The sequence below is a fragment of the Schistocerca piceifrons genome, chromosome 3 (genome assembly GCF_021461385.2).
Source record: "Schistocerca piceifrons isolate TAMUIC-IGC-003096 chromosome 3, iqSchPice1.1, whole genome shotgun sequence".
Classification (NCBI taxonomy): domain Eukaryota; kingdom Metazoa; phylum Arthropoda; class Insecta; order Orthoptera; family Acrididae; genus Schistocerca; species Schistocerca piceifrons.
Window position 1 is genome coordinate 861,425,133 of NC_060140.1, and position 72,089 is coordinate 861,497,221.

A 72,089-nucleotide genomic window follows, 5' to 3' on the forward strand; every position below is an offset into this window, starting at 1 on the left:
CATGGAGAGCTGCATCAAACCACTCTCGGGACTGAAGACCACAACAACAACAACATGGTAAAGATTATGATTCACCATTCATTCTGAGGAGCTGTGTTGAAAATAAAATAAAGCCATAAACCATATATGCAGGAACTAAATTAATGTTTTTGGAGATAAAACAATTAGGCCTAAAGATTATAGACAGCAGCAATTTTGTTCAAGGGAAACTTAGTAAATTTCCAAAATTACTTGATTTGAAAGATTTAATGAAAGGTTACTTCCCACATTTATTCACTACACAGAAAATTGTAAAATACATAGGACCTATTCCTGATATCAAATATAATTGTACTGATACTATATAGCTTGAAGATAGGGAAATATTGCTCAAATGGCATAGTGAAACAGTTAAAGAAAATTATATATTCAATATGAAGTAAGAAATCAATGAATACTGTATATCTGATGTAGATATATTAAGAAGAGGTTGTTTAGAACTAAGAAGACAATTACTATAAATAGCTAATATAGATCCTTCTATTATTGAACAGTTACTAGAATTTATATGGATGTATACAGATCTAAATATGTACCTAATAGAAGAGTGCTTTATTGGATAAAGAACAGAAGGGAAATTATAGTAAATAATCTGCATCTCGCTTAAATAGTTTAAACAATAATAATGTTCAACATGCTTTAATGGTGGTGAAGCAAATATAGCTGCAGCTAAACTAGATGTCATTGATTAGGACAGTCTATATGCTCTTAATGGTGGTGAAGCAAATAAAGCAGGAGCTAAATTAGATAGCTTTGATTAGGAAACAATACTGTTTATCAGTATCACAGCTGTTTTTGGCATGGTTGTAAAAATGTTTTTAAACTGAAATGATTAACAAAAATAATCGAGAGTCAATGGATGATTTATATCAAAAGATGTTAACAAGGACAGAAATTCTAAATTTGGCATTTAATTTAGCAGATATATAATAAAATGTATTCTTACCAAAAATCTTTACAAATATAATAAAATATGATATAACATGATCTAAATAATTAAATTAATTTGTAAAAATTGTTATACATTAAAAACACGCCACATGTGTTCAATGTATGCACTTAGTTCTATGCTGTCACAATGGCTAGCTGCTTAGCATAGCACCTTGGTATGCTGAAAGTCAAAGGTGTGGCCTTCCCTGATGGTATGCTCTTCTATCACTAATATCTCTGTATATCTTAGTCACACATACCTGATGTGCTCCTCACAGCGTTTTGGAATACAGTGCTGCATTTGCCCAATATATTCCAGGCTTTGTTCACAGGTGGTGCTGTAAATACCAGACATTTTCTGTTTAATTGGGGGTCTTTTGCAGAGCCAAGGCATTCTTTAGCCTTTGGTAGTGGTCAGAAGACAATTCTAATGATGGAGATCTCATGTAACCTCACAATTTCAGCTGAGAGCGATCCAAAGTATGAAAAGATAGCAATTAGCTTCTACCCTTGTTCCTCTTCTCAGTTCGGTGCATATTTTTTATTTTTGAGTGCCCTACTATGTGTATCACTGCAACCACTTTTGTGGAACACTTTCGTCAGGCATTGTAATTAATGTGGGAGGCTTTCTTTATCTCAGATGACATGCGCCCTATGTACTAGGGTGTTCGTATTTTCTGTCATTGCAGTAGATAGTAGCAGCTCGTTGCATACAGGTACAGGTCTACTGAGTCTTCTTCCTATATACTTAATGGCTTAATGTACCATCTGCTTTCTTCTTTATTGGAATGTCCAAGACAGGGAGAAAACCATTCTCCTTTATTCCTCCAGTGAAAGCAATGTTTTGATGGACGCTGTTGAGGTGATCCAGAAACTCATGCAGTGCCTGTTTTCCATGTTCTGTTACCACAGAAGTACCGTCGACGTAGCGGAAGAAGTGTTTTGGTTTCTAGTGAACAGTTTGAAAAGCCATCTCCACAAAGTGTTTAATTAAGGGTTCTGCAATCAGTGCAGCTGGTGGGGATCCCATGGCTGCACCATCCATCTGTTCATAAAACTCTCCATAGCACTTTATATGAAACAGATGATCATCAGTGCATGGTCAAAACGTGAACTTTGAAGTGTTCACATAGCAGCGCCAAGATGTCTTGCAGAGGTACTTTCATGAATAGCGATGTAATGTCGAAACTCATGAGTAGGTCAACTCTTTGTAGTTACATGTCCTTAAGTGCTCTCATGAAACTGGCTAAGTGCTAGATACGATGACAACACAATCCAACAAGGGGTTTTAGAAGTGTCACCAGATAACCGACCAGTCCATAATTATATGACTTACAAGTTACTGTCCCCAGAGGCACCCCTTCCTTCTGGATTTTGGGCAGTCAATATAGGCGTGAAGTTGCTGGCACCCAGGGATACAGCCACTTGTTCACTGCCTCCAGTAAATCTGAGCTCTTCATCAGAGCCAGACTTTTCTGGCCGTCGTTGAGGATGAACCCTTCTTCAGCTTCCTGCAGGTGTGGTCCTGTAGCAACGATCCAGGTTTATGATAGGTAATCATCAGTGTGTATCAGAACCGCACCAAAACCATTGCATTACCCTTGTCTGCTGGAAGAACCGTAGTGCCAACATAATTCAGCGTCATCCCTCAGTCATTGGCTAGTCTGCATCGATAGGGGTATAGAAATGAATTAAAGATACTTTGACAAAATCCCTCCTAATTTCTCTACGTTTTGAACAACCATGCTTCGCTCTTCTGAAGCTATTGATGGGTTGTGTCATAAGTCAGGAGCAATGCCGTGAACAGAAACCAGTTAGTTACATATCCTGTCAGCTCAAAAAAGCACAACTGAGAAGGAGTTGTTGGTCATGATATACAAAGTGAAGTATTTTAAGTGATATTTTTACGGTAGACGGTTTGCAGTACACACTGACCGTGCAGACTTACTGTGGCTTTTGAACATAAAAGATCCAAGCATTTAGCTGCTGCAATGGGCTTCAAAGCTGGACTTTAAAGCTGGAAATATGATTATGATTATGAGTATACCACCAGCTGTGCTAGACGCATCGGAACACAGATACTGTGGGGCGGCGGATAAGTTTGTAAAAAAAAAAAAAACTAATTTGCTGTATAAACACTTGCATGTAGAATCAGTTTCTGGCTTTTAGAATGTTGTTAATGCTGTCTTTCGCCGTTCTCAACACTGGCTCTCTATTTACTTTTTTAGCACCCAGAAAGTGATTTAACAAAACATGGAACCAGTAATTAGAGATCCTAGTGCCCACTTTAGCTGAGAATGTCATTATAGCTGCAGCTTATAGCTCTAAGGAGTTAGGAGATTGACCGGGATTTCTAATCAAAAACGGTTTTCCAAAATAGTTGAGTATATTCTGAAATTCACTGATAAAAAACACAAGTATCCCTACAACCTAACTAACAGAGCAGTTCAGAGTCTAATGCGCTGATGCAACTATAAATGTCCGAATTAAATGTTGAAATGAATGCTCGCCATAATTTGATGAAAATATTTCATCAAACGCCACGCTAAATATTTGGTAGAATGTCTGTCCCGCGACGGCACGTGAAAATACGACAATACGCAAACTGAAGCTAGATAATGAAAATCATCCCAGAATTAACACTTCACATGAAATGTTTTCATGGTTCTGCGTATCTCTAGTAACTTAATACGGCACCCGAGGCTGTTTGTGGCAGTGACACTGATGCGACGCGGCTCCCGACACAGATGGCGTGTCATTCAGCATCTGGAGAGAACTGGGGCCTTGCTTCCTCGCGCAACGTTCTTATATATAAAGCCGCGGTGCGGACGGCTAAGGGAACGCCTGATCAAATCGGCTCTCTCGACTAGCCGCTGGGCTAGTAACGCACCACTTCAAGTTACATAATAATTTATAGCTTCTTTTGCTGATGGCCGATGAAGCTCTTAATTTAAACGTGCATTCAGCACGCAGGTCAGTATTGATAATAAAATTTTGATGCAGCTAAGTTAAATATTTTGGGCGAGAGAATTAATTAAATTACACTGCACGCAGTAGATGAGCTCTGAACTGGCCCTTTTGAGTTCCGCTATCGCTATAATTTTATAGGTATTCAAAAGAAACTTTTCACATCTTTATAGTCATAGCGGACCTCCAACCTGTTTAAATCTAAACATCCTAGCCTTATTTACTAGCCTACTTAATCTATCTTGCTTCCTTCAGTTTTGAGATGAAAACCACAAAATCATGAATTTCCACTAAAATCTTAATTTGTGAAATCCAAAGTATTGTTTTTATTAAATCATTATGAAAGATGAATCTAAATATAAATTTTGAAGTCTCTAGCTCTTTTCTGTTGCGCCAATGATTTTTTTCAGAAAAGTCCAAATTTCGAAAATGGCTGAAGTTATCGAACTGATATTTAACACACATTAATTTAGTATTATTTCTGACATGCTAGAAAAGGTTTAGGTCAGTTGCTTGATTTTTAAGGTATTGTGCAACATTTATGACATCCGAGCTATTTACAGCAGACTGGCTGGCACACAATGGAAACTGATGTGAATTTACTACAGCGTGAGTAGGCTGCTTCCCTACATCACCCTCTACTTAAATTTTTTGTATATGAATGTTAATGAATGAAAAAAAAATTTAATTACAAAAAGGGAAGCAAGAGTACTGTTCAACTTCCTATGAAAAATTAAAATCGAAATGTAAACATGTTGAAACATTAAAGAAAACTGATTACCTACATTAGTTATTTAAATTGCGGGCATGTTCACTGCCTTCTAAACAATGTCATTACTCAAAATTTTAAGTAAAGTCAATGAAATATTTTGGCATACATATTGCCTTAGACAAACAAACACATGTTGTTGTTGTTGTGGTCTTCAGTCCTGAGACTGGTTTGATGCAGCTCTCCTTGCTACTCTATCCTGTACAAACTCCTTCATCTCCCAGTACCTACTGCAGCCTACATCCTTCTGAATCTGCTTTGTGTATTCATCTCTTGATCTCTCTCTACGATTTTTACCCTCCACGCTGCCCTCCAATGCTAAATTTGTGATCCCTTGATGCCTCAGAACATGTCCTACCAACCGGTCCCTTCTTCTTGTCAAGTTGTGCCACAAATTTCTCTTCTCCCCAATTTTATTCAATACCTCCTCATTAGTTATGTGATCTACCCATCTAATCTTCAGCATTCTTCTGTAGCACCACATTTCGAAAGCTTCTATTCTCTTCTTGTCCAAACTATTTATCGTCCATGTTTCACTTCCATACATGGCTACACTCCATGGCGTCCTACACTTCCATTCACAAGGGTAGAGGAGGGGAAGTTGCAATGGTGTGCGTTCTTCACGTTCTCTCTAAATTACATGGGGGAAAGGGAAGGGGTCACTGTGAGTTGTGTCCAAGTCACTCCACGCTTTCACGCAGCTACCAGGCTGCCATTATCTGGTTTGTCCTGTAGAACAAACAAAAAGAGTGCCTCAGACTCTGTTCACTTAATATCTATGGGTGGGTCACAATGAAATGGGGATATATACATTTTATCCTTCAATATTTTGCTGGAACAAAGTTAACAGAGCTTTTTCAGTATTACTCTCACAGTTACTTAACTGTCATAAAATCGTTAAACAAATGGCTCAAAACGCCTTTAGTCACGTACTAGGGAAAATCTATGCTCAAGGCATACAAACACATACAAATTGAAAAATTATGAAAATCTTAGATCCATTAAATACATTAAATACATTTTTACATACACAAATTCAAGGAAAATAACATGATACATAAACAGATGATTATCTCTTAGCAGTCTTTTCTAAACCTGAAAGAAAAGTTCACAAATAATTTTTACACACGTGGTTGTAGCCGCTTTGGCTGGCGTCCTACACTTCCATTCACAAGGGTAGAGGAGGGGAAGTTGCAATGGTGTGCGTCCTTCACGTTCTCTCTAAATTACATGGGGGAAAGGGAAGGGGTCACTGTGAGTTGTGTCCAAGTCACTCCACGCTTTCACGCAGCTACCAGGCTGCCATTATCTGGTTTGTCCTGTAGAACAAACAAAAAGAGTGCCTCAGACTCTGTTCACTTAATATCTATGGGTGGGTCACAATGAAATGGGGATATATACATTTTATCCTTCAATATTTTGCTGGAACAAAGTTAACAGAGCTTTTTCAGTATTACTCTCGCAGTTACTTAACTGTCATAAAATCGTTAAACAAATGGCTCAAAACGCCTTTAGTCACGTACTAGGGAAAATCTATGCCCAAGGCATACAATCATAAATCGTATTTAATCTGAATTTATTAGTTCTGGGCCGGAACACTGAACCAATGCTCGGTACATTCCTGATACATTTGTATTGTATTTATTTAGCTAACTCATCTTTGATTACCTTATTCTTAGAGATAGTATGAGTACGATTAGTGGTTGTTTTCGCAGCTTCTTTGTACATGTGAGTAACTTTTGGTAATAGTACAGTTGTGAGTGTTCAAAACACACTACGTTTAGTTGATTACTAAATCCACTTATTGGTCCTCTGCTGTTGTCAGTTCCACATCTGCAATTAGGTACTTACTTACTTTGAAGTGTATTTATGCTGAGCTAAAATAATGTTTCACGTCTGTCAGTATGTTATTTATTTATTTTGCTAGTGTATGTACTTATTTAACACTCACTCTATTAATGTTTAAAGCATAGGATATCACATTTATTTCATATTCATAGTGTACTGCAGCTGATTAGTTTGCTCACGTGGCAATCCATTTCCACTCGATCGGACGCTGAAACCTCAGGTAGTCTCTCTCAGACCTACCACTAAAGTGCATCAAGTAATTATGGACGAGCGTAATGCTAAATTCCTTAAACCTATAGGACACCATGAGCTGCTCTGTCTCATCTAACATAAGGGTACCTATGGTCGCATTCACGCCTCCAACTCATAACCTCAATATGTGTAGGTGTATCCTGACACACACTACACTAGAATAATGGCCAGCGCCAACCTTATAAATACTTCAGGGACGTGTCCTTCACGTCTCAACCACAAACACTGCTCAATTCTATTACACTGCCTTTCCTTGCTACACCAGGTGAGTTTAATCTTACAACTTATTTGCATATTTTTCCTAACACTAAGCAATCAATTTTACTATATCTTAGTTAGCTCTAATGCATACACTAGGTTTCACTACCACTTCAGATCCTGCTTGTACATGAATTCATATATCTTTTTAAATTACTGTTGGTGGACCATTTCCAATAAAACAACACTTTGTAGTTACTATATTACCTGGGTTCTATACATACTTGTTACTCAAATACATTTTATATCTTAATTACGTCATACTTCTCTATTGTTTGTCACTATTAGGTTTGTCACATTAGGTATTTTTCTTCACTAATCGGTAGATAGAATGGTCACATAACTCATGGCTTGATAGCCATGACAGAAAATTTTCATGTCTGGAAAGAAGAGGTCGAAATTTTTGAGGACAGGAAAGAGGAAGAATGAGTGAGACCTGAAATGGGAAAGAAGATCTCACACAGCTGGGACTGCACAGCTGCCACACTGTGTAGAGGTTACAGAACAACCTCCTCCCTACAGCATTCATTGGTATAATGCTGTAAAGAAGAGTTAGAAATTTTAGGTGGATAGAAAAGATGAAGAATGAGTGAGACCTGAAAGGGAAAGAAGATCTCACACAGTTGGGACTGCACAGCTGCCACACTGTGTAGAGGTTACAGAACAACCTCCTCCCTACAGCATTCATTGGTTTAATGCTGTATTGATAACCATACCGGAAAATTTAATGTATGAAAGAAGAGGTCGAAATTTTTGAGGACAGGAAAGAGGAAGAATGAGTGAGACCTGAAAGGGAAAGAAGATCTCACACAGCTGGGACTGCACAGCTGCCACACTGTGTAGAGGTTACAGAACAACCTCCTCCCTACAGCAGTCATTCATTACCTTTGACCACGCCCCATCGATCTGAAAATACTTTATGATGCCTTTTTAGAACCTGTCTCAGTTCTTCCTTCTGATTGGCGGAAATTTTATCTATTTCCTGCAATTTAGCTTCTATCTTGTCTAAAATAATTGCTTCTTCTTCTTCTTCTGTGTTCAGCTTATTTGTACTAAGATTAACACCTTCGTCCCAATATCTCCCATTTTTCAGAACTCGTATAGGCAGCTCCCAAGTTTCATCATCAGTTACTACATGTTTATCACTAAAAGGTACTATAATTACTCCGGTTATTGGCAAGACCATTTTTAACTGGCTTCTTTCAAAGTCAACAACACTCTGATATTTCGACAAGAAATCTATGCCAATTAAAACCTCAATACTGAGATTGTTTACAATTAAACATGGATGATCAATTAAATTACCATTAATGTTAAAGGGTAGTAAAGCTTCTTGCTTTACCGTTTTTGAAACCTTGCCAGTAGCACCAATTATTCTTAGTCCTGATACCCTCATTACTGTAAGCTTGTCCTTACCAGGTAATGCGTCAAAGAAGGACTGAGATATTGCACTCACCTCACTTCCACTGTCTAAGAGACAACGTACATTGATACCCAACATATTCACTATTATTATAGGGTGGCTTATTCTAGGTTGTACAGGTGGTTCCTCAAATTCATCTAATAGTTCCTTTTGGATTTGTCTCCAACTAAAGTGATCGATATCTGTCTTCATTATATTTCGGTCACAGTGTGTAGGGGTTTCCTGAATTACATTTTCAGCTGCCTTTTCCAGTCGGTCTATTAATTTTAAATCGAAACACCGCACGACTTCATTACATTTAGTCTGCTGAACATGACCCAAATTACTGTAGTCTGAGCGATTCTGCGCCTCCAGACCGGGCATAACATTAGTTACAGCTAAACCACTCTTACCATTATCGTCGGTTTCCTTCTCAAGCGACAACTGGTCACAGCTACTGGGTTCATCGACCCTCAACAGCCTACCCTCTACATTCTCACTTATCTCCTGTCCTAAATCTGTTAGTACATTATCAACATCCTGCACAGGCACTTTAGATAAGAGCACATCATCCTCATCGTAAATATAGGCATGAATTTCTTCTGCTTCTTCACCTGTCACTTCAGTATTTTGTAGCTCGTCCCTATCGTTACACAGCTGCGCCTTCTCTTTCTCTTCCCACTTAGAAAGCGCGTCTAACACGGTATCTATCAAATACTGTGAGTGATCTAATATTTCTTTTGTATCCTTAGATGCAACCGACACTTCATCCACCTGTTCAGTTTGAGTATTCTGATCTGTCTTACCAATTCCCGTAACTACTGGCTTAGGAAAAGTAACCGCCTGGTGAGCGCCAGTGTCCTCATAGACGGGAACTAGTTTTCCTGCCTCGGCCTACTACTGTTTCCTTTATTTTCATTATAATTGACTGACACAGCATTACTTTCCGTACTGTTGTTTACATGCATATTTCTGTTTGGAACAAAATTATTATCCCTTGGACGCCATTGTTGGTTCTGATAATTATTTCCCCAATTCCTACCTCTCTTAGGATGGCGAACACCTACTGTTCTGATGTTTACCTTGCCATTTTGCTCGTTCCTAAAATTACTACTATTATTATTAGAATTTCTGTTATTACGTGACTGCTCCTCATTGGCCGCAACACGTTCTACACGTTCCAGATACTCAATGAAACGATCCAGATTGTCTCTAGGGGCAGATATAATTCTAGTTTGCCAGTACCATGGCAGTTTGGCTTCAAGACCCAGTATTATCATTTCAGGTTTTAGCTTTTCGTCCAAATGTGATAAACGTGAAATCCATGACCTAGCAAACTCTTTAATGGACTCCTTGCCTGCATTGAAGCGTTTTCCACTCCAAAATTCTCTCAACACTTCATTTTGCTTATTGCTAGACCAATACTCATTAATGAAAGCTGTTTTAAACTCCGCTAATGTTTTACACTTCAACATAACATCAGCTGACCAACGCATGGCGTCACCTGCTAAATGGCTCCTAATAAATGAGATTTTCTCTCGCTCAGACCAAGTTGGTGGAATCACATCTTCAAAATCGTTCCAGAAATCTAGCGGATGGATATTTTTATCTGGATCGAACCGCAAGAACTGCCGACACCCGATAAAAGCGGCGTTTGCAGCTACAACTTGTTGTACATTACCATTACCAGAAGTTACTGAAGCTGCTTTACTCTCAATGTTAGCAATGTTAGTACTTATATTTTCCACTCTCATTTCAACATTATCTACTCTTTGTACAATATGAGTAGTATCAGTTTTGATTGCATCTACGTCTGCTTGACATATGTTTACTTTAATATTAACATCTTTAAATCTATCTGAGCACAGTTCAGATTCCGCTTCGATCTTTTCTGTTAACTTGTGCTCCAGCTTCGCATCTTCCATTTGGAAGTCTTTGCGAACCTCAGCAACTTCGGATTTAACTGTTTTATACATTTCAGAAAACTGTTGAGCAACCTTTTTCTTAATATCCTCATGATTGCAATCAATTTTACAATTCAAACTGTCTAGATCCTCTTTCAACTTATTGCAACCAGCCTTGAAGGTATCGTCCATTACCTCCAATCGTTTATTAAAATTAGTTTGACTGGCCACAATCCTGTTATTTACCTCAATTATATTAGATTTTAATTCAGCATTACTGCTTTTGACCTCAGTTATTTCAGACTTTAATTCAGCATTATTGGATTCTAATTTATTGTTCATTGCCTCAATTATATCCGATTTTAAATCAGCTGTCATTTTTGCGTTACTGGCAGCTATTGCTTGTAATATAACATTTAAATCAACAGCCCCAGCATCTTTGGGTTGCTCAGTAGCTGGCTTTTTATCACACTCAGGTGACGAAAAACTAGCCCCAACACCAGAATCATCAAAACTAAATGAAACTTCTGCTTGATTAGTCATATCTAACTTCTCCTTCTTAAACTCTACCATCTCTGATGACTGTTTCATTTTTAATTCATCAGAGAAACTATCATCCAATAAATTTACAATTTCTACTTTCCGCTTTACTACAGGGGTCTCTATTATTGAATCATTGCCCCTTCGCACACTACTGTCAGGAGACATTACTTCATTTTTCACTTTAACATTACTACTTTCATGCATATTTACACTTGAACCGTTGTCTGGATTTACAGTTCCCTCAACAGACATAGGTTCTGATATAAGTTTAACCTCAGTTTCTTTTAGCGGTTCCATCGCCGACAGTCTTTTAGTGCAGGTTAGTAAAATTTTTAACAGCTTTTCACTTAACTTTGTTCCTTCTGCACGACGTATGACGTTGCCGGCTCGGCGTACCAGGATTCCTGATGCGACGTGGCACGTTGAACTGCAGACGGCTCTCCGACGGCTGTTGTGTGTTTGCGTGGCCCGCAATTGCAGGCGCTGCGCTGGCTGCTCCAGCGGACGACTGCGGTGCGGCGAGACTGGCTTCTCGCGATGCCGGCAGCACCGCTAGACTCAGTGCCAGCTCCGTCAATCCAGATGCGTTGTTAATCCAATTGCGTCGTCCACATGCACACGTAACACATTCACTGTTCTATACTCAGTTGCGTGTCGCATTTCACTCGCGAATCCGAATAGTTAAAAATCACTTTCACTTAGTTGATTTCCCGGCTGATGCACCATATGCGGGGCGGCGGATAAGTTTGTAAAAAAAAAAAAAAAACTAATTTGCTGTATAAACACTTGCATGTAGAATCAGTTTCTGGCTTTTAGAATGTTGTTAATGCTGTCTTTCGACGTTCTCAACACTGGCTCTCTATTTACTTTTTTAGCACCCAGAAAGTGATTTAACAAAACATGGAACCAGTAATTAGAGATCCTAGTGCCCACTTTAGCTGAGAATGTCATTATAGCTGCAGCTTATAGCTCTAAGGAATTAGAAGATTGACCGGGATTTCTAATCAAAAACGGTTTTCCAAAATAGTTGAGTATATTCTGAAATTCACTGATAAAAAACACAAGTATCCCTACAACCTAACTAACAGAGCAGTTCAGAGTCTAATGCGCTGATGCAACTATAAATGTCCGAATTAAATGTTGAAATGAATGCTCGCCATAATTTGATGAAAATATTTCATCAAACGCCACGCTAAATATTTGGTAGAATGTCTGTCCCGCGACGGCACGTGAAAATACGACAATACGCAAACTGAAGCTAGATAATGAAAATCATCCCAGAATTAACACTTCACATGAAATGTTTTCATGGTTCTGCATATCTCTAGTAACTTAATACGGCACCCGAGGCTGTTTGTAGCAGTGACACTGATGCGACGCGGCTCCCGACACAGATGGCGTGTCATTCAGCGTCTGGAGAGAACTGGGGCCTTGCTTCCTCGCGCAACGTTCTTATATATAAAGCCGCGGTGCGGACGGCTAAGGGAACGCCTGATCAAATCGGCTCTCTCGACTAGCCGCTGGGCTAGTAACGCACCACTTCAAGTTACATAATAATTTATAGCTTCTTTTGCTGATGGCCGATGAAGCTCTTAATTTAAACGTGCATTCAGCACGCAGGTCAGTATTGATAATAAAATTTTGATGCAGCTAAGTTAAATATTTTGGGCGAGAGAATTAATTAAATTACACTGCACGCAGTAGATGAGCTCTGAACTGGCCCTTTTGAGTTCCGCTATCGCTATAATTTTATAGGTATTCAAAAGAAACTTTTCACATCTTCATAGTCATAGCGGACCTCCAACCTATTTAAATCTAAACATCCTAGCCTTATTTACTAGCCTACTTAATCTATCTTGCTTCCTTCAGTTTTGAGACGAAAACCACAAAATCATGAATTTCCACTAAAATCTTAATTTGTGAAATCCAAAGTACTGTTTTTATTAAATCATTATGAAAGATGAATCTAAATATAAATTTTGAAGTCTCTAGCTCTTTTCTGTTGCGCCAATGATTTTTTTCAGAAAAGTCCAAATTTCGAAAATGGCTGAAGTTATCGAACTGATATTTAACACACATTAATTTAGTATTATTTCTGACATGCTAGAAAAGTTTTAGGTCATTTGCTTGATTTTTAAGGTATTGCGCAACATTTATGACATCAGAGCTAGTTACAGCAGACTGGCTGGCACACAATGGAAACTGATGTGAAAAAAATGGCTCTGAGCACTATGGGACTCAACTGCTGAGGTCATTAGTCCCCTAGAACTTAGAACTAGTTAAACCTAACTAACCTAAGGACATCACAAACATCCATGCCCGAGGCAGGATTCGAACCTGCGACCGTAGCGGTCTTGCGGTTCCAGACTGCAGCGCCTTTAACCGCACGGCCACTTCGGCCGGCTAAACTGATGTGAATTTACTTTAGCGTGAGTAGGCTGCTTCCCTACAATACCCTAAACAAAAATGTTCGGTCCGACAAACAGATGAGGTTCTTATTGCTGAGTTGCAGGAAGCGCAGCAATAAGACAAATAATGTCAGAAATCTGCTACTCTTTCAGACACCGTGTCCAAAAATAGTAACCTATATCAGAAAACTCGACAGGAAATTAGGTTGGTAATAGAAGAGAAGTCCTGTGTAATGACATTCGCACTTCTCATGGTGGGAAGCAAGCCACCAGTGCGCTGTTAGTGATGAGGTAATGGTGAAAAGACAACCAGAACCTTAAACCTATATTTGTGCTTGCATTCGGTCTGCACAGAGATTGCGACAGATAAATCTCAAATCTCAAATTCCGCTGAAAACACTACCTGAGACCTTCAGACTATCTGATCAAAGCCTTGGACATTTTAGAACACTTAAAAAATATAGCCTGTAAACGAGTAAAAATTGTCTATTATTGATCATTTTTGGCAGTATCTAGTACTGGTATCAATCACTGATACATCTGCTGAGATGGTAGAAAAAGCAGTTGTCACACATTTAGTTTTGTTTTTTGGCAACGCTGATGTGATTCTTACAGACCAGAAAACAAATTTTATGTCTTGTTTATTTGTGGAAGTTTGGAAGTTTTTCAAAATCAAGATATGTAGTAATTCTTCGGTTTCTCCCGGCACATTTGTTGATTGAAGAGCCCCTGGGTGTACTGCCGGTTCATAGGGTCTAACGGGCACAATATTTCGGCGATCAGACATGTCGCCATCGTCCGGTGCGCTAACGGACTGAGCTCCTGAGGGCGGGCGGCCGCCTTATATCCCCTCCCCCCACGGGCCATTCCCTCCGCGGTCTGCGCCCGCGTGCGCAAGTCGGCAGTCGCGGTGATGCTGGGGTCGGCGTCTCTGGCAATGTCGGTGTAGTTGATACGTCCGCCCAGCTCACCAGATCGTTTTCGTTGCTGAGTATCTTCTTAATTACACTCAGTGCTGTTTCCCACGCTTTGCTAAGATTATAACCGCAGTCTCGGTTGGTGAACTCGTCGCTGGTGCGAATTTCGATGGCCTCTCTGACAACGATGTCCCTGCATTTAGAATTTTGAGCCAACATCTTGGTACACTTGTAATTCATCTTCTGTTTTTCGGCCAAACAGTCAGCTGCGACCACCGACTTGTTAGGATACTTGAGTCGTGTGTGCCTTTGACGTTCTAGGCACCGATCTTTGATAGTGCGCACTTTCTGTCCAATATAAGCCTCACCACACTGACAGGAAATCTGATATACGCCGGCCTTCCGCAAGCCGAGATCATCTTTCACGCTTCCCAATAACGCTCATGTTTTATTGGGCGGGAAAAAGACTGTTTTAACTCGGTGTTCCTTTAATATGCGACCGATTTTCCCCGATAGTGTACGGAATAAGTGCAATGGCCACTTCTTCCTCCGTGACTTCTTCCATCTCGAAAGGTTGTACTGTAGTACTGGGGAGGAGATCGAGTCTAATCTGCCATTTCACGTACCCGTTCTTTGGGAATACGGTTCTGAGGTGTTCCAGCTCCAGAGGCAGACTCTCTGCGTCTGAGATGCTGCACACCCTATGTACCAGTGTTTTTAGAACCTCATTTCTCTGAGAAGCGTGGTGGCAGGTTTTTGCAAGCAAATACAGATCAGTGTGCATTTTCTTCCAGTACACACATCGACCCAATGTGCCATCAGCTCTTCTCTGGACCATGACGTCCAGGAAAAGTTATCTTCCTTTGGCTTTGGAAGGAGTCGCAATGGGCAGCCCACTCTCGCCTGTGGTCGCGAATTTGTAAATGGAGTACTTCGAGGAGGAAGCCTTGGCGTTATCTGGATGGAAATCTATTCGTTTTTTTCTGTTACGTGCACGACACGATGGTCATCTGGCCACATGGCACGTGACGATAGTGACATGAATGATGGCCGAAATTTTGTGCTTGTTGGACCCTATGAACTGGCAGAACACCCATGGACTCTTCGATCAAGAAATGAAGAATTACCCTTTTTCATCCTGAAACAAATGACAAGGTTGAAATTGTGCACAAGACAATAACAACGAGGCTTTCTTATTATGCTAAGAAATGTCCAATGATTGGAACAAATATTGCCTATACCAGCTGGATAACCGAGTTGAGTGGGTACTCACTTTTTGAGCTTCTGTGCAGATGACAAGTCAGTTTCTCTTTCGAGTTAAATAATCCCTTCCAGGACTGACTCAAGTGCAGTCAAATTAGTAGCCATTAGACTCAAAAATACTTGTAGATGGGTGCAGCAAAATAATTTAAGTACAACCTTTAGGCAACTAAAATGAAGTGCTATTTTTCCCTATTATAATCCTATTAACATGGTGACTGGGATTTCATGTGGAACTATTAAGAAAAGGGAATATGAAAAAATTTACTTCATCTTACGAGTGTCTATAATAGATTTTGTATCTTTTGTCACATTTGAAAGCCAAGCCACAATTAGCATGTCACATAGTGATCATGCATTTTTACAGGTTGAAGTCATGCCACAGTCATCTGGCACCAGAGCTAGCCATAATTCCTGCTGATCTACCATGAATCAAACTTAGTACCCTCCAAAGTATTAAAAGATGTAGGGATCTCCTGCACCCAGAGTCAAATCGATATCAATTATACTGTAAATACCTATGCACTCTTTGATCAGTAGAGTAAGTACAGTTCGCTGTACTAGTCGTTACTGAAATTTTCACACTCTTTTGTCAGTGAATCTCACATGGACCACAAACGTTCTGAACAAGAATCCAGCACACCTATCTCCCTTGAGACTCCTGATGTCAGTTCTATGCAAGGCATGTGAGCTAAATACATTGCACAATATTTTTGATTCTCTGTTGCAAAACTGTAAACTGAATGGGCAGTTGCATCCTTTTGATTTCTGCCACTAGCCTAGAAATGAACTCCAGATCCTCATGTGCAGAGCTCTGTTCTGTTGTACTCTCCCTATGGATCAGGGAGTTTTTCACAGTGGTACTATCACGCCAGCCAACAGGACGAAGCCCAAGCCACGTGCAGCACCGCTGCTACGCTCCCCTTCACCAGTGTGCACACATCCAGCATGAGCACGGAGCTCAGCGAGGGTGCCATTCCTCCTTACCCTCCTACTCTCTGCACGTGTCCCTACATTGTGGCCTTGCAATCATGATATGTTAGTAGTGTGACGAGCCTTGCACGCCTGTTTCTTGTATGTGGCTAATGTTGACCATTTCAAATGACACCAGCTACAGACCTAGGGTATGTTGCTGGCTTACACCTCTTGCCTCAGCGAATAGGGATCCTGTCAAGAGTGAGACTGCAGTCTTGTTATTTTATACTTTTAGTAAACCTATACAAGAGTTATAGCGTTTCAATAAAACTGTGGTGAATGTTTTGTCATTATTCTCATAAGGACTATGGTTGGCACTGTACCAGATCCATATTAATGATGCTTAACATTCTGGTCAATAGTACAGACACTTGAAAGAATTATTTTTTAATTACTCTGTGAATAAAACTTACATGAAAGTAGATTTAATTATTGAGGATCACCACATAAACAGTGATGTATCATGGAAATACTGTGATTATGCCTATTAACATACCAACTATGCAGAAATACTAGGAATTTTAGTGTTAGAAAGTTAGCTTTTGTAAAACTGGAATATAGATTTTTGTACATATTTAGTAAGATCTGCACATCTTGTGAAGTACTGGTAGAAATAACTTTTCTTTGCACAATGCACTTAACAAATATAATTCATATTGTGTCTGCAGACAGTAATTTCAATACATTACACAATTCAGTAACATCAGTGGAATGTATTCATTATGATTAACGTCATTTACCCCATGAATTAATTACTTAAGATTTTAAACAGAACTGGTAAATCCATTAGTACATTACTTCCCTTTGTTGAACTTTAAGTACTGTGAAAGTACACGTTATTAACTAAATTTTAGATTCTGTATTACTGTTACTCCAAGTTATAGGTGATTATACGGAACGCATAGATACCAAGGTTCCTATATAATTTTCAATTTACGTTAAAGAATTTCACATTCTTAGAAGATTTTTGGTGTAGACAAACAAGGCATCTTACACAAGATTTGCAACAATTAGGAAAATGGTTAACGTGTAAATCAAGGCATTACCTTAGTTAATCTATGTGTGTGGTGTCTGTCCTTCTACACATTTCTGAAAGAAAAAGCACCACATACATAACTGAGAATGCTCAATGATCCCTTCAGGTTCAAACTGATGGGAATGGGCAAAATGTCACGAGTAATGATGGCAATGGGCAACGGACACTAATTTGGTAGTGTATGGATAAGTTGAGAATTTTGATCTAACATGAGGCATGCTAAGATAGTCCATGCAGTTAAAATGACGACTGTATCTGGATGGTGCACGGTCAGTGCATGTGCCTTGTAAGCAGGGGAGCTGGATTCGAATCCCAGTCTAGGACAAGATTTTCAGCTTTCTCTATTGATTTAATCAATGCCCACTGACAGTTACTATCATTAATTCTTTTGCATCTTGATTCATAGTGGCTGGAGTATGTCACATAGTCTGAAAAATTAGACATCACATATTTAATGTGTAAGGCTTACAGATACCTTCGTTTTGGTAACTGTCAGAAATGAGTAATGTATGGGTAGTTAAGAATGTAGAGCCTAATTTACAGCAAGGCTGCTGAATCACATTAAAGATATCTTGTACTTCTTTACGTTTATCTACAGGTAAAATAATCTGGTACTGATTAGTGTTATGTAACTCGTATGTGGAGATGTGAACCTTCCAACATCTGTGCCTCTAAAATGAACATCTGGTGGAGCATGACTTGCTCTAGTGTGCTTAAAAAAAAAGAGTATATTTGAGTATTCTCTGGTCACTTTGCTGAAAAATTGCAATGTATAAGTGCTGTAGTTCAGTTTGTCTAGTTAGTCCAGTATAGTTTCCGTGTTGAGCCTACCATGCATCAAGAATGGTGAGCTGTTGGGAATTAGTCATTATAGTTCGTTCTTGGATATCTCAAGTACTTTATTGTTTCCTTTAAATCTCAGCATTTGGCAACTTTTCAAGTACTGAGATGTGCATTGTCATGGACAATTACTGGTTTTCGTGGTTATGCTATTTGTGTATTAATGATTGTTATATTTATAGATTAAATGTTTCTCCCAGTAGCTATAGAATGTGATTGTAATGTGACTCATTATTAAGGTCATAGTGTTTTAAATTCTAATTATTTGCTACGGGGTGCTTATCTTAGCAATAAAGGTCGTACAACTGAGTAACGTCTTCCCATGGCTCCAGGCTCACGTTAGTCATACAAGTATTACAGGGGCCCAACCACTTCTGGCTTTCGAGCTAACTGACTACTATGAGATGTCCTGCTGTCCTTTGGAGCCCAAACGCTTAACAACCCCATATCCCACAGCCAACTTACACTGCCCTAAACCAGCTGCAGTGGTCAGTGCCACCAAAAAAGCCTCTATGCAGATCAGCACTAATGTACAAGTTCTGACCAACCGTACGCCCCTTTCTGACAGTTGCGAAAAAGCAACTGTATCTCATCACTAGATTTTAAGGCCCTCGTCTGGGCAACACGTCTTTTATGGAAAGAGGATGTATGTCCAAGCCACCACCAGTCTAGGGCCACTGGTTCTATTTGACTAATAATTGAAAAATGTTTTCTTCACACTTAATTAATTGCCAGTACTCTGGTACTAACCTCTGTGGCCTATGTGTCAGTCTCAGTTCTCATTTCAGGATAAAAATGGTTCGTTCTAGGTAAGGGTGCTCACAGACATCATTTCTGCATGGCACATCTATAGGCCCAATAGGGAGCATGGGAGGGCAATCACGTGTTCGTAGCCAGGACTCTCGTAGGGCATTGGTGGAGACTCGTTCACTTTCTATGTCCCCAGCTCCTGGCTTGTATGGCATTCTCGTACTTCTCTCTCTCTATCTCCCTCTCTCTCTCTCTCTACTCACTCCCAGATGCTGCTCTGTACTTAATCGCCTCTCATGGCCTGTTTGTGATCTGTTCAACAACCACAAATCACATCCATCTGCACTCATATTTTCAAAATATAGACCACTTTACCTCTTTAACTTCCTGTTTCATTTGTATATGTTTCAGACGCCCACATCCTTATGAATCCTGACCAGGAGCCACTCTGGCACTTGTGCACTGTCATGTCTTATTATTGTGGTTCTGTGGTGGTTAACCGTTCAGTTCGCTATTAGTTGTGGAAACGTGGCTTGGTGTGTTGCAACACATGTCCATTGGTTGGGCACTTGATGCGTGGTGCCACAGCTCAAGTGAAACTGGACCTCTGCATGCGTCAGTAACTGTCCACGTTAAAATTTTTGAATCTGTAATATTAAACCGGCAAAAGTGGTAACGTATATGTAAGGATACTGTAACAGAGGTGTTGGTGTGCTTTTGTATCCCAGTCACCAGACATAATAGGAGCTATTTATGTACTGCTCCTCTAATTCCATAACGCTCAAACATATCCCATGCTTTAAGTTATTACATTATGTACTCTGACGGAAAAAAATTGGAACACCAAATATTATTAATGTAGAACAATAAAATTTCGGAAATATATTTCTCTAGGTAACATATTTCAGTGATTAACATTGCAACATCATAGGTTAATGTAAACGCGAGATAAACTATTGCAAATGTGAAATGCTGGTACATTAATAACCTGTGTAACCGTCAGAACGATGAAAGGAAGCATGCGAAAGTGTATACGTCGTATTGTGCAGGTGCCAGATGTTAGTCTATGGGACTGAGTTCCATACCTACATTTCTTGGCCGGTCAATACAGGAACAGTTAATATTGTTTGTGCATGACACTGGACCTGTCGTCCGACGATGTCTCACGTGTGCTCGACTGGAGACAGATCTGATGATCGAGCAGGCCAAGGCAACAAGTCGAACTCCGTAGAGCATGTTGGGTTACAACAGCGATATACTGACAAGACTTATCCTGTTGGCGTGTGCTCGACTGGAGACAGATCTGATGATCGAGCAGGCCAAGGCAACAAGTCGAACTCCGTAGAGCATGTTGGGTTACAACAGCGATATACTGACAAGACTTATCCTGTTGGCGTGTGCTCGACTGGAGACAGATCTGATGATCGAGCAGGCCAAGGCAACAAGTCGAACTCCGTAGAGCATGTTGGGTTACAACAGCGATATACTGACAAGACTTATCCTGTTGGAGAACACCCCGTGAAATATTATTCATGAATGGCAGAGAAACAGGTCGAACCACCTGGCAGCGAGGCAGAACCAGCTTTCATCAGAAAACACAACAGACCTACCACCATTCCCTACAATGAGCTCTCGTTTGACACCACTGAAGTCACAGATGGCGGTCCTTTCGGTTCAGTGGAAGGCTCGCTACAGGGTGTCTGGCTCGGAGCTGTACTTGAAGTAACCGATTTGCAACAGTTCATTGTGTCACTGTGCTGCCAATTGCTGCTCAAATAGCTGTTGCAGATGCAGTACGATCCGTCAGAGCCACTTGCCTAAGAAGATGATCTCGGCAGTGCCACGTGGCTGTTCGGTGCCCAGTCTTTTCGCGACCGTATTTTCTCATGACCAGCGCTGACAGCAATCATGTACAGTGCCTACATTACTGCAAAGTCTTTCTGCAGTATCGCAGAAGGAACATCCAGCTACTTGTAGGCTTAACAGATGCCCCCATTCCGACGCAGTGAAGTACTGATAGTGGCGTCTTTGCCTCCTTAAATGCATTCTCGAGTAATGTCAACTCACCACGTCCAGTCCCAAACGTAGCTAACGCTCATGACTGTTACAGCGTGTATTTATAGAAAACCTGATTCGCATCGTGATAGTGGTAGTACTAGCACCACTCTTATACAACTGGTGTGAAACATGAGTAGACAACATATTTCAGATGTCTAAACACTGCTACTAACTTTAGTTTTTGTCGCACAACTCTTTCTTCAATGGCTCTGAGCACTATGGGACCTAACTGCTGAGGTCATCAGTCCCCTAGAACTTAGAACTACTTAAACCTAACTAACCTAAGGATATCACACACATCCACGCCCGAGGCAGGATTCGAACCTGCGACCGTAGCGGTCGCGCGGTTCCAGACTGTAGCGCCTAGAACCCCTCGGCCACTCCGACCGGCAACTCTTTCTTCGTTTTGCTATTTTTTTTCGTCATTGTATAAACCTATTCAGATGAATATGTACCAAACATTTAAATTTTTTTGAAATAAAAAGAAAGATATCTATTACGTGAACGTCGTTATTTAACACTGTCAAGGCCTGATACACTAATCATTACGAACTACTGGCCACTTAAAAGTTGTGTTACCGAAGTCTGAGAGACGTGCATGCGCAGAGTGCGAGTAACTCGTAATGAAACAGAATGCTCGGCGCCTGGACCGTGTTTGTTGCCTGCGAGGGCCCTGAATAAGTGATGGTGGCAGAAATTCCGCGGAAACTCGCGGCTGCCAACTCCCAAACAGCCGGCAGCAGCTGCGCAGCAGTTGGTGGCAGGTGGGTATTGCTCTCTCTCTGTCCCTTACACTATCTTGTTTCCAAATTCTGAAACATTTAGAAATATCTGGGTTCCGATAGTTACACAACATTCAGTATCCTGATTGTATCTATAAACGAGAGTGGAAGATTTTGGCAAAATAAAAGATAATAATAGGTATATTAAAAAAGGAAGTGTGCTGTGACCATAACAGACTGGGTTTCTTTGTTTTCTGAGGGTTGGCAATACTGAATGGTAGAAGGAGATGCTCTGATTGTATTTATAAACGAGAGTGGAAGATTTTGGCAAAATAAAAGATAATAAGAGGCATATTCAGGAAGGAAGTGTGCTGTGACCATAACAGACTGGGTTTCTTTGTTTTCTGAGGGTTGGCAATACTGAATGGTAGATGGAGATGCTCTGACCAGAACGAGCATCTCAGGAACACGTTAGTACGAAAACTGATGTTGTACCGTCCATTTCCGTGGAAGATGTCGGTAAGAGATCCCGCCAAGGGCAAGCCATATGCTGTGATCTGCTTCGTACTCCCGAAAGAATTAACACGTACTGAAATTTTCTCGCGAATCAAAACAGTATAAGGAGAAGTTGTTATGAACGGAAGGGGTGTGTGTAAGATGTCTAGAAAGATTAGTGGAGACATAAAAAGTGATGATTACGAAAAGAACAGTGGTGGACTTCCCATTCTGGCTTATGAGTTAGTGCGAAGAATCGGACAAAATGTTCGTTAAGACTGTCGATTGACAGTGGATGAAATTTCTGCAATGTTTCCACAACTCTGCAGAACTCTCTCATACAAGACACAGAATTTTTTGGAAGATGGGTTCCAAAACAGCTGACAGAGGAGCACAAAAAAAAAAAAACGAACAAAAATCTGGTCACTAGGGACCGCTAGTTTCTTAAGCGACTTGAACTGGAAGATGAGGACCTTATGAACTCTGCAGTGACTGGGATGACTGGGAGTGAAACGTGGGTGGCTCACTACTAGCCTGAGACAAAAGCAGAGTCGTCACAGTGGCGTCACACCAATTCCCTATCTGCCAAAAAATTCAAAACCACAGATTCGGGGAGAAAAAGATATGGCCTAAGTATTTTGAGACCGAAAAGGCAGCATTATCGTTGAATTTATGCCTCAGGGGGAGAACATCAATGCACAACGATGTTTTGAGTCCGTAAAAAACCTTAAAAGGTGTAAGGTGTCAGGCAAATCCGACACCTTCCATGAAAACCCTGGTATGATAAGCAAATCCAGTAGTATGTCACATAGCTCCGAATAAATCGTGACATTAAATTAACCAAAGTAATACGAGTAACGAGTGAGCAAATGGAACACCACAGACTAATACAAGAATGCCTATATGCATGTCATACCTTCCCACCGTGAGACAAACGCAGTTCCGAGGGGAGAAACGAGAACAGAAGCTGAGAGGAGAACCGTGTTAAGCTGGAAGGCCCTACGATAAGGGACGGACACCCACGTCGCCAGCTAACCGCTAGGACCACCCCCCAGCCCATGTTAAAAGATAGAGCCATCCAGAAGAACAGTATAGATCTTACGATTACACTAAAAGGACCACACCAGCTGCAAGTTTTAGCGTGAGACTTTTTCGCGTCTCTGTTACGTTACAAACTTTAAAAACATTGCCCCACCACGAAAAGTGTAAAGTTTCTCATTGGATGGACAGAATTTTTGTAGGCAGAACTTAAGGTTAACATTGAGACCTTGATTGCTCAGATGAAAACACAGCCAGATAGTTTTTTTAAATCAACTACGGTAAATTGTAGTAAGGAGAAGTTAGGAGAGAGTTGTTTCCGAGATGGCGAGGTGAGCGGAGCTGTGCTGCTCACCGCCCCCTGATGAACACCGACAAGGTAATGAACGCACGTGATGCTGCATAACAGCGCATAAAGCTTCACTCAGAACTGCAGAAGTCTCATCTGTTACACCCCCTTTTTGCGTAATACTAGTGTCGATCGTCAATTAAAGCTCATAGTGTTCACATTTGCCACTTGAAGTAAAAATCTGAAAGGTGATGATTTTTCTGTTATATAGTTATTGAGAAGCCACATCAGCCACTGTAATTTACGACAAGTTAGATAAGTAATTAAAGATAATTGAGGGTCACTGTAGACCATTTTGATAGTTTTCTCTTTTGTGAAACTTAATTTAAACCTAGATTATAGACGTGATATGGAATAGGTCATCCTTCGATTCATTGTAGAACTTGGAAACCCATTCAGGGAATATTCGTTCACATTTTTGTTGAACGCAGTTGGTTTTTACCATCCTGTATTAAAACATTTCCTTTTATCAATTACAATTTATAGACAATGTTTTGTGAGTAGAATAAAATTTCCAATGGGAAACTTAACTGCTTTTTCGACGTTATTTTACCAGCTAACTAAAAATAGGAAAGCCTTGAACCCCTTCCACTAAACTTAGTTACTATTAAGATTCTTTTACACAGAAAGCAGTGGAGCTGACGCTGAAATCATTAAGTATTTGGTTATATTATCGCTAGTCTCACTGAACTCTTCTGAACTCTACATGTCATGTCTGGTCTGGCGTCTCCTTACCAGCAATGGGTCCCAGGTTCAAACTAGTCAATTCCCTAAAAAACACGCTCAGAGCATCATTGCGCATAAGTGGTAGGGAGACACGATATAGAACAAACAGACACCACACAGAATGTTAGAAAATGGCGACCCTGCCAGGATGGTAAAATACCATGATTGAAGGTCGACCACATGCCTAACTAGGTCAGAAAAATATCCCGTTAAAAATTTTTTTTAAAAGGCATAAATAGTTGAAAACAGTAGCTGCAGCGAAAGATAGTGAGACATTCTAGCAGAGACAATAGCATAATTAAGTTATGAATTTTAAAAATTGTTAGAATTAAGTTTTCTCCTCAATGCAAGCGCACAGGTGGCGGATACATCGTTGACAAGTTGGTTCTGACCCAACAAGTAAGTGAATGGATTGTCAGTCTTGGGTATAATAAGTGTCAAGTCGTGTGAACAAAAAGTTTATGAAACGCGTGAGATCGTATGAGGGCATGTTGACTCGAAGTAGGGCGCGTGAATTGCTTTTAAAACAGAAAATAAGGGATTCGGAAAGATTAGCAATGGCAAATCGAGACCTTGACCGAATTGAGGTAGAGACCCAGCATGAAAATGGACAGAGAATAGAGGACAGATGATGCAGTATCGCGAGAAATAGGACATATAACGCACCATAACGAGGATAATGTACGTCAAGGCATAGAAAACGTAAGTCAGCATACGACAGAGGAGCAGTAAAGTAAAGAGACAGTCGATGAGGATTCTAACTTGCGTCTTGAATACGTAGAACCCATAGTACAAGTAATCAGAGCTCCCTCACCACAGAGTACAAGGAATGCGAGATGCGAGCAGAAACGTGTCACAGCATAGTTCAATGCAATCGGTTGCGAACCAACACTTGGGGGAAAACACAGAGCGTAGGACATCGGAAGAAAACGCAATAGGACCCACTTATCTGGCAGAATTATTGCAACAAATAAAGACATAGCGAACCAAATTCAAAATCAGAATGCAGAAACCACGAGAAAAATTCAGTTACACCTAAGTCATATTGAAGATGAGGCAAAAGAATCTCGAGAAGTTATAGGACACTTAATAACAGGTCACAATCAATTGAGAACAGACATTGACAAGGTACATGCGGACGTACAAACATTGCGTAATGACATTCAGGGCGAGATCAAAACATTACGTAACAACACCCAGGGAGAAGTCAAGAAACTAGAGAAACAGATAAACGAAATTACTAGACAAGCAGCATGTACAGCGCGTGAAGTTGTTGAAAACAGTGTGTTACACAAACGTATCACAAAAGCAGCGCTGAAAAGATATGATAACCGCATAGTCAAAATAGAAGCGCAAACGAAGCGACAATTTCAGAAATTGCGAACAGAGTTGTTGCAAACAATTGAAGAGCGTAGTGAACAGGATCGAACAAGCACTGAGTCTGCAACCACATCCGTATCTGTAACAGCACCGCAAAAACAAGCAATCAACGAAGATATTACGCATTTGCGATTCCAATCACAGGCGGAAAGTAACATATGTGAAATCAGACAGCCTGCACAGCAACAAACACGTTTCGAAATTCTTGATGAACAAACGTCATCACAAACACATGCGGAACCATAAACGTATGTTTCAAGACAGTTTGGATCGTGCAATGAAGCAGCAAGGTTAGCCAGACAAGATACCGAACCAATACCTGACAATGGAAAGCCAGGTCGCGAAGAGTTCAGTGCAATGCATTCAGCTACACGTTCACAACCGATGGAAGAAAATTATTGCGTACCACTCCAACGATACGACGCAAGGGTAGGCGAAAGTTACAGTGGACAATATCCAATGGATCTACCACAACCAGAAAGAACGACGGGAGAAATTATCAGAAACAAAAGTGGCGAAGAATCGCGAATTTCATATGGAACTATGACGAAGTACGACAACGATCATTTCCTCACAGTCAGAAAATTTCAACACTTTCGAGAAGGAAACTCATTACATCCACGAACTTTTATTGATCAATTCCGAGTAGGATTACCAGAACATTGGACGTTAGCACACAGATTAGACTTTATATGTGCACACATGTCAGGAACAGTCGCAGAAACCATGCAGAATGTTGCAGCGACATGCCGATCGTACGAAGATTTCAGAGAGAAGTTTCTCTCACGATATTGGTCCAGCGAAGCACAGAACAGAGTGAAGTACGAATTATTACAGAACCCATATTTTGAAAATTCAGGAGAGAAGAGTCTCCTGAAATTTTTCGAATTAATGGCAAAGAAAAATCAATGCTTAGATGTACCATACAGTGACGGAGAATTGATTAAATTATGCGCGATGAAGCTACCATTGAAATACCAGGAATCATTAGTGGGTCGTGGAGGCAATGACGTCGAAGCATTTAAAGGTATTCTAAGGGAACTAGAGTTCATATTTTCGGAAGATGACGTAAGAAAAAGACGAAGCGCACGTGAAAACGAAAGCAAAAAGCAGTGGAATCCACAAGACACAGTACGAAGAAACAATAATTACGAACCACGTGATAACTTCGCACCAAGAAACGACAATAGATTATCAACAAAGAAACCACTATCAACAAGCTGAACAAGAAAGGAGAATACAGATAGAAGAGGTGGAGGTAAGACCACCAAACCCCGATAAACGTTCGAATTGACAGCTAAGCGCCCATGCCAAAGAGAATGACGCACCGACCCAGGACAATTGCAGCACCTTGAACAGAGAAGTAAAAATCTTATCACGAGAAGAGAAGAAGGAAGAAGCAAATCCGCAGGGACCAGATGAAAACGAAGACAAGAAAAGAACATTACCGTGTTGGGACGAAATTAATTGGGAGAATACTGACGAGGAAGTTGAATTACCAGAGGCATGCACAACGAATGCAGGAGGAAAGGACGAAGAGCTATTTGAGATGAAAACCAGGGAAAGCGAATTCAATGAGAATAATGTGCAGTCGACAGAAGTTGAAAATAATTTACGAGTGGGCACACAACCCAACGTATATAATGAAGGAAGTTATGAAGCGATAATTAGGGCATTTAGATGCGATTATGTGGAAGTAGCGACGAAGAAGAAGAAGATAGACGAGGATGAGGAAAAAGTAGAGGATGTTGAAGAAAGCGTAAATGAATGAAGAAATAGAGAAGAGGAAATAAAAGAGAGAGAAGTAGCAGTCGAAGCTTATCCTACAGAAAGTTCGAATTCACAAGGGAAATTACTAAAAAGACTCATGTATGATTCAGTGAAGGATTCGTTGATGCAATAAGAAGAATAACGGAACCAACCCTTTCAAATTCAACCAACTGTGAAGGCCATGGTAAAGCATATCCCAGTCAATATTGTAATTGATAGCGGAAGTGAACTGACTGCGATCTCAGAAAATTTATTCATGCAGTGTAATGCCAATGAGGAATTGCCAGTTCTGAAAACACGTACGATTAAAGTAAGAGGTCCTATTAGAAACAATGCTGCGGAAGTTACGAGACAAACAAGGTTAACTCTTTCGTGTCAAGGTCAAAAGATCGAAGCCAACTTCGTGATTATACCTAAACTAACTGTAGATTTGATTATAGGTGCAGATTTTTTAAATGAGATACGAGCGATAATAGATATGGGGAAAGGTAGCGTAACATTCAGGAATGTCACACTTGTCATTGAGCAAAAGCTAAAGTTAGAAGAAATACCAGTTATAAACAAACAATTAAGAATGACGCGAGATAAAGAGGATGAAGAATTAGAATGGTATGCACAAAAGGGGGAATCACCTCAACTCATGTTAGAAGTCCATAAAGAAATCGACGAAAAATTGCAAGAAGTTCAAGGTATTTTGGAACACAGTAAAAGAGAATTAGAGGGTATTTTACAAGATAAAGCAGAGGTATTTTTACCTAAGACTGGCAGTATTAAACACTTTCAGTACAAGTTTGAAGATTAATTTTATTACTGGTAAATAATCAGCACAATATTTCAAGATTATGTTGCAGATAAGATCGTCAGGAGAAAGAAGAATGAAGAGAGAGGAAGGTGGGAAAAAGAATGTAGTTTCAATAAAAACAAAAACAAAAATAACACCAATAGTACCATAGATTAAGATGAAGGGATAAAGTGTAGATAGTCTAACAGCATGAAATACTAAAATGCTATACACCACGACACAACACAAAAATAAAAAAAAACGAATTTGGGGATTCTTGTAGATGTTAAGACTCAAAATATCTTAGAATTGTAATATGGAAGGGGTGCCGAAATTTGTAAAGCTTTTAAGAAGGCATAAAACAATGTAGGTACTAGACATATGTTAGATGATTATAAGTAAAACTTTTTGTAAGAACCATTGCAAAAATCCAGCAAGGACGAGATGCAATGGCCCACAAGTTGCAACGCAAGAAGTATCAAGAAAGGAAAGGACGTAATTAACAAGACACGATTCCTACAAGGCAGAAGCATCGAGAGAAGGGAAAGGAAAGCAAGACCAACAGAAGGCCCTTGTAGCAAAAGTGGGCAGTAAATAAATCTGCTGCCAAGCTGAACCACAGGCTGGCAGAACCCTGTTGGGACAGAACATGGAACCACACAGTGGTGGAACCCTGCAGAGACACAACAGGACACTGAATGCCACAAGTGTCTCCGAATGCCCCGACTCAGTGGAGCGAGCAAAAAACAGCCTGAAGGAAAGACCACTTGGGCAAGCCACCACTGGCAAAAAAAATGTGTAAAAGTCACACTACTACTATTAAACAGCACGCTGATGCACGAAACTGAAGAAAACTTCCACAAAGTAAAAATGACATGCCCAAACAATTTATCAAACTGTTACTAAGAGGAGAACTTCAAAGCGACTAGTTATCAATAAATATTTCCATATCCTGAACAGAGAAGAACCAAGAAGCAGAGAAAAAGCAGGAAGAACAGAAGTTGAAGATTCGCAAGATTGAGACCAAGAAAGAAGATGGGTGAAGAATAGACGACATACCTTCCCAAATCCCTATCCTATTGTAAACCAGTCGTCTGCGAAGTATTACAACGAAATACGACCGCTTTCAGCGACACATAACGATGACTTTCACATATACAAATCCAGTAAACCACCAGATTCTGCACTCACAGCTCCATTCCAGTATGGGACCTCCACAACAGCAACACACACTTGCAAAGCCAACAAGGAATGACGAACGAAGCTGCACATCAAATACTTGCCTACATCCATCTCTCTCAATCCATCGCCTTTGTGCAAAAACATTCGCCAACCTCATTCTTAAACATTCGTAGGATTGTGTGAATGTGTGAAATCAAATTATGTGATGTAGGAATTGTACAAAAGAAACATGTGAAAAACTAAATAAGTTAAGCACACCAGACAGCTAATAAACTACAAAATAACAGTAATTGACTATGGACTTAAGTAAAAAATAGACTATCGGTAAAAATAAGTCATTAGTTCTGAAATGGACAATATATAAAGAACAAAAGTAAGGCATAATAAACACTAAAACTATATGCCACTTACTTTCTCCTCATAAAAATAAAAGAATAACTGCATTTTACTTATTTTCTCCTTATAAAAACAAAGAATAAAAAATTATCTTGTTGGATGTTTTCCCTTTTTTTTAACATTTGTACCATTTGTTAGGATAATATTTAAATACTTGTGTATGTATATATCTTTGTCAAAGCAATTCTTGGAAATAATTCTTATTTGTTAGTGTAACAATGTTGAAATGAGTGTCTAGAAACAAAAACATTTTACTTGTACATGATATTTAGAAAATGTGTTAGGAATAGAATTTACTTAATTACTACATTTATAAAAACAATGTTTCTGAGAAAATCGATGTGAAAGACTCCTCACTTTCGATAACAAACTTCTTAAAAAACAAACTTCAGAATTAAATAAAGAAGGAAAACAATTTAAAAATAATAATTATAATAGAATAAAAATACTCTTCCTTTGTCAATATAAACATATTTTTGATAATAATGTGGAAGAATATAAAAATATAAATTAGTAATACAAACTAACATAGAACAAAATAACGTGGCTAAACAGTAGGCAACAAAATTTAGATAATGGAATAATTTTTGACTGGCTTAGACAACGATTCAATCATTGCCTGACTTCAGTACAAAAATTAAGTTCGAAGGGTGGTGATATGTAAGGTGCAAATCCAACACTTTTCATGAAAACCCTGACATGATAAGCAAATCCAGTAATATGTCACATAGCTCTGAATAAATCGTGACATTAAATTAACCAAAGTAATACGAGTAACGAGTGAGCAAATGGAATACCACAGACTAATACAAGAATGCCTAAATGCATGTCATACCTTCCCACTGTGAGACAAACGCAGTTCCGAGGGGAGAAACGAGAACAGAAGCCGAGAGCAGAACCGTGTTAAGCTGGAAGGCCCTACGATAAGGAACGGACACCCACGTCGCCAGCTAACCGCTAGGATCACCCCCCAGCCTATGTTAAAAGATAGAGCCCTCCAGAAGAAGAGTATAGATCTTATGATAACACTAAAATGACCACACCAGCTGCAAGTTTTAGCGTGAGACTTTTTCGCGTCTCTGTTACGTTACAAACTTTAAAAACATTGTCCCACCACGAAAAATGTAACATTTCTCATTGGATAGACAGAATTTTTGTAGGCGGAGCTTAAGGTTAACATTGAGACCCTGATTGGTCAGATGAAAACACAGCCAGATAGTTTTTTTTTAAACCAACTATGGTAAATTGTAGTAAGAAGAAGTTCGGAGAGAGTTACTTCCGAGGCGACGAGGTGAACAGAGCTGTGCTGCCCGCCGCCCCCTGACGAACACCAACAAGGTAATGAACGCACGTGATGCCACATAACAGTGCATAAAGCTTCACTCAGAACTGCAGAAGTCTCATCTGTTACACCCCCTTTTTGCGTAATACTAGTGTCGATCGTCAATTAAAGCTCATAGTGTTCACATTTGCCACTTGAAGTAAAAATCTGAAATGTGATGATTTTTCTGTTATATAGTTATTAAGAAGCCACATCAGCCACTGCAATTTACGACAAGTTAGATTAGTAATTAAAGATAATTGAGGGTCACTGTAGACCATTTTGATAGTTTTCTCTTTTCTGAAACTCAATTTAAACCTAGATTACAGACGTGATATGGAATAGGTCATCCTTTGATCCATTGTAGAACTTGGAAACCCATTCAGGGAATATTCGTTCACATTTTTGTTGAACGCAGTTGGTTTTTACCATACTGTATTAAAACATTTCCTTTTATCAATAGTGCAATTTATAGACAATGTTTTGTGAGTAGAATAAAATTTCTAATGGTAAACTTAACTGCTTTTTCGACGTTATTTTACCAGCTAACTAAAAATAGGAAAATCTTGAACCCCTTCCACTAAATTTAGTTACTATTAAGATTCTTTTACACGGAGTGCAGTGGAGCTGACGCTGAAATCATTAAGTATTTGGTTATATCATCGCTAGTCTCACTGAACTCTTCTGAATTCTACATGTCATGTGTGGTCTGGCGTCTCCTTACCAGCAACAGGTCCCAGGTTCAAACTAGTCAATTCCCTAAGAAACACGCTCAGAGTGGTAGGGAGACACAATATAGAACAAACAGACACCACGCAGAATGTTAGAAAGAAGCAGTCAGAACAAAAGGAGGGTAACACCGACGAGAGGGGTGTGCTTGTGACACGGCAACGTCCATCCTCACATAGCTTTATCGTCTTCCTGAAGGGACACATAAGTGGAATCAACTTTTCAACAGTTGAACAGGTGCAGAAAGCGGTTCAGAGGAGGCGGATGGAGCTGGAGGGAGAGTTTTTCGAGGAGCGTGTAAAGAATCTTCTGTCACGGCGCACCACATCCACTGAACGGGATGGCGTTTATGCGGAAAAATAGTGAATCAGTTTATCAATAATATCTACTTTTTCAAATAGAAATTTTCTTTTAAAAATTGAGATGCTAGAAGACTTACTTTCTGAATATGCCTCGTAATTAAGATACTCTAAGCAATACGAACCTACTTTTACTAACATAATATTCGTTATGCACCATGCAATAAGCTCATCAATGTTCAAAATTATTCATTTCTGAGAAAAATAAATTATTTCTAACCCTTTACAGTATCTATCTACGAGACTATAACCTCTTCATTCCAAGAGAGATATACTTGTTGAAATGAAATGAATATGGATTCATTGAATGTTCCATCAGTTACAGCAGATTATTTTATACATTATGAATGAAACACACACAACGCTACTGTAACATCCTGCAATATTTATTATTTGCTAAACGAACCAGATTTTGGCTGTTATGCCTTCGTCCTGATGATGATGCTGTAACAGCCAACATTCATGTAACAAATAGTAAATATTGTGTGTGTAGTGAATACTGCTATAAAAATATTTGTAGCCATGTTATTTTCCATATAATAATCCCTGAAATTTTATTTCCTCTGAACTATATTGTCATTAATAACATTTATATCTATATGATCTAATCGTTCGCCTAGTAGTATCTCACAAAATTTTATCACATACTCAGTTTTACACATATTTTGATATTGTCTACAATTTCTCCATAATGAATTTAGACATATCTTAGCGACAGCCCTTTTTCTGGTTTTTCTTCTGTCTTATCAGGATCTAAGTCAATACATATCTTTAAAAATGGTTCAAATGGCTCTGAGCACTATGGGACTTAACTGCTGCGGTCATCAGTCCCCTAGAACTTAGAACTACTTAAACCTAACTAACCTAAGAACATCACATACATCCACGCCTGAGGCAGGATTTGAATCTGCAACCGTAGTGGTCGTGCAGTTCCAGACTGTAATGCCTAGAACTGCTTGGCCACTCCGGCCAGCACATATGTTTAGTTTTATATATTTTGTATACAAGTTAGTTTTGAAGTCAAGGGGCGCTAGGTTCTAATTTTATTTTAATAAAGTGTTTCACATAATTAATAAACTTAACATTGCTTTTAGTTCTAAAATTACACACATTGTAGATATGTAGAATTTTATATCCTTTTTAAATAGCTTTATTTGCTTAATCAGTTGTGTGAGCTCCAATAAAACTTCTTACGTAATCATTGTGATTACATGTATTTATTCTTTTTTCCGCACATTTTATGCATAAAAGAGATAGCAGTTTTTTAATTTTTATCAATCATCCTTCGTGCAGGTACATAAAGGTGACTGAATCCTAAAGTTGCCACTGATTTACATTTTATAAACCCAGACTATTTTTCTGAAAAACATCTTGGCTTATACACTCCTGGAAATGGAAAAAAGAACACATTGACACCGGTGTGTCAGACCCACCATACTTGCTCCGGACACTGCGAGAGGGCTGTACAAGCAATGATCACACGCACGGCACAGCGGACACACCAGGAACCGCGGTGTTGGCCGTCGAATGGCGCTAACTGCGCAGCATTTGTGCACCGCCGCCGTCAGTGTCAGCCAGTTTGCCGTGGCATACGGAGCTCCATCGCAGTCTTTAACACTGGTAGCATGCCGCGACAGTGTGGACGTGAACCGTATGTGCAGTTGACGGACTTTGAGCGAGGGCGTATAGTGGGCATGCGGGAGGCCGGGTGGACGTACCGCCGAATTTCTCAACACGTGGGGCGTGAGGTCTCCACAGTACATCGATGTTGTCGCCAGTGGTCGGCGGAAGGTGCACGTGCCCGTCGACCTGGGACCGGACCGCAGCGACGCACGGATGCACGCCAAGACTGTAGGATCCTACGCAGTGCCGTAGGGGACCGCACCGCCACTTCCCAGCAAATTAGGGACACTGTTGCTCCTGGGGTATCGGCGAGGACCATTCGCAACCGTCTCCATGAAGCTGGGCTACGGTGCCGCACACCGTTAGGCCGTCTTCCGCTCACGCCCCAACATCGTGCAGCCCGCCTCCAATGGTGTCGCGACAGGCGTGAATGGAGGGACGAATGGAGACGTGTCGTCTTCAGCGATGAGAGTCGCTTCTGCCTTGGTGCCAATGATGGTCGTATGCGTGTTTGGCGCCGTGCAGGTGAGCGCCACAATCAGGACTGCATACGACCGAGGCACACAGGGCCAACACCCGGCATCATGGTGTGGGGAGCTATCTCCTACACTGGCCGTACACCACTGGTGATCGTCGAGGGGACACTGAATAGTGCACGGTACATCCAAACCGTCATCGAACCCATCGTTCTACCATTCCTAGACCGGCATGGGAACTTGCTGTTCCAACAGGACAATGCACATCCGCATGTATCCCGTGCCACCCAACGTGCTCTAGAAGGTGTAAGTCAACTACCCTGGCCAGCAAGATCTCCGGATCTGTCCCCCATTGAGCATGTTTGGGACTGGATGAAGCGTCGTCTCACGCGGTCTGCACGTCCAGCACGAACGCTGGTCCAACTGAGGCGCCAGGTGGAAATGGCATGGCAAGCCGTTCCACAGGACTACATCCAGCATCTCTACGATCGTCTCCATGGGAGAATAGCAGCCTGCATTGCTGCGAAAGGTGGATATACACTGTACTAGTGCCGACATTGTGCATGCTCTGTTGCGTGTGTCTATGTGCCTGTGGTGCTGTCAGTGTGATCATGTGATGTATCTGCCCCAGGAATGTGTCAATAAAGTTTCCCCTTCCTGGGACAATGAATTCACGGTGTTCTTATTTCAATTTCCAGGAGTGTATTTCTTTTTTCTTGGATGGCCTACACAATAATGTTGGACAAAACAAATATATCGATATATTTTATTTTTGTGTTATTGTTATCTGCTTTAGCTCTCAATTTTGTTATGTTTGTGTGATGAGGCAAAAAAAACGTATCTTGGATTCAATGGTTTGATAACTTCAAGTATCTATTATATTTCTTGAGTTTCTTATACACTGCTGACTTGATCGAATTACATTTCCAAAACTCTACTAAAGTACATCCTGAATTTCTTATTTCTGTACTTCTTGTAAATGTCTTTTGATACAAATCATCCACTGACCCTCGATTGTCGTTGTTAATTGTTTCAGTTTTAAATCATTTTTTACAAACATGCCAGAAACAGCCATGGTAGTGATAAACAGTATCGATTTCCTTATCAAAGCCTTCTACTGTAGCTCCAGCTAAATGGATCTATATTAGCTATTTCTAGGAATTGTTTTCCTAATTCTAAACAACCTATTCTTAATATATCCACATCAGCTTTACTGTATTCATAAATTTCTTTCGCCATATTCCATATATCTTTTCTTTAACCATTTTACTATGCCAGTTGAGAAATATTTCCCTATCTTTTGGTTTCAAGGTATCAATACAATAATATTTGATATCAGAAATTAGTCCTATGTAATTTTCATTTCCCTGCATATTGAATAAATATGAGAAGTAACCTTTTTTTAAATCTTTCAGATCAAATGTTTCTGAAAATTTAGTATTCCTTGTATAAATTACTGCTCCCTATACTTTTGAAGGATAATTGTTTTATCTCCAGTAATATTAATTTTGATCCTGTGTAGATGGTTTAGGGCTTTATTGTATTTTTAACACAGTACTTCAGAATGAACTGTGAATCATTATCTTTAGCATAATAATCTATAAATGTATAATCATTATGTTTATTAAATATCATCCACCTACAGAATTCATCATTTGTTTTAAATTTATAAACAGTTTCCCCATTAAAATTGTGATCTATTACAAGATTTGCAATTTGTATTCCTTTTTCTTGTTGAGCTTTAAAATCAAACCACATGTATTTTTCGATATGGGCACCAGGAATTTCCTTTGGGTATCCTTTTTTACAACACTTAAACTGTCTTCCTGCAAATACTTTATTGAACTTACAACATTCAAAACTACAATAGTTTTCATATTCTCCATTAACACAACAACGAGTTTTTATTGTTATGTGTTCTGTTACATTTATCACAGAAATACAATGAATCTAAGAATGCTGACATACTGTTAATTACACCAAAATGGTTTTGATTTTTATACAGATATATTTTTATTGCTCTCTAAGGACTGTGACAGACTATTAATTGAAATTTTCAGCACATACAACATTTATCTGAATAACCAACAATTTGGGAGGACGATGGTTCAATCCTGCATCCGGCTATCCTGATTTAGGTTTTCTGTTATTTCACTAAATCGCACCAGGCAAATGCCAGGATGGTTCCTTTGAAAGGGCACGGCCGACTTCCTTCCCAGTCCTTCCCTAACCCAATGAGACTGATGACCTAGTTGTTTGGTCTCTTCCCCCAAACAGCCCCCAATCCAATAACCAACAGTTTCTCAATATTTTTAATATCGTCTAGAGTAAGTCCTTCTTCATTGTATTCACCTAAATGGTTACGTATTATCTGGGTTAACTCTTTTTGTATGTTGTATTTGTCTCCTCTAATATTCTTAATTTCACCAGTAGTTAGTTCTCTGCCTAAGACAAAGTCTGTGTGATGTGTTAATGCAGCTACTATTGCTCTAGGTACAACACAGGTTCTCACTATTATTAATTTTGGTAATGCATCTTTTAGCCTTTTTATTATCTGCTAAATTTAATATTTTATTAACTTTGGCTTCTCTTAGAATTGCTAACATTTGAATATTAAATATAGTGTTTGCTATATGAATAGACTCATCATATGTTAATATAACTTTGTGATATTATTGAATAAAACTTGAACAGATTGTTCAGTATTATCTGGTGCTTTATAACATGTGAAATTTGATAAAAAACTTTTGATTTGCTGCTGTTCTATTCAGCTTACCTCGTTTTCTAAAATTATTTCCATCTTAGCTACTTCTACCATAGAATTAAGTGCTTCCAGTACATTATCTCAAAAACAGTATCAAGTTTACAAGTATTAGCATCACTGGAGACAAAGTTTCAGTCAACAGGCCAAGCTTTAAATTTTTCATTAAATTTAGATTTTTTCTTTAATCTGAAATATCATTTTTCGACATTTATTCTCATTTTCTTGCTCAAATAGCTCACTACTAGATAGATAAATTTGATCTAGTCTCAATAGTTATTCTTGTGTTGGACATCGAGCTTTTTCAAAAACACTGTTGTCAAATTATTACACGTTTTGGCCTTTCTTACTCTTTTGAAACAATTCTTGAGGAAATGGAAAATCTTGTAAAATAATTAAATTAATTACTTCTGATTTCTTTAATTTACAGTAGCCCCTAAAACAAGATTTTAGCACTAGTTTTGAGTTCAAATAATTAGTAATTTTTATTACATAATTTACAAGATGTTCAACTACATATCTTATTTTTTATATTTTCTTGAGCACATGCCTTACATCTATATTTATGTTTGTGTTACATGGTAGATTGAGTAAAAACCATCAAAATCTTTAATTTCTTCACAGTCAAAACATTTTTTTTTACTTTCAGTCTATTGTTCATCATTTTTCATCAATATCTTCAAATGTTGTTCACTTCGAATTCACTGTAAATGATTTTTGTAATAATATGTATACAATTCTGTTCCTCAGTCTTCTGACTGGTTTGATCTGGCCCACACAAATTCCTCTCCTTTATCATCTCAGAGCAACAACTGCAAACCCATATCCTCAATTATTTGCTGGATGCATTCCAACCTCCGTATTCCTTTACACTTTTTGCCTTCTACAGTTCCCTCTACTACCATGGAAGTCATTTCCTCATGTCTCAACAGATGTCCTATCATCCAGTCCCTTGTCCTTATCGGTGTTCTCCACATTTTACTTTCCTCTCCAATTTTACACAGAACCTTCTCATTCATTACCTTATTGGTCCACCTAATTTTCAACATTCGTCTGTAGCATCACATCTCAAATGTTTTGATTCTCTTCTGTTCCGGTTTTCCCATAGTCCATGTTTCACTACTATAGAATTCTGTACCCCAGACTTGGATTCTCAGAATTTCTTCCTCAAGTTAAGACCTTTGTTTGATACTAGTAGTCTTCTCTTGGAAAGGAATGTCCTTTTTGCCATTGCTAGTCTGCTTTGGATGTACTCCTTACTCCATTCGTCATTGCTTATTTTACTGCTTATTTAGCATAATTTGTTAACTTAATTTAGATTGTGACCATGATGATTAAGTTTCTGGCTGTTCTCATTTCGCCTATTTCTCATTACTTGTGTCCTTCTTCGATTTACTCTCAGTCCATATTCTGTACTCATAAGGTTGTTCATTTTATTCAGCAGATCATACAATTCTTCTTCACTTTCACTCAGGATAGCAATGTCATCAGTGAAACGTATCATTGATATCCTTCCACCTTGAATTTTAGTTCCACTCCTAAACTTTTATTTTATTTTTCCTCATTGCTTCTTCGATGTACAGATTGAACAGTATGGGAGAAAGACTACATCCCTGTCTTACACTATTTTTAATCCGAGCACTTAATTCTTGGTCATCCAGTCTTATTATTCCCTCTTGGGTCTTGTACAAATTGTCTATTTCCCGTCTCCCCCTACAGGTTACCCCTATTTCTCTCAGAATTTCTCACATCTTGCACCATTTTGGATTGTCGAACACCTTTTCCAGATCGAGAAATCTTAGGAACGTGTCCCGATTTTTCTTTAGTCTTGCTTCCGTTATCAACTGCAAAGTCAGAATTGCCTCTCACGTGTCTTTACCTTTCCTAAAGCCAAACTAATCATCAACTAGCACATCCTCAATTTTATTTTCCATTTTTATGTATATTATTCTTCCAGAATGAGATTTTCACTCTGCAGAGGAGTGTGCGCTAATATGAAACTTCCTGGCAAATTAAAGGCAAAGGTCCTGAGTTCGAGTCTCAGTCCGGCACACAGTTTTAATCTGCCAGGAAGTTTTATATCAGTCTTCTCAGAAACTTAGATGCATGAGCTGTTAAGCTAATTGTGCGATAATTCTCGCACTTGTCTGAAGAATGCTACGTTCTCGGAATGCTATGCAACAATTGAAGCAAATCACATTAATAGATTTTATTACACTAAAGAAGATAGATAATACTTAAATTTGAATTTACAACAGTGTCGCAAGCCATGGGCGACATGCGAACAAGTAATGTTCTTCGCTATAGAAAATGTCTATGTAAGCAATGGAATGGAATGGATCACTAATAACTGCTATCGTAGTGTCGGTCTAGAACTGTGCTAGTCTATGACTCCCGATCTGGTACTATCCGGCCATGGCGCGCAGGAGCGGCGCTTATATTCTCTTCGGCTTGAGGGCGCTCCTGTCGTGGTTCGGTCCTTGCCAGTGGGGTATTGGCTCACATCGTCTCACAGCCTTCTTTTCTCTTGCGTTCTTAATCTTCGTGTCATTGCTTATCGTTACGCTGGAACATTCCTCCCTCCCCAAAGCGACGGACGATCGTCGTGTAGGGAGTGCGACCACCACGGGGATGGGGGTGGGGAGGGAGGAGGGGGGGCAGGAGTGTGGCCGCATCGCCGGGCCGTAAGCTGTGGCTGCAGGGGACGTCAAGTTTCCGGCCGTACCCCGCCATCCGGGCTATCTGGCGGAAACGTCCACCGGGAAACGATGAGAAAGGTACGCGTCCAGCTCCTGCTGCCATGAAGCAGATGAAGAAGGCGGTGACTGCTGCTGTGTGGGTGGGTACAGCTCCATCGGCAGGACGAGAGGAGGGGGAGGAGGCGAAGACTCCGTCTCCATGGGGTCGTTCCACAGTGCCGTGATGACACCCTCGGCGGCTGCTGTGGCTGCTCTGACCTCTGGAGCCGTGAATCTGTGGAAGAGAGACTAAAAGATCATCGTGCACATGACAGACCCGAGGTTGAGTTTGATGGCGGCGCTGCAAGCCATCTGCACCTGAAATAAGATAAATGGAAGCGATAAGTCGACTGACAATCTCGCTTCGCGCCTACCTTCTGCTGCCGCTAAAATCCCTGTAATAGACAAAAATCATGCGGCGTTAAGCGATAGTTGCGGCCTTCCTGCGGCGACGGATGCTGAGGAGGGTGGAGCAGGTGGAGCAGTGTCCGATGGCGGTGGCCGTGAAGCAGTTCCGCTTGGGATGATCCATCTCGTGAGTGCGAACGATATGAAGCTAGAAACAGTTCAATGCTTGATCCCTGGTGTGTGCAGAGCGAAGTTTGGCTACTGCTGTTCGAAGGTTCTGACAAAACATCCCGATTTGACTGCGGATAGAACGGTGCACTAGTTAGATGCTATATTCCACTGCATTCACAGAATGTTTCAAATTCATGTGACGTGAAGTGAGTGAGGGCCGTTGCCTGACACTGTTACTTCAGGTAAACTTTCTAGCCAAAAATCGATGACAACACCTGAATTGTGCTACGTGACGTTGTCGAGTTCATTTTTGCAGCAATAGCAACCACAATCAACCATCGAGTGTTCCAAAAAGGTCCCGCAAAGTCTACGTGCACACGTTGCCATGGCGATTGTAACTTAGGTTGGGTTGGGTTGTTTTAGGGGAGGAGACCAAACAGCGAGGTCATCGTTCTCATCAGATTAGGGAAGGATGGGGAAGGAAGTCAGCCGTGCCCTTTTGAAAGGAACCATCCCGGCATTTGCCTGAAGAGATTTAGGGAAATCACGGGAAACCTAAATCAGGATGGTCGGACGCGGGATTGAACCGTCGTCCTCCCGAATGCGACTTAGGCCAAGCAGAGAATTTTTGTGGCGGAGCGGACGAATTTTACGCATATGCGTGACACTGTGACGTCATTTGTTCTATTTTGGCGTCCATACTCTGTCAAGTACAGTGTCGACGCACTAACTGTTTCGTACGAACAATCCCGCAGTGTCCTTGGTAAAATAACTGCAACACTTCTTTTTGATAAGTTTTAGGAATCAACACACGTGACTGTCCATTGTCATTTTGAACAATAATCACACCCTTCTGCACAGCGAGGCTATGCCAACGTGCAAACTACCGGCGCACTACAGAATTCTTTATGCTATGCAAGGAACGAGGCCAAGATGCACGAATATATGTTAGCAAAATGTTCAGATCTGAATCAGCTTCCGTGGCCTGTGCAATTTTCCTATAGTTCAGCGGAAATGACTGAAGCAATTCAAAATCCTGAGCATCAATGTGACATTACGATGCAGCAGAAGCGTCAAAGTTTGTATCAGGGCCAATCGGAAGACGTGAAAGTGCGTCCACATTACTATGCTGAGCCGTCGGACGATACACAATCTCGTACTGGTATTGAGACAACAAAGCTCATCTTTGCAATTTTTTGGCAGTTCGTACAGAAATCGGTTTCGTCGGATGAAACAAGGAGTGTAAACGCTTGTGATCCGTTACTAAGTAGAATTTTCTGTCATACAAATAGTGGTGGAATTTGGTGACACCACACACAATACCCAATGCCTCTTTTTCAATTTGTGAATAGTTACACTGAGCTTTGGACAACACTTTTGATGCGAAAACAATAGGCCTGCCTTTGTCACCAATTCTGTGCGAAAGCACTGCGCTGATTCCGTAAGAGGAAGCGTCTGCTTGGAGTACAAATGGTTTGTCAGGATCAAAGTGAGCAACGCATCTTTAAGTTTTTGAAAACCTACTTGGCATTCATCTGTCCAAACAAAGAGGACATTCGTTCGACGCATACGATGCAATGGAGCTGCGATTTGTGCAGCATTCGGTATGAACCGAATATAATAGTTTATTTTCCCTAAAACTGACTGCAATTCAGTGATAGTGCGAGGAACTTGCAAGTCTCGTATGGCTAAGAAATGCGACTGAAGAGGACGTATACCTTGATTGTTTTTGACATGACCAAGATATTGCAACTCAGGTATAAAATAATCACACTTGCCCAGTTTACACGTTAGTCTGGCATCAGATAACACACGAAACAAATCACGTAAATTTGAAATATGTTTTTCAGGTGTACGACGTGCCACAACAATATCATCCAAGTAGTTCGAACAGTTGGGAACTTGTGCAGTCAGATATTCCAATTACCGTTGGAAAATGATAACGGAGTGCGGAAGCACTGCCAAAAAGCAAACGCAAATATTTAAACAAGGCCACTTTTTGAGTTTCTTCATCGAGCGGTATTTGAAGATATGCTTCGCGCAAATCAGTTTTTGAAAAGTATCGTTCAGCGCCTAATCTGTCCATGAGATCCTCTGGGCGTGGCTTTGGATAAGTGTCAATGACAGTTTGTAGGTGGCCTGTAGACCCGTAAAGTTCGGCTGAGCATTATATTTCATTGTAATATGTGCAACAAAATTGTTAACTTTGCCTAAACCTTCAGAAAAGATTTCCGGGAATTCTTTGGCATTGAATGCAGACACAGACAACATATTGTCCTGAATAAAGAAGCCAAACAAATCAAAAGAATCAGGACCAAATATGTTCTTACCATCGCGTGATTGTAGCATTGTAGAAGTCACTGTTCGTGAGCGATACATAGCAGGCAAAATACATGTTCCGAGAATGGGAATGTCTTGTCCATTATAAGCACTCAGTTGTATGCTAGTTTTAGACAGGCGTGGGTAGCCTAACAATTCATATGCATGGCGATTTAGCAATGTGAAAGAGGCAACACTGAAGAAACTACACGCTTGCCTGTTGCGGACTTGGAATATACTGCATTAATGGTATGGGACTTGTGACTAGACTTTTGTGAGTGGGCCAAATTCTTATGCCTGTTCCATTGCAAACACACAGGTTGTACATGTCCTTTCTTACCACAAATGTAACACTGAGCTTATCGGGAGTGGCAGCCTTGGCGTTTGTGCAGTAAATAACACGGAGGGCAAGATTTAATTCTGTTCACCTGTGTAGCGAACTGCTTACGTGGTGTGGAAGGTTGTTTGCTCGGCGTGACGAGCTGCTGCTGCCGCCGAATGGGCTGATCGCAACTAAGGGACGCAACCCGACAAATAGCTGGCCGCTCAAATTTAGGAACCGACAACGCAGCTGAATCGTGCTGATCCAGTATTTCCATTACCTGCTGAATTGATGGATCGGACTGTTCCAAAATTTGTTCTCTGAGTTTGACATCAGGCACATTGTACATGATCGCATCAGGCAACATAATATCTGAATATAAAGTACTGCAACCACAATTTAATTTGCATTTCCTTGTTATACCCTGCAAATCAGTTACCCACTCGCGATAAGTTTGTTCTGACCGTTTTTTGGATTTAAAGAATTGATATCTAGCTGCCAGCACATTCACTTGTTCGTCATAATAGTTTGTTAGTAAGTCTACAAGTTCGTCATAAGACAGTTCACTCAGAGAGGCAGTAGGAAAGAGTTTTTGAATGAGGCGGAACACTGCACTGCCCACTGTTGATTACGGATATAAAAGTTTCACAGTAACTGGTACGTTGTGAGTTAGATGTGCCTCGAACTGGGACAACCACTCTTCTTGGTCACGAAATTGTCGGTAAGGTGGTATAGCAGCTGCACTAGGTGGTGCTTGTTCCGTCGGGCGTGCAGTGTTGGCCAGTAGCTGCTGCGCTTGTTGAGTAGTGCAGAGATTTGTTGCGTCTGGAACTGAAACATCTGCATTAGCTGCGTGGGATCTAATGCTTGTGGCTGTGGCGCCTGAACAAGGGGCGGGACAGGTGGGATGGGCATTTTGGGAGAGACTAATACAACTAACAAAAACGGCAAGCAAGCAATAGAAGGGCAAAAGCAAAGAAAATTTCTACAATGCCCATCTGAAAACACTGATTAGCAAAAACGACAAGAAACTGGTAAACCAAATAAGTGCACCTGCAAAGTAAAGGCAAAAATGAATGAAGGCGCCAGCAAGCAAATTTCCGTAGCGTCAGGCTCGGGGTTTGTTTGTAAATCCTCGTCGACAATGTGAATGGGGTCCTGCCCTCTCGTCTCGTATAAGGTGCCTAAAGGATGCTGAATCCTTGGAATACTACATAACAATTCAAGCAAATCACATTAATAGTTTTTATTACAATAAAGAAGGTACACAATTCTTAACTTAGAATTTACAACAGTGTCGCAAGCGATGGGCGACATGCAAACAAGTAATGTCCTTCGCTATAGATTCAAATGGTTCAAATGGCTCTGAGCACTATGGGACTTAACTTCTGAGGTCATCAGTCCCCTAGAACCCAGAACTACTTGAACCTAACTAACCTAAGGACATCACACACATCCATGCCCGAGGCAGGATTCGAACCTACGACCGTAGCGGTCGCGCGGTTCCGGACTGTAGCGCCTAGAACCGCTCGGCCACACCTGCCGGACTTTCGCTATAGACAACGTCCATGTAAGCAGTTGAATGGATCACTAATAACTACTATCTATCGTAGTGTAGGTCTACTACTGTGCTGTCTGTAAGTCCTGGTCTGGTCCTGTCTGACTGAGGCTGGCAGGAGCACGCTAATATTCTCTTCAGCTAGAGGGTGCTCGTGTCGTGGTTTGGTCCTTGTCAGTGGGCTATTGGCTGACGTCGTCTCACAGCCTTCTTTGCTCTTGCATTCTTCATCTTTGTGCCCTCGCTTATCGTTACGCTGTACGGTTAGCTCTTTCAGTCTTCGGAATTGTGTAGACGTTATTTTTCCGAAAGTCTCATGGTATGTCGCCAGACTCATACATTCTACACACAAACGTGAATAGCCGTTTTGTTGCCACTTCTCCCAAAGATTTAGGATATTCTGATGGAATGTTATAAATCCCTTCAGCATTATTTGATCTTCAGTCCTCCACAGATCTTTAATTTCTGATTCTAATAATGGATACACTATCTCTTCTAAATCGACTCCTGTTTCTTCTATCACACCAGACAAATCTCCACCCTCATAGAGGCTCTCAATGTACTTTTTCTACCTTTTCGCTCTCCTTTCTGCATTTAGCACACTTAATGTTACTACCATTGCTTTTAATGTCACCGAAGGCTGTTTTGACTTCCTGTATGCTGAGTCTGTCCTTCTGACAATTTTTTTTTATTTCTTCACATTTTTCACGCAACCATTTTGACTTAGCTTCCCTGCACTTCCTATTTATTTCATTCCTCAGCGACTTGTATTTCTTTGTTTCTGAATTTCCAAAAAACATTTTTCTATTTCCTCCTTCCCACGATCAACTGAAGTTACCCATGATTTCTTTGCAATTACCTTCTTTGTACCTATGTTTATCTTTCCAACTTCTGTGATGACTCTTTTTAGAGTTGTCCATTCCCCTTGAACTGAGCTGCCTGCTGACATATTTCTTATCAATGAATCTATAGCCTTAGATAACTTTAAGTGTATATCGTCCTTCTTTAATATTTCCGTATTCCACTTTTTTGGGTATTTATTCTTCGAGACTAATCTCTTAAACTTCAGACTACACTTCATCACTACTACATTATGATCTGAGTCTATATCTGGTCCTGGCTATGCCTTACAAGCCAGTATTTGATTTCAGAATCTCTGTCTGACCATGAGGTAAACTGAATGAAATCTTCACATATCACCCGACCTTTTCCAAGTATACCTCCTCCTATTGTGATTCTTGAACAGAGTATTCACAGTTAGTAACTGAAATTTATTACACAACTGAATTAGTCTCTCTCCTCTCTCATAACTTGTCCCAAGCCCATATTTGCCTCTAATCTTTTATCCTACTCCTTCCCCTACAACTGCATTCCAGTCCCCCATGACTATTAGATTTTCATTTCCCTTTAGGTACTGCATTACCCTTTCAATATACTCATATACTTCATATTTTTTCATCTTCACCTATTCCATTATTGGTGGTGTCTAACCGAGGTAAACACACACAAATAAGAACTTATAACTTATCTATTATATAATTTTATAAGACATGAATCGGCGTGTTACTTAGGCAACGATACATTTACAACTATATAAAACAAGACAATCTTCATTTGTCTCTTGTGACGTCACAGAACATATATCTCTGAAGCCAACCTCATCGATGTCAAAACACTACCAGACACCAAAACACCATATTGCAGAGCAATCTTCTCCCACATCACACACTTCTCAGTAAGACGGTCAGAATTCATTATACCACTTCCACTAGTCTTCCAGGAAATCGAATTACGCGACCTATTCATGTTCTTCTTCGTGGTTTTTTACCTTCATGTTGTTTGTCCTGGGGGGTGGTGAAACCGGAGTATCTTCTGGCAATTTAACGTTTTCATTTAGCAAACATGCAAGTTTCAATCGGTCCATGGAAACGTTTTTTACTTGGTCATTCATTTTGAGTCCAAAAAAGTTTGGTTTCCTTTCCACAACTTCGTATGGGCCTTCATATGGAGGCATGTACACCTGAACTGTCGTTGTCGGTAATATATAGAAATATTTTTTCCATACAGACAAGGAATTCGTTTATTATTGCATATTCTTATATGATGTTCATTTATACAATGTTTGCACATTGTCCTACAACCATGTCTTGTATACTTCTGTGAAGTGAAAGTGTCAGTTGACTTGTCAGTTTTACATATTTGTAGAGTTTAGATTGGATGGCTTCCATTTATATGTACATTTAGGTGGGGAAAAAATTTTATTAGGAAAAGTAAAATTTTCTTGTATTTTGCAAGGTATCTTTTAATACGTTTATTACCTTGGGAACTAATGCTGATGGTTTATTGCAGTCAGTAGCAAATAAAGATAAATTAGCTGTACGAGCTCTAACTAATTTTTTTGTGAATTCATTATATTCATATGATGTATTGTCCTTAAAAAAATACAACACTCCATTAATGTACCTAAATTCAAACTTTACTCTTGCAGGCAGTACAGAAAATCATATTTTTATAGTCCCAAAAATTTTATTTTTAAAACTTTTCGCGTCTTTGTCGTAAATTATATACACTCTTCTCTATTTATTTTGGTTTTGTTTTTGTTATTGCTCGCGTAATAACGCATATGCGAAAAGAGCCACGAGATACCTTTTAGTAATTCTGTGCCAAGAATTTCTTTATAATCATTAATTTTCAACAAAACAGAATATATTGGGTTCTTATTGTTCTGTATCTGGCTTTCTATTAAAGGAACATTTTTGGTTACTGTAACTCACTATAAAAAATCAACATATCTTCCCTACTTTATAGTTATTGAAAATGAAAATTACTTTGTTATGAAATACTGATGTTACAGTTCGCAAAGATTGTTCAACATTTTGCAGTGGATTTTTGTTAAGCGTAAAACACCAATAATTACCACGACTAGCACAAGAACATGAGACTATTGTCGGAGAAAAATACGTTTTCACTATAAGGTTTGCCAGACCAGAACTAAACACAACAAAATTCCTATTATGTTATGAAGGTAAATTATCTCTTTTGTACTGTTAGCAATATATTATCAGCAGCCCGCGTCAACCTGCAAAACACATCATAAAATCTGCTGCTCTGCTCTGCAAGTCCGGAAGCTGAAAGAGATGACTTTATTTCACTATTACCTTCCCGCTTCTTTGCGGTATGATCGATTTCTTTTAATGCAGTTTGAATGCGCCGCGGCAGCGGCTTGTTCGTTCGTAGCGCAGCTCTGCACCACGGATAATATTTAAATAACTGAAAATGTCTTAAAAGGATGGGATAATAATTTAAGCAAGCTACTACAAATAATAATGCAAGGTTTCATTAAATAACTCTATTCAAAACATTCAAATATGTTAACTTATCTACAATTCACACCTTTTTTAAAAATGAGTACGTAATGGCGTACATCGATTAACCATGACAAAAGAAGACTACGTTAGCATGTACAACTGCGACACAGGCTATTTTACTCCCGTAACTCCAAGAGGAAGACAAAGAAATTAATGTTCATTCTGTATTATTTATACTAGTGATATTTTTTCATCTTTGTATGATATTTATCGTCTGTGCGGTTTCAGTACTCGCCGACACAGATATTATCTAAAATAAATAATAATAAAAAAAATACATAATTCCATACAATAACAGAATATGATGCACAATATTTTCTCTTTACTACAAAATATGTCTTTTGCTAAGGGACGTTACAAACTACATCCATCCATCTCTGCATAGAAAAAATCATTAAATAATATATATGTTTTACCTGAATATGTGTTTACTACACCATTTAATTTAAAAACTTGACATAAAACTGTATAAGATAGTAATTGCGAATATCCTGGGATTAATTATAAGGTATTCAAATTTACAATGTATATCATAGTGTCAACAACTAAAACAACTTCACGATATAGTCTTTGATATATTCCATTTATTTTTTGTAAATCTTGTGGTAAAAATGTTAACCAGTTAGTCACTAGCTGTTATTTCATATCATTGCCTGTCCCATGAACTTCTGATGCAAAATATATAAAATTCCATTCACAAATAATAAATGAACTTCATAATCTTATGTAAAAATTCGATTGGTTGAAATGAAACAACTGGAATTCTTATTGGTGTTGATGTGGTATTGTCAATATTTTTTTACCATAGAAGATTTGAACAGCATCGATATCATCTTGAGATCATTCTAAAAGTGAACCATTATAGTATGGATGCATTATTGCTCCATCAACATCTGTGTGTTCTCAATCTAGTGCATGACCAGTCCCATAAACCAAGACTTCAGATAGATTTGTTTTATCTTTTGGTGTATTCCCATCGATCACCAAGTACCACAACTCATCATCATCCATATGTATTTCCACTGGATGCTTATTCACATTGGGAAAAATGTATGACCTGATACATCACTTTTTCCATCAAGATCCCATTAACTTCGTTGACTATATGTTTCATAACTATGTACATGTCTTTTATTTGTAATGAAAATATCAGCCTACAGTTATCTTGGTGAAACTGAATGTCAATATACTTTTGCCACAAATGAAATATAGCCTTTGTTTCTTGTAATACCTTTTTAGTTGCTCTTTTATAATACAATTTTATATATTTTCTTATTCCATTTATAGACACTAGTTCTATAATCGGTTTTCATATCTTTGACATCACATCTAAGTAGTAGATAAAGTAACTTCACTTATATAGACTTAAAATATTATAAGATGTGCTTAAAATAGTTGAAGAGTAACTAAATGGTGCTACCTAAATATGAAATGTATCAATGAAACCAATATTAACTATTTTAATTATGAAAAATTCTAATAAAATTACTTTTATTGAATGTAGCCAGTTATCTACCCCATCAACAACAAGGTTACATACAACAATAGGCAACTATTTATGATTATTGATGAATAGAATGATCCATAGTTCAAATCTAAAGCTGTGGTTACTTTTTAGAATTTACAAACGCAAGATAGGCAATATCAGATCATGCTAGAGGAAAATGTAGGTAAAGTACAAGGATTTGAAGAGTAAGAGTCACTCTTGATTCCACACACAAATTTTATTCAGGAACCTGGTCTATGTTCATTACTCATGAAATCAAAAATGATACTAGCAGAAAATTCTCAAAATTGGATTCATGAAGAAGTTGTACCTTCGATTTATAAACATTGATAACATAAAATTAAAGATCAAATAACTCACTTAGAAAATATAAACTAAATTAAGGATGAACATACAGAAAATTTAAATGGAATAAATGATAATGCCTTAGAAATAGTGCAAGAAAGAAACAGAGAAATAAATACTTTATTACCTCATGTTATTCCTCAAACATTTGATCAGAATTTTAGACCGACTTTTGGTCTTTTAAAATTATTTAATGAAAAGTTAGAGTATAATTATTAAGTTATTAGACTTCAACGAAAAACTTTACAAAAGCAATTGTATAGAGTACAACTTGTGAAGAAATGTTGAGACTTAATTATAATTCAGTATATTTATATCATAGAATAAAAGAAACTTTAACGATTGTTCATTGGCACAACTATTTCAGTATTTAAAGTGATTACGCACAAGAACTATTGATTAATGATATAATTAGTCCTCAATTCACAAATTTTTTATCGAAAATTCTGCGCACAGGACAAGAAGAATGATCTACTAACCATTTATCAGTACATTCTTAATGAAAAATATTGTTACATTATGTTTTTACAAACTGATGATGTTGATGAATTAAACTCATAGAATAATTGTAACCTTTAGACTGATTTATTATTTCACAAAGATCTATTATTTTTTGTATGAATGATTCAGATAAAACTTCGACAGCTTAAATTTTTCCCTGTTAACTTTATCTTTAAATTCCATTACATAATATTCAGACAATACTTGACCATATGATTTAGTATCCCAATATACGTTATCCCGAAATTCTCTCATAAACTCTTCAGATAAATTCTGAAACAGTGATGTAGTATCACAGTTGATTCTTTTTAGGAATTCTTTCATAAAATTTTCAGACCGTGTTTTTCCGCCTGCTATTTCACTCCAGCCTATTTTGTCCTGAAATTCTCTACAACAAGACTGAAAGAGACGTACCACAGGAAAATATTGTCTGTGCAGTTTCACGTAACAATGCGTGCAGGTGGAATGTACCTAACATGTTATAAAATTGGTTGTTTAATAAACTGGTAGCCTACATCTCAAACTTTGCATTACATCAAAATGGAGCTCCACCTCATTGGCGTAGAATAGTGCGCCGCCAGATGAACGAGCAACTTCCGAAGCGATGGATTAGGGCTGCACTCAGGATGATTTGGCACTCTTGAGGGGGGCCCCCAAATGTCTACCGACTTTGCAGTTTGCAATTGTTATCTTAGTAGGTACATGAAAATCAATGTTTACGTATAACCTTTGGCGACACAACTAATTGATCCCCACGATCGCGAACTGCTGTGCTGGTAGACATCGGACAGGAACAAGCTCGAGTGTCTGTGTGTCGAACTTGACTACCACGTAGATGCTTGTAGCGTAACTCGAGCAGACCACAAGGAATAATTGTAACATTTTTAAGAAACTTGAAAACGTCCTTTTCGGGCAATGTATCATTCATTACATTTTATGTAATGCTTTGGAAGACACAGTCCTCCAAAACCCAACGAACCATCTGCAGTGACCTTGTATTAAGTCGTTGACCTGAGATAACCGACCAGCACTCGTTTCACCGATGCGAGACTTCTCGATTTCGGATGTTGTATTTCTTCAGGTCTGTGTCTTCATTCGAGCAAGATGCAGATTTCGACTGATGCAGACGCAACTGTACGTATACATGAGATGTGTGTTCAGGGGATCACGTTATTATACTAATGTGACTTTTCATCAGAAAGCAGGAAATAAGGTAAACATAGATTTTCTTGAGTACACATTTATATTTAATCTTTGTTCTCCCATTGCTACTAACTCTTTACGAGCTTTGGTTTATTTCGTGAGAGAAATGATATTTCAAGTGGTGTCGCCGCATTATTTTGGTTCCAAGGAACTGCGAGATAGTACGCAAATGGCAGAGTATAATTTCGTCCTTGCAGAATAGATGGGATTTGAATATAAATTTTTTAACCGTTTTATTATTACTATCATTAATCATTGAAAAATTAAATTCCTTTGTATTACATTACATATACAACGAGAAGAGTGTGTACAGAATTTTATTTCCCTCAGTACATAGAGCCGATAGACAGAAATTCAGACGGGAGCGCACTGAGAAGACGTCACACAGGCACGGGGGCGGGTCAAGAGCGCCGCCGGCAGCGATAGCGGGGGTGGAGCGGCGGCCGTGGCGGGAAGGGGCGGCGCGGCCGGCGAGGCTGCCGGGGGCGGCGGTCCGGCGGGGGCGGCAGTGGCTGTGGCTGCGGGGGCCGGCTGTTGCTGCGGCTGCGGAGGCGGCTGCGCGACCTGCGGTGCGGCGATGTCACGTGCATACACGCGCGCACACATACACGCACAAACATACAGCCGACCAGCAGGCACCGGCTGGGGGCAGAGAGCTCTGCGCTTCACGCACACAGCTTCCCGACTTGTGCTTCAGCTTGTGTGCGATTGTTGGTTACTTGTAAATGTCTGGTTACGAACCTCAAGTCATTTAACTGTAAGGATGTTTCAAGCAGGTCACTGTCAGGCGAGGACATATCGTAGTGTTTTATTACACGACGTCCACAATACCAAGAGAACTGCCTCCATCATCAAACTGTGCACTTTATGCAAACTGAAAGGGGACAGTGGAGTAAGGAAAAGTACTAATGATATCAGCTGCATTGGAACTTGAGCGGAATCAGCTTGCTTACAGGGCAGTTTTGTTAACCGCTGCGTCATCCGGACACAGTGTTCATCGCAAACGTGCCAACTATCTCGGCAGTCTCCCTGGCCGACTCACATTTACACCTATCGCCACCTGTCCGCAGTCGCCGTCTACGCCCTCTACGCCCAAAAGAAAAAAAAAAGGGTCAAATGGCTCTGATCACTATGGGACTTAATATCTCAGGTCATCAGTCCCCTAGAACTTAGAACTACTTAAACCTAACTAACCTAAGGACATCACACACATCCATGCCCGAGGCAGGATTCGAACCTGCGACCGTAGGGCCTAGAACCGCTCGGCCACACCGGCCGGCATCTACGCCCACTAATTTTAGATTTCTTCTGGTGGTCGAACGTAAATGCGCGTCCGGGTTCATTCCTCACCGAAGGGAAACAGTTATGTTGACGCTTGGTGCTTGCTGTTTACGGCATGTCCAAAAGAACGGACACCAAGTATTCATACAAGCAATGAATTTTATAAATCCTCTTGTTGTTTCGTTCCTAAAAATGGTAACAGAAAATTTAGCACTTTCTTTTGTAGCTGTGTGTTATGGGTTATTATGGGAGGGGGGGTTAACATGACGCCCTCAATGACTTTATTCAGCTGCTTTCTCATCGTCATCTTCTACTTATAGTCCACTCCCGGAGATCAGCCTGGAGCACTGATTCGAAATCTTTTGCCAATGAAAAGATCACCATAACATTTTTTCAGTTGCAAGTGACATGTCTTGTCGTTACACATTGAGTGACCTTAATGTTGTGGTCTTTCGCAGCCTTAACTGATGCTGTTTATGCTGCAGACAATAAATATTTTGTCGTTTTTTTTATTACAAGTTCCCCGCTGGAGATGTAGAAACACTGCACTATTATTATCAAATCACGCTGCCTGAGACTTAGTAGATGTTTCTCAAGAGCCGAAACAGAGCAATGGAGATACGTTGCCGTATTGCAGAGCATATTTTCATGAGACTGAAAGGAAACAAACGCGCTAGTAGGAAACACCTAACCTCAGAGCATTTCAGCAAGTTCTCTTAAACCATTAGCTGATACTAAAAAGATCAGTGCCACCTGCATATTAGTGTAAAGCGAAATAGAGAAACTTCTGCACAATGCTGGGACGTCAGCTATTTTACATAGCAGAAATACAAAGTATCAGTCTGCAGTACAATAATTGCAGTTTTTATACTTCTAGGTGCTTTTGGTTATACAAGAGCCATCATCAAGCTGACTTCTCAAATACAGAAGACCGAATTGATCACAATCAGAGACAAATCGTTCACAGCACAGAATTGAAATAAAATAATCTGAGTGAAGGCATGAAATAAATGTTGCGTGTCGACATGAGGAGCCAGTGCTTGTAGCTGCTGTGTCTTTAACCAGTGGTATCCATCCCACCACAAGCTGGTGACTATCCATACAAATTTGCGAGCTATAAAAGGTGAAGCTCAAACTGCTCCATCCTACGTGTAGTATGTAGTACACTAAACGTTTAGAAACCTGCATATATATTTGCAGATTAGACGAAAATTACCATAGAACAACACGAGAGCATTAGTGAGCGTTGATTAAGCTATGCTGTTTTTATGTCTCCATTCAAATTGATTAAATAAAGCGAAAGTAACTGCAGGCACCCTGAAAAGCCACCATCTGCCGTGTGACAGATGCAAGGTTCAAGCTGCATTTACATTGCCGAGACAACGTGCTATGGTGAATGTTCATACATTTATGCCGCTAGAGCAGCGGCGAGCAGGAATCCGGCCCTTGGGCTTTGCCCTGGCACCTGTGCCATAGCGCCCAAGCTGGCTGCACATTTCCCCCATCACCTCGTCGCGCCATGCTATCTAAGTGCATCGATTGGAAAGAGGGGAAACTGTGAACAAGACGCATTTAAATGGCAATGCAGTTACTCTCGGTATGATTAGAATTATATTTCACATTTCTCAACAAAGAAATTTTCAATATTACTTAATTATTTTTGGCACGCCAAAGACATAATTTTTATCGGGCACAAACTGTCAGCATTCAGACAGAAACAGACAATTTCATAGATTTTCGCACTGAGGTTGCCACGTATCGTGACTTATTTCCTTTCATAATCGAAAATAGGTCTTTCACACACACACATGTTGACTTTAATATTGTAGCAGTTTTGCAGCACATTATGGAAACGTGGAAAGTCTACCAAACGAAAGCAATGTAGACGTCCTACACACTTTTCACGTTAAAGGATTATGTCTTTGATGTGGGAATTACCTCGCAGACGAATCAGTTACATCTGCACATTAAAAATGGCGTTTTAAGCTAAAATGGCAAACGGTCTCAATAACAGCTCGAAAATAGATGTAGGACTGGCAGTGTCCTCAACGTTTAAAAAACTATCCTTCTGTACTCGTAACTGTTTTACGGTCACAATGAATTCTTCATACCTCGCATTTCCTTCAACACCAGTGGGGAAAGTGAACTGCGTTTATTGGAATGTGTCCCTCCTACGATGCGATTTTCTTTCTAAATTTATCCGCTTCATTTCAGAAAGAAGCTGTTTCTCACCCTGCAGATATCTTACTGTGGACAACGTGTATTCAAGTGCACTTAACATTCGATATCTGCAACCCATTTCGGATGATTCAGTTTTCGATCCTGTACTTCTGTTTCCTTCGTAAATTCAACAATAGCGAGTTTTAAATCTAAAAATCGTACCAGGCATACCCCTTGACTTACCCAGCATACTTTGTAGTAATTATATGAAACCTCCATACCTGATCCGGAATTAAGTTCATTAATCATGTGTATGTGTATCTTACATTGGCATGAAGTTGATGTATGTCTTGTACTCCATGCATTAGTTCGGTGTTTTTCTTGTAAGCAATGACTCCACCATTTAAACAAAGAACAATTACATATGGGCAAACTTAACGACATTAAAAGCAACCAGTTTACGTAAAACACCCACTATGTAAGTGTATCCCATTAGCTGCAGATAATTACGTACATCTGCTGCCAGATCACGATACTTATCGACTTCACATCGTTTCCATGGTTAATTAGCTGGTGTCCTTCTTGGCAATGGGAATTCGTAATATCTTTGACTAGTCGTAGGACGTATATCGTCTTCTTGGTTACCACGATGACGTCCTACCAAGCGCGTTTGCTACTTTTACGTTTACTGAAAGGCCCTGTAGAGGGCAGCCCACTTTTAATTGAGACCTAAGACTGTTTCTATATTTCGTCGCTTCTTATAACGTACGGTTTTCTTTATAACATCAAAATATTCTTGGTTGTCTTGTCGAGGACCAAAGTCTTAACAACTACGCACCTAGATGTTCTTCGTACAATGTAACCAAGTCTCACGGCCATTGGCTACCAATGCGGTTATTCCAGAGACAATGGCCTGTGCTTCCGCTGTTTAACGCCGACATGGTGGCTCAGCATGTTCCGTCACAGGGCTACTCGCCCTCTGTAATAAAAAACCTGAGTAAAGGAATCAACGATCTACTTGAACGGATGTCTTTGTGACGTCCGCCCAGACCAAACGCAACGAAAAAAAACTACCGGCAGCCTAGCCGTATGTAGCAGTGTTCTCCATGCCTGCTCAGACGGACCTGTCCAATGTAAGATCTGATGAGATCTGACGATGATCTCTTAGAAGATCGAAACCGGTCACTTAAAAATTAAAATAAACAACTTAAATGTGATCTCGACTGTTCGTATTTAAAAAAGCTGCTTTACATTAGTAATAATAATGACGAAAAATTATTGCAGCTATCGATACAAATCGATATACTAAAGAGTTCGGACGTATGCATCACAAATGCCTAAATCCAGCTACTATACCAGAAAGAGCTATATTACTTGCTGAAAAGATTGAGATACATTGTAACAGAGCACTAGTATCGTAGTGCTAACGTGTGTGATGTCATGCCCGTATACTCAATTTACTAGTGCTAGATAAAGTTCGGTAGTATGCTACCGGTCAATCCACTGAGTGTATACACATGTAGAGCTACTTGCACCTGGAATGCGAGTCATTACATTGAGATTGTACGGATCTACAAACCAGTGTGCTTAAACAATAATAACAATACTTTCACGGGGACTGAGAGTGTGCGATCAACAATACAATTCCGGAAAAATGAATAAATATGAAACATTAGGAACCAGAAAGTAATTTCGTCACCCAAAAAATGACATTGTGTGGTAATCAGCCAATTTTCTGCACGCCCTATTTCCATATTTGATGTGTGTCTGGTACACATTGGCTTTGCGATTTCGTGCTGCGGAAGCAGAATAATTTATTAAGATGAAAACTTTACAAATTCATAAAGTGCGACGTGAAACCTGATAGTTGCGGCGGCTAACCATTCTTCTCCTGTAGCAAGAAACTAGCGACGTCTCAACTGTGACACTTCTCGTAAACAAGGGAAATACCGTTGCTTTTATCTCTTCAAGGCTTCATGCCACTTTCATTCCAGATATTGACTGCAAATTGTCAAGATGTCCATGAAACACGTGAACAAAATCCACGGTACTTTACGATTTATCGTGTACTAGTGATGTAATGACTCTCTAATTCTGCAGAACGCTTGTACACAAAACTTACTTCGGTCCATCGTCACGTCACTTCTGCAGACGATGTATGTTGGTGCGCATATGCATCACCCTCAAGCCACACACATTCCACACTCTATGCGCTAGAGCAAAGTGGAAGCCACTTGGTTTTAGTAGCGACGTTAGTCATCTCGTCCCACTGTCGCAGGCACAACATCTCTGCTCCATGACACATGCATAACATCTCTGGTGGACGAGCACGGCTACGCGTTTGGTCCCTCCAGCACCCGGTGTTTGGCGGCATCATCCCACTGCAATCTCCCCTCATAATACATCTGCTTGCTTCCACTGACAGTACAATTCGTAAAAGGTCTACAAAAACGTTAAAATCATGTTACTATATAATAAATTTAGATTTTTACGTTTAGTGCGTTGAGAACCAAAATACTGGTGTGCTGTATTTTCATGCTTATAATTTGCTCCTCAACAAGCGTCGTACTCAACAAGTTATTGCCGTTGTAATCCACAACATGCAGCTTTCACTGTGTCATACTATTTTGTTATGTAAAGGACGTCAGAAAAAAAGATTACAAAAATGTCTCTCCTTGAGCCAGATTGCTTGTTAAACAAATTTTGGTTCAGCTGTTGCTCTGACCATAAATTTCTACCTCTTCTAACATATGTAAGGATGTACTTCTTTGGGCAGTATGTAATACTTTTAAATCCTCATTGGTAGTCATTACTGAAGGCTTACTATTTAAATGATGCAGTGTACGACCGTACTTTCTGCTTCTCACAAGAGAGGTATATTATTTGACTTAAAGGAAGGAAATACGGCCTATGTATTGTATCCACAGTCATTTCATTTTGTGTTGTAAATACCTGACTGATGAAATTTTCTACGTGGTCACCTGCAGTGTCTTCTAATTTCAGAAATAGTGAGTTTCTGGTAACGAAAATTATCTTAATATTCCTTATATGAAATAAGTTGTTATAATGTCTGAAATATTTCCCATTTATGATATGCTTACGAAATTAAATTTGTGTGTGTTGCACTTAGTTTTGCAATTCCTTTTGTGAATGTCGTCTGTTTCTGCAGAATTAAAGTCTTTGGCTTTCACAATTTGTGTTAGAATTTCCTTATCAATTTCTACACTCATCAATACTAATTTCATAACTCTAGCTTCACTGACATAAAGATAGCCTTTTTGTATTAGTAGGGATGGCACTATTTGGTATTAATAATAGTACCCATAGTTGTGTCTTTTCTATATACATGCCACACCAATATCTTCCACTATATTTTGTAGCTGTTGAATCTACGAAATTACTTAATTTGTTCTCTTTGTGTTCCAATTCATACGATTTGGGCAATGTTATGAATTAATTCTTGAAATCTTTATGAAATATTACAGTGTCAGTAATATATATTTTTATAATAAATACTTTTTGTTTCAATTTTTGGGCTCTGCTCAAATAATTTGCACGCATTGTATTTGATGAATGTATCTTCTATTGTCCAACTCAAAGAGCTGACCCTTGCAAATTCATTTTTCTGACAGAATACCTCATATTACATCATTAGCAGGGAAGTAGTAATTCGGTTGCAAGCAAATATAACAAATTCCACTAGTTCACTAGAATTATTCATTTTTGTGTGTTTCAAAGAATTACTCTTTATGACTTCAATTTTTTCTTTGGGTTTAATGTTTGTATTAAGTTTTGTAATGCCTGAAGATACAAACCAAGAGCCACAGGGAATTTCAGCGTTATAGACTATATGAGTTAATTCATAATTATTTTTGTATGCTGAAAGTTTGTTTATTGGTGAATTCGTTCATTATTTGTCGTTTAACATTTCACTCAGTGTGTAAGAAGAACAGCTGATGTTATTCACTGAAGATTGTAGTGCTTCGAGAATTTCTGGGTAAATTCTAGAAACATTTGGCTCTTCACCGTCTCGAAGACCCGATATTTTAAGGACGAGGGTGAGAGAGCCGTTTCACTGCGCTACACATATCTGTGTGTGCAGGAGGGACAGCTGTGACGAGAAGCCAGGAGCTCCGTCAGAGAGCGGCGCTGACGAGTGGTGGCCGCGTACACCTTGGAAGCCGTATGTCCGGTCCAAGGAGTAATCAGGGGACACTCTTTGACAGTGAAATAGCAGTGACTGTTGGGAAGAAATGAAATACGTTTTATCTAGAGACTCATATAGACTCTGTTGTTTGACTTGCTAGGAGCAAGAACAGTTTTAACAGCGGTTATTAAAACCTAAATAGACTGTAATGTTATATGTTAAGTACTAATGTTTTCCCGACGGGGTTGATTTGCGAGAATTGAAAACGCACGTGAAACTTATGTGTTTGTTATATTGTGAAGAAGAAAATACAACCAAGTTGATATGAAACTATTCAGAGAGTAATAGATCATTTCCAAAGTAGAGAAGTAGTTCAATATAATTCCCCAAACCAGTATGAAATCTTCGGAGAAGAAGCGTTGTGGAAAACGATGCAGCCGTCTGCCCTGAAAAGAAGATCGGCTGTGCACAATACGTAAGTCAACCGCGAGAGACGTGTGAGTCTTACACACCAGTACCACACAGTCTCCGGCCGTCAGAAAAACGCTAGAAAATCTAGTTGGATGCCAGGTAGATAAAATTTCTGTTGTACTTTTAGTGTAAGCGACTGTCGATTCACCATTGTCAGAAGTTCTTTTTCCTGTGGCATAAACAGAAAATTGTTTTCATTTGTTAGTTTCCTAAATTTCATTTGAAATTACGTTGCGGGATTTTTTGGCACTCCATGAATTCCATTTTCGTTGGAAAAATAAACTTTATTACTAATATAATCATAGTATGTCACGAAATTGAGGTATTCCCGTTGTAGCACTCAGCCTTGGCTGCATAATCATCAGTACATGACAGATACCGCAGGCTAACGACACACAAGATCTGGACATTGGGCTCCTCATATGGCAAAGCTATTTAATGGCTTCATTCTTAAGGTTGTAGATTGGGAAGGGGGAAGAGCAGCAAGATAGGGGTGGGGAAGGATGCTAGTGCCGCCTGTTGGAATGCGTAAGGACAGTGTGGGGACAGGATAGGGCTGCTATAGCATTGTGACCACAAGGAGGAGGACGGTGGGGCGATGTGCTGTGTCAAGGAAGTGCTCCATGTGAAGCTCTAGCCGATAGCGTCATTCTGCCATACCTGCCTGCAGGACACACTTTGGGAAACACGTGGAACATTTAGCATCGATTTTAGTGCTAGTCTGGATACAGTAAGTTTACTTAGCCACCATAGTGTTGATTATGAGTGGCATAAAAAAACACACGTAATACACTGAAGAGCCAAAGAAACTGGTTCACGCGCCTAATATCGTGTAAGGCCCTGTGACATGCAGAAGTGCCGCAACACGACGTGGCACGGGCTCGAATAATTTCTGAAGTAGTGCTGCAGAGAATTGACACCATGAATCCTCCAGGCATGTCCATAAACCCGTAAGAGTACGAGGAGGTGGAGATCTCTTCTGTACAGCACGTTGCAAGGCATCCCAGATATGCTCAATAATGTTCATATCTGGAGAGATTGGTGGCCAGAGGAAGTGTTTGAACTAAGAAGAGTGTTCCTGGAGCCACTGTGGAACAATTCTGGACGTGTGGGTTATCGCATTGTCCTGCTGGAATTGTTCAAGCTCGTCGATATGCACAATTGACGTGAATGGATGCAGGTGACCAGGCAGGATGCCTACGCACATGTCAGCTGTCAGAGTCGTACCTACACGTATCAGGGGTCCCATATCGCTCCAACTACGCATGGCCCACACCATTACAGAACCTCCACCAGCTTCAGCAGTCCCCTTGATGACACGCAGGGTCCATGGATTCATGAGGTTGTCTCCATATCCATACACATCCATCCACTCTGTACAAACTGAAACGAGACTCGTCAGACCAGCCAACATGTTTCCAGGCATCAACAGCCCAATGTCAGTGTTGACGGGCCCAGGCGAGACGTAAAGCTTTGTGTGGTGCTGTCATCAAGGATACACAAATAGTCTTTCGGGTCCGAAAGCCCATATTGATGATGTTTCGTTGAATGGTTCGTACACTGACACTTGTTGATGGCCCAGAATTGAAATATGCAGCAGTTTGTGGAAGGATTGCGCTTCTGTCACGTTGAACGATTCTCTTCAGTCGTCGTTGGTCCGTTCTTGCAGTATCTTTTTCCGGCTCCTGCGATGTCGGTGATTTGATATTTTACCGGATTCCTGGTGTTCATGGTACACTCGTGAAATGCTCGTACTGGAAAATCTCCACTCCAGCGCTACCTCGGAGCTACCGTGTCCCATCGCTCGTGAACACCATGTTCAAACTCACTTACATCTTGATAACGTGCCATTGTAGCAGCAGTAACCGATCTAACAAATTCGCCAGACACTTGTCTTACGTAGGCGTTACCCACCGCATTGCCGTTTTCTGCCTGTTTACATATCTCTGAATTTTAATATGGATACCTATACCAGTTTCTTTGGCGCCTCAGTGTATTTTAAAACTCAACAGCGGTAATTTTCAAAGTACATAAATACTGCAAGGGAGAATCAGAAGCAGAAACTGTGGTCCAGTGCGGAGCTCACTGCATCGTTGCTGGGTAGCAGGGTGGGCGACTGTTGGAGTGTGACCGACAGGGAGCAGACTGGGAATGTCGCAAAGTGTCCTCCACCTCTCTCTCTGTACAGCACACGTCGCACTGCTACCTACTTCAGGAATGCATAACGCTATAGGTATAGCATTGGGCGTCTGTGTTGGAGGGACGAAGGAGATAAGAGCGCAAACTACTATACATATAGCACTGGGAGTCTGTGCTGCAGGGACGAAGGGGATAAGGTAGGGTGAAAGGGAGGAAGTGGAGAAGGGGAAGCGACTCTGCAACAGTATTGGGGGGAGAAAAGCATTTGTAGTATAGTAGTACAGTGGGAGCGGGTAAGAGGGAAGCCAGATAGAGGATAGAGACTAGCAAGGTTCAGGGACAGGAAATTTATGTGACTGACGGATATGTTTTAGGAAGACTTACCACCTGTGGAAGACAGGAGAGCTGGGGTGTTGCTGGGTAGAATCCAAATGCCACAGGCTTGAAGCAGTCATTGAAGTGGCACACATTCTGTTGCAAGGCATGTACAGTAACTAGATGGTCTGGCTATCTCTTGGCCCCAGTTTGGCGGTGGAGGTTCATGTGGGCAGACAGGTCGTTATTTGTCATGCCCTAATAGACTGCTGTGCAGTGGTTGCAGCTAAACTCGTGGCTGCTTTCACAGGATGATTAGGGCGCAGTGGCTATGGCTCACAGTGAGGCGGAGGAGTAAATTGAGTCAAGTAGGGTCAAAAGTTCGTTTGTGGTTAGTCAGATTGGTAGTGTTAGTGGCGAAGACATTTTTCCACTGTAGGCACCGGTAGAGGCAGGGATGGTCTACAACAAACCCAGCATGATCTGTCCCCAACACAGATCCTGTCGCTGCATCTGGCAGCCCCGTCCTGACCCCACTATGTCTTACTCGCCCCACAGGCAGCACTAGCATTTTTCTTTACACCTACTGTGCCCTCCATACCCCTCCCACACCAACAGCTCTTTCTCACGACCAGTAGGCCTACCCATCTCAACTACATTGCTGGCTACATCACACTTACCCGTAGTTGGGCCTGAGGCCTCGAGATGGCGGTGGCTACTTATGAGTGCGTTGTGGTTGTGTGAATGTTTGTGAGATTTCTGCTTCTGAGGAAGGACTTTGTCCAAGAGCAGAAATATTTCTAGCGTTCTTTTTCATTGTGATTGTCTGCGATTTGATGCCTCCTCTGTGTCGTGGTTAGCAACATATCCTTTTCCAGACTGTTGTTATTGCATCCTAGTCTTTCCATTCTTAATGCAGCTCAGCTTGTATAACAATCATCTCAGATAAACATCAAACACGCTTGTGCTCGCTCTGTTCTCTGAGCTTGAAGTAAATTGTCCAAAGAGCTTACGCCAGAGGTTTTAGATATTCCAGAGATATATGACTACCGATGTATTCTGCCTACCAATATGTCAAACATCTCATAATGCTCTGAAATTCAACAGGTCATCGCACGAACTAGGTTTTACAGTAATGACTTCTTCGTTAGCTATTATTAATTATGGGGTTAGATTATAGTATTACTATTAAGAAAATCACTAAAACTTTACAAACGTGTATAAATAAAAACAACTGAAACAACACACACAAACAGATGTAGAGATACATGACTTACTGAGAACGCACTTTGAACTTGTTTTTGGGTAGCAATGTATTCAGTTAAGTTGCACAATAAACTCCAGTCGAGTAAAAAAAGTAACAATTAAGAAGTTACAGTTCATTAGGTATAGCGCTAATATCACCCATATCATCAGAGTTTCGTATTTCAGACTTTATAATGATACACTGAAGCCAGTTTCATACAACAAAGTATGAAAACCCATTGTTTACCTTCCTATATGAGTGAACCGTTAAAATAAAGTGAGTGGTCCTTTGATGTACTGATGTCAGCGTTGTATGGTTGTTGGCTAATAAATCCATCAAAGTATTTCATAATAAACGTATGTCTGAAGCTAAAACACATACAACTATTTTTCTCAAACTTACCTCTTTAAGCAGTTCAAAATAAAGAGGTTCCCCACACACTTGCCAACAGTCACAACATAAGTGTATCAAAGTATTTAATCACACTGTATTACTCCACTCCCAAAGACGTTTTTGGCATCAGATTTTAGTATACAGTGTAGTTGAATACTGTGATGCATTTGTTAGCCTGTAATTACATGACGTTGGCTTCAGTACACTTTACTTTACAGTTAAACCAGGTACCTCTGAACACAGTTTTTTGCAGTTCACATTTAATTTGTATGTTTTTTTTTGTTACTGGAATGCAACTATGCTTTGAAATGCCGCGAGGGGTGTCCCAGTATGTGCTCTGGAGAACCAAACAAACTGGCACACCTGCGTAACATCGTGTAGGGCCCCCACGACCACGCAGTAGTGCTGCAACACGATGTGGCATGGAATCGACTAATGCTGAAGTAGTACTGGGGGGGGGGGGGGGGGGGGGACTGACAGCACATATTCTGCAGGGCTGTCCATAAATTCGTAAGTGTAAGAGGGGCTGGAGATCTCTTCTGAACTGCACGTTGCAAAGGGTCCCAGATATGCTCAATAATGTTCATGTCTGGGTAGTTTGGTGGCCAGCGGAAGCGTTTAAACTCAGAAGAGTGTTCCTGCTGCCACTCTGTAGCAACTCTGGACTTGTCCTGCTGGAATTGCCCAAGTCCATCGAAAGCACAATGGGCATGAATGGATGCAGGTGATCAGACAGGATGCTTACATACGTGTCACCTGTCAGAGTCGTGTGTAGACGTATCAGGGGTCCCATATCACTCCAACTGCACACGCCCCACACCATTACAGAGCCTCCACAAGCTTGAACAGACCACTGCTGAGATGCATGGTCCATGGATTCATGAGGTTGTCTCCATACCTGTACACGTCCTTCCGCTCGATACAATTTGAAACGAGACTCGTCCGATCAGGCAACATGTTTCCAGTCATCAACAGTCCAACGTCGGTGTTGACGGGACCAGGCGAGACGTAAACCTTTGTGTTGCACAGTGAACAAGGGTACAAGAATGGGCCTCGGCTCAGAAGGCCTACGTCAACGATGTTTCGTTGAATGGTTCGCATGCTGACTATTGTTAATGGTCAAGCATTCAGATCTGCAGCAATTTGCTTAATGGTTGCACTTCTGTCACTTTGAACGATTCTCTTCAGTCGTCGTTGGTCCCGTTCTTGCAGGATCCTTTTCCACCCACAGTGATGTTGGAGATTTGGTGTTTTGCCGGACTCCTGATATTCACGGTACACTCGTGAAATGGTGGTACGGGAAAATCCCCACTTCATCACTACCTCGGAGATGCTGCGTCCCATCGCTAATTGGTCGACTATAATACCACGTTCAAACTCACTTAAATCTTGATAACGTTCCATTGCAGTAGCAGTAACCGATCTGACAACTCCGCCAGACTGTTACTGTAATATGTTTCTTGTGTGGTTTTGTAATATCTTTGTATTCATTATGTTCTGAGAATTTTTTGGAGTTGCCTGCTTTCAGCAGTTTAATAATCTATTAAAAAACGATAAATGCGGGTAAGTTATATGACCAATGATCTGTGAATGGTGATGTAATTGATTGCTGTCACGTATGTGACGTGGTGTGCTAGCAGCCAACAGTCTGTGAGTGACTACTGCGTGTGTATGGGATATAGGGAAATGGCTGCTGCTGGCGTAGTTCCACCATATTCGAATTTTCCAATTGTCTGAGTGTACCTGGGGCCTATGCATGGGGATAGGAATTATGGTTGCGGGCGCAGCACTCAAGACACTTTTGGCCTGTACCAAGCTGTTAGTGCGGGCAGACTCGCGTCTGCGCAGAGAGCATACTGCCGTCCATTGCTCCCTTTCCATCACAGCCATTTCAACACGCGGGGTGGCGTAACGGCAGTAAATAAACGCAGGTGACAGGCAGAGTAGCTGTTCCTGGCACGTCAAATGGGTCAGCGTGAGTGTGAAAGGCGGCAATGTTTGTATGGATGGAACGAATCAAGTACAGGAGGTTATTAAACAAGAATCAGTAGCAGAGGGTAATTGTAACGATGGCAGGTTTGTGTGACAAGGAGATGGTAGTATTGAAGAGTGTGTGCGGGTATCTAATGGCGAGCTAAAGCGTGTAATGCAGCAAGATTACTATCGTAATACTGGGGAGACAAAAGTGGTTCTGAAGCGGTATACGAGGTTGGTACAGATGATTGATAGTATTGGAAAGCAAGTAGGCACAGTTAAACCTGAAACTAGTCTAGTTAAATCTGAAATTAGTTCACTTAATTGTGAAGTAGATTCATTTGCAACCAGTGTGGATTCGGTTAAGTCTGAAGTGAAATCTGTGAAGTTGGAGCTGAATTACGACAGAGATGAGGTCGAGAAGGATACTGTAGCTATCAGAATCGAATGTATAAATACAAATAGTGAACTGAAAGGCAAGCAGATAGATGTGATAGCTAATGACTGTCTTAAAAAATCTGAAGAGTTAGCCAAACAATGCTATATTCTTTGTTAAACAGCAAATTAAAGTCGCACAAAGTAATTTTGATGGGAAGCGTGAAGCGGTTAAGGTAGAAGTAAGTAAATTATCCCAGGAGTTAGAGAATAAACGCATGAATATTGAGAAATGTGTTTGACAAGTATTTATTAAGAGATACAGAAGTAGTATTACAAGTACAATGGTGAAATGCTGCTGTGAACTGCGAAAAGTATTGTATATTTGATTCTGTCAGAAGTGCAAATCCTGTAGAGGTTTTGAAAGATTTTCATAACGCATTACCCAAGTGTTGTCGAGACAAAGAAGTATCATTTATAAATAGTCATCTAAATGGTGAGGCATATAGGAGGGTGGCTGAAGTGACGAAATTTTGTGAGTCTGTATCTGAATTTGGATCTGTGTATCTGACTGGATTTTGGTCTAAAGATACATAGAAATCCATGTTGAGAGATTTCTGGGGATGAGAGAGATACAACCTCCAGAAGGGTAGCTTGAGGGCCTTTTGCTAACAGTCAGTTAATAAGATAAAGTATTCGTAACAAACTGGATGCTGAAACAGTAAGACTGGGTCTTGGGAACAAATTACCCTTTCCAGATAAGACAAATGGTACTTGCAATACTTAGAGAAAGTGTTGGTGGATTTATTAATTTCCTCTAAAGAACTCAGGAAGTTTATCCCAGTGATGTATCAAGGAAGTATGAGTGACGCAACATGCTGGATGCCAGGCTTCAATGTAGAGTAACCTGAATGGAAATCAGTAACAGAAGTGACAGCAGACGATGCCAGATAGCTTGCATAAGTGTCTTCACAGGGGTGTACACAAAATATGGATACGAATTTTAGAACTGAACTCCAGACAGAAGTGAGGGGCAACCTCAACTTGAGAGAGCAGAAGCAGGAAAGAAATAGTTCCTGATGAGCCTCGGGTAAGAGCAAGATTGCTGAGAGAGCCACAAGAAAATGGAAATAGTGAGGATCATATGGGGAGCAGGATACTGATGAGAAGAGACACAAAGTAGAGGGTTCTTTCAGTTGCGAAACGGGAGGAGGAGTCAGAGTCATTAGGAAATAGGAATAACTAGGTAGCTGAAGGTGTAATTTCAGACTGAGGGATGGATAGTTCTCTGGGGATGAAGGATTGAAATTTGGGCCCTTGGTGAGAAAGGAAGATGGAATAGAACAGTGTGATGAAAGCAACATGGAAATGGTATACTGGCAAGAGTTTCGAGGTAGTATAAGTCATTGAAAGGAAAACAGCAAATGTGAAGTTATTAGTTAGGTTAAACAGGGTGCAGTGAGTATAGAGTGGAAGAAGGTCTGAGACAAGAATATGAGATGGAAGAGGAGAGGATGTCTGAAAGGGGAGAGGAAATGAAAGGGGAAGGGAAAGCGGAAGATATTATGCAGGAATTTGTCTCTAGTGGGGATGATGTGGTAGTCTGTAGATCCGAACATTCTGGTTATGTGTCAGTCACGGACAGAGTAATTGTTGCGGGGCAGCTAAAACAATGTTTTAATCAGAACTTGCTGGAAAGAGTGGGAAACCTTTATGATACACAAAAGTAATGGTGTAAACTGTCCAGAGATAGTCGATTGCGGCAAGAGACAGCAGATTAGTGCTGAATTGTCAGAAGAGGAAATAATACTGCTGATACCTCGATTAAAGTTAAAACCACTTTTCGGGCAGACTTGTTCGAAAGATTGAATGGGAACACTGACATTGCAAAAGGGGTGTTTCACTGTGAGTTGAGTGGTGGGGTCCAGGAAGTTCCATTTGTTAAAATTGTAGATAAAAGAACAGATGAAATTACCCTTAAGATGTAACCATATGCGAATGGTGTATAATGAAAGTGAGGAAAGAATATGGCCCCGAGTAGCAGCTGTGCTGGGTGACCAGAAGGAAATCTTTGTAGAGAATTGACAGCCAAACAGCGAAAAGACTTATGACAGTTTCTGTGTAGAGATAAACTGGAATTTTTTGATAGATCAGGAATGGTGAATGGGTTTTTAGTGTAAGTTAGAGATGAAAGAGAACATATATTTGTAAAGCCCGTTTCCATTCCTATCTTGAGAGAGGAAGAGTTACATAAAGAAATCCGCAGAATGTTAGACTGGGGTGTCGTTGAGCAGTGAAAAAGTGTTTATAACAATGCTTTGGTATTTGTGGGGAAGAAAGATGGTAGTGTACAAATAATCATTAAAGCATGGCGCTTGAATGAAATTGTAAAGTGGCAAAATGATAGACTAGACAACATGGAGGATATTTTACAAAGGTTCCACAGGACAAGTACTTGACGTCATTGGACATTAGTTGCAGGTACTGGAACATAAAGCTTGCAAACTAATTGCATGAACGAAAACGCTATCAATTCAGATTGATCCAATTTGGGTTAAATGAAGAGATATGTCATTTTATTTGGACAATGGATGAAGTGTTGGGTAGGCATATGTTGAGGAGGTGTAATGTTTATGTAGATGACATTTCGGTTTCGAGTCCACATTGGGAAGATCATTGTAATTCGTTGAATGATATATTATCTGCTTTGGACGAGAGGGAGGGTATGAAAGTAAAATTAGAAGTTGTGAAGGAGGAAGTGAAGCTTTTGGAACATGCTATCAATGAACTGGAGGTAGCAAGAGACCCTGAGAACCAGAAGATTAAGAAGAATTTGTAGCACCCACAACCACTAAGCAATTGAAGATAATGTTGGATTTATTTTTTATTCATCGCCAATTTGTAAGTGAGCACTGTCTAATGCAGCAACTAAATAGGTGTGGAGTGAGTGATGTGAACAAGTGTTAAGAAGTTTGAAGAAGCAACTACTCTGTGGCAAAATACAGTACCATTCTGATTTTAGTATCCCATTTTGTATCAGTATGGATGATGTGTATGAGCTGGGGATGGAAATATTCTAGAATGTACCCACAGCAGAAGCAATAATAGAGCATTGGAGAACTGCAATTGGTAGACTCTATAGTCAGCATCAGAAAGGAATTACTGAAGTGTATCTGAATTAGAAGTCTTCACTGTGGTGTGGTGTTCCAAAACTTTGAACACTGCTTATTTAGAAACAAAAAAATTGTATTAAGAATCACTGGGCAAAGAGCTTCCTTAGAATTTGCTGGTTGCAATGTAGTAGGCTCAATAGATAGGTGCTGTATCTGCAGGAATATGAAATGGATGTACATCAGATAAGCAGTTATGAGAATCTCATCGTAGATACTTTGTCATTAGATATGGGGTGATAAAAATGTCGTAGGAGAAAATTTGTCTTTAATGCCAAGAGTTTATTTGGATGATCAAGAGAGAGTGCAGAACAAGTGTTTGATAACCATACTGCAGTCTGAAAAGTTTGAAGATGCGAGACTGCTTAGAAGGTTGTGCCGGAATATTAGGTGTAAACAAAATTCAGATGAAACACAGAAGTTGTTCAGGCATCATTTGAACTTGGATGATTATCCAAAGGTCAAAATTTATTACAAGTTGCACAAACGTTTTCTTTTAGGAAGGAGGATGATGAAGTGAGAGACTGTAATCTGTGCTTCCCAGACCAGATTTTGGAGAAACTGATTAACTAAATGTGTAAATGTTTTATGGACATTTTGAGCAATGCAAAGTATTTCCATGCTTCAAGATAATGTCAAATTTAACAGCTTTTGGTGCAGGTTATGAAAGAGATTAGCAATAAGTGCCAGGAAGTGAGGGCAACTACAACACCAGTTCGAGGTTTAGGAAAGGTATACTGACATCTAGACATAAAAAACTAATTGCAGTAGATTTGTTTGGCATTTGACCTGTTCCAGAAAAAAGGTGTAGTTACCTTTTTCTAAGCTGGGAATTTTCAAAATATGTCAAACTCTGGATAAAAAAGAGAGCAAAAGCAAGGCCTCTTGTTGATAAACAGGAAATGTATTATCAACTTCAGTTGGATAAACCGGTGGTTTTGCTGTCTAACTGTGGACTGAATTTGTGCCTAAGTGGTTCAAGCAGTGGCTGTACGGAAATGACACAAAAACGCAATGAATTTCGGTTTCCCAAGAGGAAACATGACAGAGAGTTGTGAGGAAGCTGAATAGGTTGTGGAAGACCTACTGCCATAAAATATATAATTCATTGGCCAACTATATGTCTACATTTGACACCATTATAAATAATTTAGAAATATTTCGTATTGTAAATAATGTGAGCCCACTGGGTTTATTCCATGTGGGCTCATGCTGTAGATGAAATTTGCCGAAGGAAGAGACTGAGTTCCTGGCTGTTGACGAGCTAAGAAGATGAATGTAATGGATCAAATGAGGAATTAAGCAAGAGAAAGAAAGAGATGGCATGGTAATAGGTTGAAATCTACTGTATTTGAAACTGAGGACCTACTTTTTCCTAATGCTGAGGAATCATCAAACAAACTATTCTTCAAAATGAAGAAAGTTCAGCATGTGCATCATGGACCATTTGAAGCAATACAGGAACTCATGAAAATGCATATTTGTTGACCTAACCGAAACCTAAAAGGAATTATGGTTGAGAAACACCATAGATTTGTAAAACGTATAGAGGCAGAAAGTATGTCATGCAGCCTGTTAGATGTAACATCTATAATTTCAAATATTAAGCTGAAGCCATTGGAGAACTGCGTGATTCAAATTGCAGCTGAGATAACTTGAAAGTTTTTCCTTAGGACTGTTGTGTCGAGAGGGAATGTCTATATGTTTTGTAATTTTTTTGGCAACATATTAATGAAGTTGGTTGACTAGGAGGTATGAGGAGGATGACTGTTTGTGTGTGATGTAATGCAGAGGATGACAAGGAATGTCGATGATGTGAAATTTGTGATAACTGGTGATGTAAACTGAAGAGTGATGTGGAAGTGAGAGTAATTCGTTAAGAAGTCATGATACAGAAAAAACAGAGGGGGAGGTTGAAGTGTATTTCAGTTCAGAAATGGAAGCACACATGATAAAAAGAAGCAAATATTTGATAGTATACGAGTCAAAGAGTCAACATAGAGAGAGAGAGAGAGAGAGAGAGAGAGAGAGAGAGAGAGAGAGAAGGGGGGTCTGGGGAGGGAGGGAGGAGGTAATATTAAGGTAAGTGATCATGCATCACGTGAGAGATGTTTTGGTTGGTACAAACATAACTGAATGGAGCACATAAAGTAAGGGAGGTTCCTCTGGAGGGAAATTTGGCAAATTATTGGAAGAATAATCTGTTTTGGAAAGGTGACTAGTTTAAAATGGCAATCATTCTGCAAACACACCTTATATAATTGTGCAAATGTACTAAAAGTTAACATGTTGAGTAAAACAAGTAGTGAAGTGCCAGAGCAATTTGTGATTTCCTGGTACAAATAAGTTACTTAATTTGGTATCATATATTGCGACTATGTGAAGATACATTATCAACAAAGGCGAAAAATAAGTGACAATTTCGGTAGCTGCACTTAAATAAATTGAGGAGTTAAAAGTTTTCATCACTTGGCAAGTCAATAATGAGACAGAAATTGTCAGTGTCTAAATTGGAGAAATTTGTTGAAATCTGCTTTATCACAGCAGAAAGAGTGCCTATAAGTGATGAAGTGTGTGGTTTTGTATGTTTCACATTTTATGTTCGTACATTTAAGAAAGCTTTTTAGTAGAATACGTATGAGTAGTGTTTGCCTCAATTACTTTTTTGAGTAATTTTGCTATATTGTCTAAACTGAGGAAGGCTGAATAGTGCATAAGACAAATGTGAGGGGGCTGTGATAGATATAAGCACTCTCTGCTTTTTCATCCCTTTG